Source organism: Lissotriton helveticus, chromosome 3_1 (genome assembly GCF_964261635.1).
Source record: "Lissotriton helveticus chromosome 3_1, aLisHel1.1, whole genome shotgun sequence".
Taxonomy (NCBI): domain Eukaryota; kingdom Metazoa; phylum Chordata; class Amphibia; order Caudata; family Salamandridae; genus Lissotriton; species Lissotriton helveticus.
The window spans coordinates 871,005,416-871,077,504 of record NC_136061.1 but is presented as its reverse complement, the minus strand read 5'-3'; positions in this window follow the sequence as shown (position 1 = coordinate 871,077,504).

Genomic DNA, 72,089 nt, shown 5'->3' with positions numbered 1-72,089 from the left:
ATAGTTGTGTCCACCTCTGGTATGTCATTTCCCAGTCCCCGTGAATACTACGAATATCAGGCTTATGTAAAGTAATGTTGCCACGTTTCTCAGTGTGCACGTTATTTCATTATAAAGTCCCCGTTTCCAGGCCTCAACAGGGCCCGGACATCAGATTCAGCTCCTATCTCCTGAAGCCTCGCTGAGGAGCGATCCAGCCCCCACCTGTATCCTCGACCTTTCACTTACTTCCTGCCTCGCGGTGCCCGGTGCAGCTTGGCTCTGCCTCTGAGTCTGCCAAGACTATGTTATGATTCCAGTTATCAGTTTAGTCCTCCTTCTCTGCATTCCTAAGCTACTGAACTACATCAATAGTTTCCGTCATTGTCTAGCCTATGCGGCTCCATGTTAAGAGAAATATTGTATTTAATGGTCATTTAATATTCTTCATCACGCACTATATGTAGAATAAATGCATGCTCCAGTCTTAGAGTCAGTTAGCTTTTCCCCTCATGACTTCTAGTTTATATCAACATGTTCCCTAAACATTAGATACCAGATAGGGTTTAGGTACATGTCGCTCCGACCCTCCAGACTTTAGTCTCTGCTCCTAGCACAGAGTTCATAGCCCCCAGCTTCTCCTCGTAACACGTCATTGCCAGTTTGCGCGCACCACCAGGTTAGAGGTCCCGGCTCCTTAGGTAGCCCCCTCCTATGTTTCCGCCCATTCATGACATATTCTGTTACGTTTGCATCACATGTCTGAGTTACACCTTCTTTTTACTCTTATCTTTCGCGACTGCTACGCGTCACGCCTTCTGCTCCACCCACTGCTACGCCTACTGCAATGTAATGCTATGTGTTTGCGCTATGTATATATGCTCGTGTATTGTTATTAAAAGTTAGCGCGCTCATCCCAGATCCAGCCCCAGCAGCTGCTGGGCCCTGTCATCCTATTCCTATGCAGGTTGTCCTGTTCCTGTCCTTATGCTGTATTAAACCTGCAAAAACTCCTACTACCTCGAATCTTGACTCTTATTTATTGAGCTATCTGTTATGATATATGTCTAGTCAAAAATAGGGTATTATTTATTTATTTACCACAGGGGGATGACTGGAATGTTGGAGAAGTGATATAGTGGTGAGGGCATCATAATCATCTTTGATATGGCTATTCTACTTATTGGGGCTAGTGGTATGGTCTTCCAGAATCCCACTGAGCTTTGTATGTCCATCTGTGCCCGATGGTGATTCCCCTCATATAGGTTATCTGGAGTATGATAAAGTCGGTATTAACAAAGAAGAGAGTGAGAGATTCTTCACAGCTGTGAACGGAGGGTACTCCTAGTCCCCGGGACTTCTATAGAGTATTAACAAAAAAGGAGTATCACCAAAAGGACCTAAAGAGGTACTAAATGGGATGTCAGAAGAGAAAAACAAAATGATATTTCCCTTTTGTTAAAAACCCCTCACTCACCAACCTGGTTGATGACATGCTTCATCATTGGGGTACACCCAGATTGCCGAGTGCTATCCGGGTGTGCTGCGACACCTGACTACAGTGGAGCTGTTTTTTTGTGTGAGGTGTAAAAAAAGGGGTGTTAAAAATTGTCCTGGTACGACTTGTAGAAAAAAGCTTTAATCAGAAGCTACTGGAAAATATTAAAAACAGTGTGTGGATACTGATAGGGTATAATGACCAAGAGTATCTATGTGATTGTTATATAAAAAGGGTCTACATGTTTCAACCTGTAAGTGGTAATCCCAGGTTTTTGTCAGGACCAGTGAGGAAAATGGGTGGTATACACACACTAACGTGTACCCAATCCTAGATTCCTATAGACCGTACTGCAAAAATCTGCAGCAGGCACCCTCAAAAACCTAAAATGGCGAGGAAAAAAGAGAAACCTGTGGGAGGAAAATGAAGACAGTCACAAACAAATAGTATACATGCCTGTAACGTAGTGTAGGTTCTCATAAATCTGCATGCTTCATGCGAATCCCATTTATAATTAATTAGAAACAAATATCGTGCCAGGGACGTGGATACTAGCGTGAACAAGTGCGTGTATCTCGTGTTGCAGTGCTTGCTGGCCGAATATCGTTGTCTAGTGGTGCTAAAATATAGCCATCAACACAAGCTCACGCAGTCACACTGCTCAATACTAGTGTGCGTGGTGGCTAGGAAATAACATTACATAGTGTCACTCGCACACAGAAAACTATTCGGTTTGCAAACTCCGCTTGCGGAGTTTGCAAAGTTTTCCACACTCCGCATTATGTGGAGCTCGTGGAGTTCCGAAAAACTACGCTTCGCTTTGCGTAGCAGAGTTTTTTTCCTCGTTTGAGTTCTTCAATGTCAAGTTGACAAGCACAAGTGATGAAAATCCACCTCCCGACAAGATTTTTCCTTGTTTGTGATCACCAACATCAAGTAGGCGAGCGTGGAAACTCAACCTCCCGGCGAGATTTCTCAATGCAGGCGGTCAGATTTCTCATTGAGAGTGGTCACATATGCGCACGTACACTCGCGTTGAGAAACCATCTGTTCACGTTGAGAAAGCTGCAGCTCGAGTAAAAATCTATTTGAGTGGCTGAAAGGAAGCAGTGGCCACTTGCCCTGTGCATGGTACTTTTCGCAATGATTGCACAGTGTGGACAAGCACCTGGCACTGAAAATCTCCGCAAACAGCATTTATCTAACGCACTCCGCTGCTGACAGAGCTTTGCGTAGTGCGGCAGAGGTTTGTTTGCATAGCCGAACTCCGCAAACTCTGACAAGTTGCTGATCGCAAGCATGGAAAATAAACCTCCTGGCGAGATTCTCAACACAGGGAGGTCAGGTTTCTCAATGCGAGTGGTCGCGTATGCTCGCGACCGCTCGCGATGAGAAACTACCAGTTTGCGTTGAGAAACCTGCCGCTCGAGTACAAATCTACTTGAGTGACAGAAAACAAACGCTTGCACTGTGCAAGATGCCGTTGGTGCAGTGCGGACAGGCATCCGGCACAGTGTAATCAGTGCGAACAGCATTTTCCCTACCGCACTATGCAGTTTGCGTAGCTACACGTAGCTTGCGTAGTGTTAAGTGCACTTCACATAGCTACGCGTAGCACTACTACTCAAACTACGCCCAGGGTTAACTAATGTGTTGTGGTGTCAAATCCAAAGAGCGTGCCATATGCACCGGCCCCTTAGAAAATCTCTTTGCCCAGTGGGGTCTCTTATACTTTAGGCTTGCTTGGTGTAGTGTTCTGAGTAGTTCTGTGTGTCCATACATGGAGCGAAGGGTGTTTCATAGTGTAAATAGGTACTTTTCCAAATCTATTACATTTGTCCTTCAGTTGAGTGTGCCTGAGGTTTGGAGAGTCACTTGCGGTGGGGTCTCGGAATCCTCTCTGGATGTGCTGGCATCACTTGCTTCATCCTCTGTTGTGAAGATGGGGTGTCATCCCTCAATGTCTGAAAATTCCAAGGCGGACTAGCTCTGCGGCCACCTGCAGGGCTTTCTTGCGTTCCGCTATGATTTTTTCAGATTAAGGGGACTTGCGGTCACTCCTCGTGGGTGTGATGTGGATTACTGGCAGGATTTCTTCCCTCGTTGTCGATTGTTCCACTGTCCATGGTTGTAGCACAACTCATCCCTTTGTGCTTTGCCTTGTTTTCAAAGTTCCTGCCAGTCGTGCACATCCTTTGGGTCTGTGAAGAATGTGGGGCTCCGTCATATATTGTATTGAGCTTCGCTGGAAAAAGTAGGGAGTATTGTATTCCCTCCTGGTGGAGGTTTTATTTTGAGGTATGATGTTCGTTGCACCACCCTGGAATAATCTGGGAATATCATTAATTGCATGTCTTCCATTTGAAGGTCCGCTCTGTCTAGAGGCCTGCAGCACTGTGTCTTTGTCCCGGAAGTGAAGGAACTTTGCAAGCAGTGGTCGTGGCGGTGATCGTGGAGGTGGATGCCTCGCCGGGACCCGATGAGCTCATTCCACGGATAAGAAGACAGTTACTTCTGCCTGCAGGTGTGAATGATTTGAGCCATGTCTCTATGAAACTGAATGGGTCCAACCCTTCCACTCATTCCAGTAGATTGATTACTCGAATGTTACTCTTCCAGGACCGTCCTTCTAGGTCTTCTGTTGATCCTTCGAGAAACATGACTCACTTTTGAAGTTTCCTTAGGGTCTCCTGGTGTGCTTTGGCCATAGGTTGGAGGACGGTAAGTGTTTTTTCCCCATCTGCCACCTTGTCTGCAAACTTACGGTGGTTGTCCCATAGTAGATAAAGATCTGTAGAAAAGGCACTGAATTTTTCCTCCACAGTGATGCGGGAATGTTCAATTGCAACGAGCACCTTATCAAGTTTTGTCTGACATGGAGAGCATGGACATCGCCCCCTCGTCAGCTGATTGATTTCTGGTGGACGGGGAGGGATTTCGCTTTGTTGTCAGCATCTGTCGCCCCACATGTGTGTGCGGCCTTCCCATTATGTATTGATTGAGGGGCAGGGCCTCCTTCTGCGCTCTAGTTTGGTTTCCTTATGCAGTTCCAGTGCAGCGCCTCTGGTAAGTATTCGTATTACTGGTCCCCCCTGTGGTTTGGTTCTTGGCCCTGGGATTGTTGGGTCTTTTCCTGATTTGGTGTCCTATTTTTGTTGCTCTTCTGGGTAGATAGTACTAATCTCTGTTTGCTCTATAGTAGGAGGGGTGCATGATCACTGATCAGGTCGCTAGGGATACTGATCGCCACAATGATTCAATTTCTCTGCCCTTGTAATCTAGCACCCCGGGGCCTGGTGACAAGCGGTGCCTGTTGGTCTCTAGGTTCTTCTCCCCCACTCGATGTCCTTCCTGTTTATGGCTGTCTCTTGTGCTTTTAGTGTGTTCCTCCCGGTGGGGGGCCTAGTCATGAGCACCTGGTGGTGTGTGCGCGTTCAGGCCCCTGGCTCCATGGCTTTCAGTCATCCTGTGTTGGATTATCATGGGCGCAGCCGCTGGGTCCTCGCCGCATCTTGCGTCTGCTGGGGTAACGCTTGCTTTGCCTCAGTGCTCTCACTGTATTTGCATCTCGCTGCTTGTTAGTCGCAGTTCATAGTGCTGTCTCAGAAGCTGCTTACATGTCTCCTCCTATCCAGCCTGTGGTGTCAGCTCCCAGCTGCGGTCGATCTTCCTGCTGTTACAGGGCCACTATATGAGTCCTCTCTTCGTGGCCTGTGGCGTGGCTATGCAGCAGGTCATCTCTAGTTGTCTCCATAGCCCCTTAGCTGCCATTGGCGTCAGGGCGCTGGCAGGTTAGGTGTGGCCGGGATCCGTGTTGGGATATCACTTCACCCCTGGGACCTCTCAGCGGTGGTTGCAGTTGTTTTAGGCCGCTCCGCCGGTATCTGCAGTGTGTGCACTCTTTTCTTGGTGGTATAGCAGGCCCCACGGGTGCGGATTACTGCCGATGGTCGGTCCGCGACACAGATCTCTACGCAAACATGACTGCCATCTTGGCTTGCTTGGCCAAGGTCCAAAAGTATTTTCAGACCTATTGTTGACTACACAACTCACTTTAGTCCACAGATGTTTTCTGTTTGGAAAATACCACCTGGTCGTGGCTGGTGATATTTTTCTGTACTAATTTCTGATTGATATTACCGTTCCACCTCACTCGTGATTAGGTTTTAATTACAGCATGAGTAAATATGAATTGCATATTTTACTACATAATGCAAACATCGCATACTGTAAATTAAATAAATGATACATGCTCCTTAAATTATTTCCGAACATAGTAATTAACTCATGTTATATATAACTTGTAATTGTGCGTACTTTTTAACATGTGTGTAACTATTTTACCAAAACATGTGCTGGCCCCACTGAAATGTACTTGGGCAAGACACCTCTATCTGAGGGCTAGCATCAGGGATTCTTGTGGCTTATAACATGCAAAAATATATGACGAGAAGCTTAAATTCATACTCTGGATGTCTGTTTGTTCTTGAGCCTGCTTCACTGTGCATAGAGTGTATGGAGATTTTTAGAATATAATGGTGCACCTAGAAGTGTGCTGTGCCCTGCATTGCAGGCTCAGATATGTGTATGCTTTGGGGGCATGCAGTTTTACAAATATAGAAACCCTTATGGTATGCTATTCCAGAACAAAAAGGATGGCCATTTAGTTACAATCAAAATGAATTTCTGCAGAAAATCAATGTCCAATTATGAGAATGATCATAAGCTTGGACAGTAGTCTGCACAGGCTGAAGCCGTGACATTGACTGCCTTTTACTATTCTGTTTTAAACCTCACAAATTGAAAAAGGGTAAACACTTCCTCTCCCTTATAATGAGGAGGGAGAAGAGGAGCTTGAATATGGTGAAGACTGAATATGGCAAAGAAACATAAACACACCTTGATTAAAGATCAACTCAAGAGAACTTGTTTCACATTTCTTTATTTGAGTTTAGCAGGGAATACCATAAAATTAACTTGATACCCAGGTCAATACAATGCAGCGGCATCACGCAGGAGCAAGTAAACACATGGGCACACATACTACACATGAAGGACACAGCACCGCAGCAATACATGGGCCCGTATCATCCGATGACAAGAAGGCAAAACGAGGACAAGATGAGGATGAGGGAATCCCGCAGGGGAAGGGTGGAGTAAGAGGGGCAGGGATGAGAGGCGAGGTAGTAGAAAAGAAGAGCAAGAGAGAGAAGAGAGAGGAAGTAGAGTAGTTAGGTGAGGGAAAAGAGAGGAGGAAAGAGGGGAAAATATGATGGGGTAGATGGGTGGAATGGGAAGGGAGAGGGAGAGGAGGGATCATAAGTCAGTGAAATTGCTCTTCCTCCTTCGCAGCTCCACCATTAAGTGAAGCCTTCACCCGAGCCCCTGCACTTCCAAGTGTTGGTGTTCAAGGCCCTCCTCCACCGGTAGGTTTTACCTGTGGCTCATCTCTTTTTTTATTTTTTTTTCATTTATGATTTTCACGGTGCAGCATAAAATACATACAGACGATAATGCAAAATAAGGGCAATGTGGATGAATAAAATAAAAGTATAATACCATCAAAAATAAGAACAACAAAAATGGCCGTAGAATACATACATAGATGGGTAGATTCCACCTGCTTCAGCATAGTTACAGTAATAGTACATCATATTCATTAATAATGTCAGCAGTTATACAGCTTCCTTATCAGAGGCATCAATAGAGACAATAGAACCTAAATAAATCAACAGGGGTTCCCAAATATCATTTGGCCGAGAGGTCATAGGTAGCTCTTCCACATATAACACCAAATTCTCCCTACAGTATGTCAAGTCCTTAAGCCATTGTGCCTCGGTGGGGCTCCGTTTACTGTCCCATACCATCGCCACTCACCTCTTTGCAATGAGCAATGGCACTCTAGCTCGTTTGCCTGTAGCGCCTTTCAAAAAGGGGAGCAGACCTAATAAACACATGTGGGTCAAACAAATCAAAGTAACACCAATAATTTTCGATAATGTAGTGGTCACTGTTAAACTCAAATAAAGAAATGTGTAACAAGTTCTCTTGAGTTGGTCTTTAATCAAATTCCTCACCTTGTTGCAGGACCAGGCCAGGTGCCAAAAATCAGCTCCAAGAGTACTGCTTCGGGTACACACATCAGACTACCTGAGACCATATCTAAAAAGCAGGTGAGGTGTATGGTAGGTCTGGTGGAAGAATTTGAAATGTATAATGCGGAGGTTCCCATTGGATGTGAGGGCAACAGTTAATGCACAGCAATGTTCCCAATCTTAATGGGTGAGCAGCGGGTCTAAATTCTTATTCCTTTTATTCAGACTCTTGTCCTCGGGGAGTGTCCTATCCACCCTGGCGGCCCTATATAATTTATTGACAAGCTTCTGCCTAGTGGGGCTAGTTAATAAGGTGTGTAAAGCCATGGACGAAGGAGGTTCCGCAGGAAATGTTGAAAGGGAACCAGTGATGCCCCTCTCAATCAATACAACAAAAAAGTAAACAGAAGGGTGTTATGTTGCATATATTCCATATCTGCAGAAGTAAAAAATGAGCCATTAGGGAATAAATCCTGCATTTTCTCAATGCCCGCCTGAGCCAAAACACGCATGCGTCCCGCTTCATGTGTCACTGAGATGTCCGCATGACAAGCAACGGGGAGCAATGGTGAATATAAGGGTAATTTCCCAGCTAGGCGACCCAGTGCCTGCCATGCCGCAATCGAGTTGACAGTATTGATGTTGTCACGGGGGTAAGGCGACGGCTGTGTGTAAGGATTGAGTTCAGCAGAATGGGGTGCACATCTTAGTGCTCCACCGCCACATGAGGGATAAAGTTGTGATATGCAAACCAAAAATGTGCATAGTGTGCCTATGCACATAAATAGTAAAGCTAGAGATGAGGCGCGTTAAAGCCCCCATGTTTATAATCAAGAAGAAGAGTCTGCCAGCTCAATCAAGCCTGCTTCCCACCGCAGATCAATGGAAGGAGCAATGACTGTAGTGTTTTAAAAATTTGTTGAGCGAGGAGAATAGGCACGTTATTGAAAAGATATAAGAATTTTGACAGTACCACCATTTTTATAAGTGCAATGCGGTCCGCAAGAGAGAGTTGAAGGCGAATCCATTTGTCAATCTGACACTCCAGCCATGTTATAGCCATGCCATAATTCTCCCGAAAGACTATATCAGGATCACGGTGCACCCACATTCCTAAATACTTAACCGACTGACACCCATACAAGGGGGAAGTCTAACTCATGCAGATTTGTACATATGGTCAAAGGCATTACCACCGATTTGGTCCAGTTTATAGATAGCCCGGAGAAACGTGCAAATCGGATATATTCGCACAGAATTGGTGCTAGATGAGTGCGGGGTTCATGGATGAAAAGCAGCATGTCGTCTGCATAAAGCGAAATGATAAGGGGGCGTTGATGCAGATTTATAGCTGCTTGTTTGTGACATTGCCAATTAAGACAGGCCAGGGGTTCCAACGCCAGGGCAAACAGCAGCGGCGACAGTGGGCACCCCTGCCGAGTGCCTCTAGTGATAGTAATCGGGTCCGAGGCGTGACTACCTGCCCTAAACCACGCCGTGGGTCGTGTATTCAGTCATTTAACCCATTTTTAAAAAAGGAGGAGAAGCCTGGCTCAAGCAGTGTTTAATTTTTTGGGCTAATTGGTGTCCAGGCTGTCCTCCCTCTCCATACGAGCGAGCCACATAGCGCTTGGATATATATCGCATTTCTTCCTCTGCCAGTTTTGCATGTTCAAGCATGGCTACTTTAAGAGATGCCAGTGTCAACTTATTGGGCGGCATTCGTAATCGCACTCAAGTCCAGTTAGCATAGCTTCTACCTTGGAAATCTGGCCCGAATATTTTTTAATATACCGGCTGTTGTACTGATACATGTGCCCTGAATAGTGGCCTTAAAACCCTCCCACAGTACTCTGGCACTATCTACCATCCCCGTATTGTCAGCAAAGTATTGTGTAATAGCTTCACGGATGGTTTCTTTGTAGAGAGGATCTAACAGTGACTCAGAGTGAAAGCGCCAAGTGAAGGACCTTGTGGTTCTCGTAGGAATGCATGAAGTGAGTTGGACAGGGCAGTGATCAGAGAGAGTGTGCAGCAGATTTTCTACCTGTTACCCAGCCCGCCACCCTGTCACCCACCAGCCAGTAGTCAAGGCGGGATCAGCTGCCATGTATTGATGAAATATGTGTGCCGGCAAATGTGTCCATTTGTCTATGTCGCCAGAAATCTAACAAACAAACTCTTGCAGTCCGGAATTTAACACCTGAGCTGCCCGTGGTGAGTGTCCGTCCCTACCGCTATACTTGTCTTTGCTGGGGTCCAGGTGCATGTTGAGGTTCCCCCCATAAGATCGCTGCATCTGGCCAGTCTCGCAGGACTGCTAAAAGGTTCAAGTATAGACCAGGGTCATCTACATTTGGACCATAACAGTTAACTATGGTGACCAGTTTATCTGCTAGTGTATCATGCACAATAGCATAATGCCCTTCAGAGTCAGTATGTGTATGATGAGCCGTAAAAGAGAGACCTTTCCTTATCAGTGTTAGGACCCCCCCGGCTGTAAGAGGAATGAGGAGGCCTTCCTTCTCACCTCACTACCCCTACCCACTTCAGCAACCCCAACATGTTAAAGCCATCCCGAACACCCACAAACAAATCCTCAGCAGAGTACCGAGGAAGTAACCATTGACGAGGAACACCCATATAAGGGGGAGCCGAGCGCAAACTCCCTCCAGGTGTAAGTAGGAGGTGGCCGAGCTATCATGATCTACCAGCCTCAGCCGCCCTAGTTACATATTAAACTTAAACATGTAGGATAGCCATCCCAACATAATGTGAACATAATGACCTCTAGCAGTCAAACATTATCTGTCACCATTCCAGAGCTACTGCAGCCTCTCAGAAGTCCCGGCAATCAGTACATAGGCCGATAACAGAGTAGAAAAAGCCAGAGGAAATGCACCCTTGCGAACCAGCTGCGTCAGTGTCCGTCTTGTTCAGCAACTGCATCATCTTGATCCACAGTGTCTGCACCTCCCGTGGATCTGGGGGATCGATTGTGACGGGATATAGTTTAGGCAAAGTCAAGAGCTAATTTCGGGCAGTTTAAGAACTTATATTTCCCGTTGTACTCCACTCGTAACCTGGCAAGATAGAGCATGGCGTATAGGATATGCACAACTGTGAGTATTTTCTTGCAAGTTGGCACTCCCGACGAGCCTCCTGTACCGGCAGTGTAAAATCGTGGTAGAAAGCAAGGGTGTTACATTCATGTGTGATGGTACCCCTCTTCCTGGAAAGGCGGAGAATCACATCCCGATCTCTATGATTTAATAGGTGGGCAATGATAGGCCGCAGTGGGGCACCCAGCGGGGGTCTTGCAGCCAAGGAGCGATGGGAAAGCTCCATGACAAAGACCTACAACAGCTTTTCCGGGCCAAAGATATCATGTATGAGCTTCTCCCTGTATGTCTCTAGGCGTCCCATGTTCGTGGACCCTGGCAGGCCCGTAATGCACACGTTGTTGCAGCACGACCTAGCTGCCAAATCCTCATTACGGGCCTGGATGACAGCAAGTACTTTCTCCGTGAATGTCCCCTTCTGGGTAACCTGTTGTAGCCCATCTTCTTCATCTGAGATGCGGGTCTCAGCCTCCCCCAGACACTGCGCATGTTTGTCCAGCTTGGATGATATGTGATCAATGCAGAGGTTAAGGTGATCGATCTTGCCATCAATAGATTGTAGCCTGGCCTGTACCACAAGGAGTGTCTTATCTATATTTGGCAAATGATCGTTGGGAGTGTCCACCTCCAAATCTGAGGCCGCATGCTGAGCCGCCCTGTTAGTTTTCGGGGGCTCGAAGGTAAGGCATGGTTGGCTCTTCCCAATGGCACACACCCAGATCAGCGCTCCCCTTAGGTTGAATTAGCTAGAGAGCACAGGTCTTTACAATGTCCAAACTGTACTGCAGCCCCAGTAATTGACAGTGTTATTGCAACAGTAGCAAAAAAGTGTTTTTAAGGGGGCCAGGCAGGTCCTGTGGGTAGCAGCGTGAGCGAGGCAACATATCCTCAAAAGTTCAGATTTCAGTGGTCCCCAACCAACCTCAAGTGACCACCCAGAAGGGCGGCCACACCGTGTCAGCATGCAGGTGATGAAGACATGAGCCGATGATGAATGTAAGATAGGAGCAAGTGGGCTAACGTATCAGGCCAGCACCATGCATGAAGAAGGGAAGGAACACCAGGCAGCAAACAACAGAACCAGCCTATGTATTTCTCTGACGCCAGTATCGGGAGAGCCTGGGTGGGCAGTAGGCAGGCAGGTGCAGCACTATTCTGACAGATCCGAGGAGGCAGACGTAGTCTGTGTTAGCTGCAGGCAGGCACCACAGGGTCACGTAGCTCAGCGGTGGTCCCTCGGGGTGCACCACAACGGGAGCTGCCTCAATGCGGCTGTTCACTTGGGGGAGCCCTGTATCCGCTGCAGATCAGAGTGCTCAGAGACCAATAGCAGCAAGGAGACCCTCTGGATAATGAGGGCGGTATGGCGGTGCACAGGGCAGATACAGAGTGCTAAGCGGCGGCAACCAGGGACAGGAAGCAGCACACCGATCAGCCCAGAGCAGGACTATGACCATGCACCGGTGGTCTGCGAGGCCGCGAGGTCCAGAGACGCAGCAAAGCTCACCACTAGACCTGCCACCAGTAGGCCGCACGGTCAAGGCCCAGGAGGCAGCACGGTCCTCCAGCCCAATCAGCGCCTCATCTCTGGTGGACCAGTGGACCTATGTCTCCTTTCTCTCACTCTGCTTTTTCTCTCTGTTCTCACTCGTTTTCCCCTCATTTCAATCTCACGCTTTCACTCTCCTTCTGTGTGTTTCCTCCGTTTTCACTCACTTTTCCCTCATTTCAATCTCCCCCTTTCACTCTCCTTCTGTATCTTTCCTCCACTTTTCTTGCAATTTCTTTGCCCTTTTTCACACTTTCCTCTTTTTTCAGGCTGGTTGTTTTCCCCAGTGCTTCTGCCCCTGCGGCCCCTCCCCCCCCCACAACCGGCCCTTTCCAGTTCCCCACTCCCGCATTCCAGCTGTCTAGCTCTCCCCGACCCCTACATAATCGTGGCCGCTGTGCAGCCGTGCTGCTAGTGTCCCAAAGGCAAGCCCGCCTGCGCCCGTCCACGACCTGACCGCAACTAGTGTCAGGAATCCTGGACCACTGCACCACCAACGCTACAGCCCAGGGGCACTCCACAAACTCAACCCAGGCCACAACAACAACTGCAAGCTAGCATCACAGGCTGACACACACGGACCCTTCAGCTGTCACCGCTGCCTGCACACCCACAGCACCGCCAAGAACATAGACCCAGCACAACCCGCTCACAAGAACACAACCAAACGGAAGACCCTGCAATGCATCCTCCTCAATGTCTGATCCCTCCACAAACACGCCTCAGAAATCTGGGACCTCCTCGACAGCACCACCCCGGACGTAGCGTTCTTCACCGAAACCTGGGCCAACACTACCTTGGGACCAGACATATCCATCGCCATTCCCCAAGGATACAAGATCTCCAGGAAGGACCACCCCACCTGCCCGGGAGGAGGAATCACCATTGTCCACAAATCCACCCTCCACCTGAGCACACTCACCGGCAAGCCTACAGACCTGATGGAACACCTTCACTTCAATATACTGGCCAGCCCTACCACAACCCTCTGAGGAACCCTCATCTACCGATCCCCTGGACCCCGCAGACCTTTCACTCCATCACAGACATCATCTCCCTCGCATGCCATCCCCTGGACCCTGCAGACCTTTCACTCCATCAAGGACATCATCTCCCTGCATGCCATCGCATCCACAAACTACACCCTGCTGGGAGACCTCAACTTCCACCTCGACAACCAACTGGACCCGATCACCACATCCCTCCTAGACACCCTCCACAACAGTGGACTCTGCCAGGACATGACTGAACCCACACACTCAGCAGGACACACACTCGACCCCCTCTTCACGAGAGGAAACTCCATCACCTTCAGCCACACCACCGAACTCCCATGGACTGACCATCGATGCATCGACTTCACCTTCAGAACACCGACCATCCACAGACACCAGCACCTGCTCTCATGAAGAAACTGGACCAGAATTACCGACGACCAGTTCACCTCCTCACTCAGCAACTCCACCCCAGCCATCGTAGAAAACGACAACCCCAATACCACAGCCCAAACCCTGCACAGATGGATCTCCGACAGTGCCAACACCATAGCCCCCCTCAAGAAAAACAACAACACCCATGCCAAGAAAGCCAGATGGTTTACCACTAGATTTCGGGAGTCCAGATGCACTTGCCGCCACCACATTCATTGAAGAGCCCAACATCCTCGACTCCTCCCAAACCGGCTTCAGAAAAAACACAGTACAGAAACCGCCCTCCATGCCACAACAGACGACATCCTCACCCTACTGGACAAAGGAGAAACAGTAGTCCTCATGCTCCTCGACCTCTCAGCGGCGTTCAACAGTCTCTCAACGCACCCTAATACGCAGACTTCCCGATGCAAGGAACCAGGACAAAGCCCTCAACTGGATCCGTTCCTTCCTCTCCGCCACAACGCAGCATGTCAGACTCCTCCTTTCCTCTCGGACCCTACACCAACCACCTGTGGAGTCCCACAGGGACCCTCCCTCAGTCCTATGCTCTTCAGCGTCCTCATGACTCCGCTCACCCCCATCGTCAGAACCTACGGACTTAACATTGTGTCATAAGCAGATGACACCCAAATCATCCTCTCCCTATCCAACTAATCCAACACCGCCAGACACAACTTTCGAAAAGGCATGGAAACCATCGCCAAAGGGATGAAAAACAGCTGCCTGCAACTAAACACCAACAAAACAGAAGTACTCATCATGAGCTCAAAGCCCAATGCCTGGAACGACACCTGATGGCCCCCCGCCCTCAGAAGCCCACCCACCCCCACGGACCATGCACACAACCTGGGAATCATCCTGGACTCCGAGCTCAAAATGGACCGCCAGATCAACTCCGTCTCGTCCTCCTGCTTCCATACCCTCTGCCTCCTCCAGAAGACCTTCAAATGGATCCCCCTCGAACACTGAAAGGCTGTCACTCATGCCCTGGTCACGAGCAGACTCAACTACAGCAATGCACTCTATGCCAGAATAAACAAAAACCTCATCCGCAAGCAACAGAACATCCAGAACGCCGCCGCAAGATCGGTCCTCAACCTGCCAAGAAACTGCCACATCTCCTAGCACCTGAGCACACTCCACTGGCTCCTCATTGAGGCTAGAGTCACTTTCAAGATGCTCAGCCATGCACACCAGGCCTTCCACCACACTGGACCAGCATAGCTGAACAGCTGACTCAAATTCCACGCTCTCCAAAGGACCCTACGATCAGCCCAGCTCTCCTATGCCGTGGTCTCCCGCACCAGAAAGACCAGATCGGGAGGCTGCTCCTTCACCTTCCTCCCGGCCAGAGCCTTCCGCTCCACCTCAGACAGACAGCATCGCTCCGATTCTTTACAAGAAACCTCAAAACCTGGCTCTTTGACAGACACCGTCCTTGATAGACTGGATGGAAACTGTACACCCCCACCCCCAGCTCCTTGAGACCCTTACGGGTGAGTAGTCGTGCTCAACAAATGCCTGAATTATTGCTTGATCACAAGGAGGTAGAAGGGACCCAGAGATAGGCCCACAATGATGGCTGCAACCCATTAAACAGCTTGAGGGGACAGGATCAAAGCTCGGGTAACAATAGTAGCCCAGCAGGCCCACCCACTGTGGAACCAGCTCAGAACACTCAGCAGTCACTGTTCTTAGTACGGAGGAAGGTATCCACCTTGTGTTGTATATTGTGAATGGCTTGCTTGTGCTAGGATTTTTGATGCATGGAGGAGAACCACTCCTCATGAGTGAGAGAGGGGAGAGCACCAATGCTGGATGATGCTGTTCTTTGCCCTTGCAGGCACCGTATTAAGGAACAAGCCATTGTGTAGGGACAAGGATTGGGCAGTGTATACCCAGATATGGACCACTTGCTCACTTTTCCCCTTGATTCAAGCTAGACTGGCTGATGAGGGGTGTTACCTTGAAACCGGTCCCAGGATGCTTGTTTCCTGTCTAGGGAGGGCCTGGCCTGGCAGTTCGGGCTGGACTGCTCCCATAAGGAACAGGGTTAAGACTTATTTTCATATAGCTGAGTCTAAACTATGGTGGCGCAGTGAGCTAAATAATGATGATGGATTAACCCAGATCTAATAGTGACTGGGGGTGAGTGTCTGAAAAGTTTCAGCGCTCCGTCCAGCATCTTCTTGTGTTTGTACAGATATTAATGCTCCACAGTTTGTGGCCTGGGCTGGACAGCCCCAGAACCAGGGAGAGAGGGATTGGGGAGTGGTCGGAGAGCATACACTCAAGGATCTACATGTCCCTTGAAAGGGCAACCACAGGCTGGGAAACCAAGAAGTAATTCAGACTGGATAGAGAACTATGTACTGGAGACAGAAAAGTGAACTACCTATCCGTAGGATAGGAGCGGTGCCAGACATCCACTGGGCCATTGTTTATGGCGCTGTCCCCTAAGAGAGCCTGATCACGTCAAGCAGGCCGGTGCATTCTGAGACTGTGTACAGTGAGTGGCATTGATTTCCATGAGGAGGCAGTTGAGCTGCAAGAAAAGTTGGCATTTAGGCCCCGCCTGAGAACAAACATGTTGAAAATGGCAATGTATGTGCACATAAGCGGTGTTCATTTGTGTTCACTGTACCCCTTGTTGTAAGCAGAACGGATATGGCGAAACACTGACTGTGTTATCCCGCCAGCATAGACCCATGCACACACGTACACGACAGCCATTTTAGGCACCATGGCCTCTCTGTCCGTTTGTTAAACCCCCGGCACCCCTCCCCGCGCGCACTGCTCATGCATCGGCCATAAGACCCTCTCCCTCTGCGTGACCCTGCTCTAGAAGTAACACACCTGCTTGGCCCACACCCCCCATTTCCTCCCAAGAACACCCTTCCCCTCAGCTGACGACCCCCCCCCTCAGCTGCACTTGGCCTTTCGACCCGGTCCCAAGTCCTAAGACCAAGCCTCGTGGATGTACACCCCACCCCTTTTTCCTGCCCAGCATAACAAAACCGTGATACACCAACCGAAGTGCCCGATCTTATAGCCTGCCCAACCTTTGATCTGATCATCCCCTCCTGCCCTCGTGTCCTGTAGGAATGTCCGGCTGAGAGATCACAATCTCTTGTTACATTCAGGAGGGGAGGATGACATCTGAGCGACTGGTATGGGAATAGGCCTGAAGCTGGGATTCCAAGCATGCTTTTTCCTACTTCAAAGCGTCTTTATTGCAATAAGGAATGTTTGTGCATCATAAACATGTGTATAAAAGACGAAGCCTCAGAGAAACTTGGAGGAGCACCTCCGGGGGGCAGCAAGAGAGAGCACCTCCTGAAGACACTACGCGAGTGTCCGAAATGACAGGCTCTCCTCATGAGAAATAAAACTCTGTTCTTGTTTTCCTGCTTCCAGCGCCCGTCTCTTTTATTTTATAATTGTTCAAAGATGGGAACTAAGAGGCGTCGTGCGCCAGCAGCCTGGGCATCAGGTGCGATATGGGCTGACTTTTCCACAATTGGCGTCCCAACGCGGGGTCCATCAGTGACATAAGGTCCGGTAAGAGAGGTCCAGACGATGGGGTGAACATCTAAACGATTGGAGTATACCTGCCTTGAGAGGGCCCTCGTCCGGCTGCCGATTGAATGAACTTCACCGATTCCGAATGGACCTCTCTCAAGTGACCTACTGTCCTGACTGGAATCCCACAGGAATGCTGCGGTAAAAACATGGAGAAAGAGAACGATTGGGCGCTGGAAAAGGGAAGGCGAAGAATTGCCCACACGGTCCGGTCCAGGTAAGGTTAAGTAGGACGTCTTTACGTCCGATTGGTAGGATGGCTTTATCCATCTGATTGATTGATTGATTGTACTTGAAGTATTGGTTCTCTTTGAGACATTCTCTATTTGCAAACAGCGATGAATAGGAACGTTCCTCTCTCTTTGCAAATAGTGAAGGATAGGTAATGCAGACGTTTGTCCCCCATTGTAATCCGTCATGCCTATCTTTCTCCCCACTGATTGTTTGTTATCGATTTTTATCGATTATTGCTCTTTGAGATATTCCCTGTCTACAAACAGGGAAGAATAGAAATATTCTGCCCCCTTTGCAGATAGTGAAGGATAGGTAATGCAGATTTTTGCCCCCGTTGTAATCCGTCATGCCTGTTTTTCTCCCCACTGATTGATTGATTGTCTGGACATTTATTGTTCAAGGAATAGTTCTTTTGAGGTATTCTCTGTTTGCAAATAACGTAGAAAAGAAATATTCTGTCTAATCTTTGCAAGTAGTGAAGGGTAGGTAATGCGGACCTTTGTCCCCCGTTGTAATCTCTCGGGCCTATCTACTCCCCACTGATTGGTAAACTAGTTCCACCCGGACCATTTATTAGAGGTAGGTCATCTGGCTCGACCGGAGGGCACCCCTAATAAAAAGGACATATGCAACAATAACGAAGTAATCACCGTATCCTGTTAACAGAAACTTTAGCATGAAACACGCTAGAAAGAGAAGAAAAAAAAAAAAGGAAAAAAAGAGAGAAAGAAATAAGAAAGCAAAATCAGTAGGCCACTGATGAGTTTTTTGATTTCGCCACAAATAGGAAAACGTTAGAAATAAGCTCACGATAAAACACATGATTTCGCTAGAAATAAGAAACGGTAGAAATAAGCCCGTAATAAGAAAACATGAAAATGTTGAGAGAAGCCAGGCTTGACATCGCGACGGCCACGAGGCAACTAGGCTTCGCCACCTCTCACTGCTCCCAACATGTCTGTCCCGCCTGCCACGCCCCAATAACGGTAACATGAGATAGATAGAAGTCAGCAGATACCTACCCCCATTCTGGAAACTCCCGAAGTGCAACAGGTCCGCGGCTACGCCCATCCGGAAGACGAGATCTTCGGCACGTGTAGGGCGGGTCCTGCTGCCAGCCGTCGGTCGGGGAGGTCGTCGCGTAAGGTGGGCCAGAAGAGGAGCCGAGGCCGACGGGATCCGGGCGTTCCCTCTTCTTTCTTCAATAATGGCTGCGACAACATGGGGGGGGATGTCTTGCTCATGCCACCAACCCCCCCTCACATCTCCTGGTCCAGCCACGGCTTGGTAGAAGCTCCCCGTTCGGCCCTGAAGCGGCGCCTTGCAGGCCACCGGGGGGGGGATGTCTTGCCTATGCCTCCGACCCCCCCCCTCTCATCGCCTGGTCCGGCCATCATGAATGTTAACGCCGAGAAAAACGGCGTGGGGTGCGCTGGGAGGGAGAGGCGGCGCGAACAAGCCTCTCCCACCTCCCCAGGTGGAGGCCCCCAGCGGCACCCCCAACGCTCCATTCACCCGACGAGGGTTCGTCCACTCGTAAAATGGCGGTCGACCCTGCAGGAGCGGGCGTGAAGAGATGGCCCGGTTGCTTGTTGATTAAGAAATAAGTCCCACAATCAGAAGTGTTCTCCTCGACTTTGAAGATTCTATAAGAGCCACAGGGGCCCCCGACCCCCGCAGACACCCCCGATGGGGAATGACTGCCATGATTGCCCGCGGAACGATGAAAATGTAGCCGTGAGATGTCGGCGCTCCCATGCTGGCGCCAGCCTCAGTTCGAATGACTAAAATCCTGCAGACTACAGTTCTGATCAGTTCCGGTGAAAACCCAGTATGACCCGGTAGGAAAAAATTGTTGCCTCACTCCCCCTTTGACTGATGGTTCATACCGCCGATCCTTTCTGTTGCCCTTTAACGGAACTTTTTGGACTGCCGAAAGAGGCTCTGGGCCAACCACGAGTAGGTGGAGATTTTGACTATGCCTGGATCTGCCTGGCTGCACCCAAAATGGCGCTGGTACAAATGGAACTTTCAACTCCTTGTTGTACCCCGATTGCTCAGCCTTGGTGTCATGAGATATGTATGCAGTTTTTTAAACACAATGAATTGATATGGGGTGGGTACTGATTATGTGTTCGGACAATGAATTGACATGAGATGGGTACTGATTGAACATTCGGACAATGAATTGTTGTAAAGTTTTGGCGCATCATGATTATTGAAAGTTCGAATTTCAACACTTATGATACTCGCTCACACTGAAGTTTCGATATGATTTTATTGTACTTGTCGCACTTTTTATTATGAAATCACCGACCACCGACTCCATTAGGTTTTCCACTAATAAGTATCCCCACATGTACAGTTCCAGCCTGCTCCGTGGCTGGCCCAAGGGGTTGTAGGCCCGTATTTATGCACCGACATTTTTATTAAAGATTTTTGGAAAAAGCAAACGTAGTTGTCATGCGTAAATTGGTAAGTTTCGAATAAATGACCACTATTTCCGATATAACTAAATTACAGGTGAAATGGCTCAGCTCGATTAGTTAAGGGTTAAAAAGTATAGTACGCAGAAATATTGCAAACATGAACGGTCCAGGTTTTTGTTGTATGTGTTTTTCATTCTTGTACAGCCTAAAGCAACCGCTAAAGATCCTGGTATTTAGCCTATACTTTATATGCTACCTGTATCAGGAAAGTTGTTTTAAAATGCCCCTAAGTCGCCCCGAAGGAGTGCCACCTGACCCCCCTGCACGCGATCCGTAATACCAAACTTGGGCGACCTATGCTATCCACAGGCTTCCGATAATCATCTCTCTCACACTGAACGGTCCACCTGGGCTTAAACGGCAAGTTGGCAGGGAAAGCGTCCCGTGGAGATAGACCAAGTATGTAGTAAGTAAAAGCCTTTTCGGGTTTATGCACGCTAATGTGTTTTTAAATGCTGCCCCCGCCCCCTTCTTTTTCCCTCTTTCTGCAGGTCACATCGGAACGTCGATTAAAGTACGAAAAAAAAATGGTGATCTAGCGGACGAAGAGATGGGAAAAAGGGGTTCGATTATGGTGCCTACACACGACGAGCAAACAATACTATTTCTCTCCCTGAACTTAGCGCTTGGGAGGACAGCCTGAAGCGGAAACTACAAAATATGACTTCGCTCGGCACCCCGAATAATACAACCAAGAATGACGTGCACTAATGAATAAATCCCTACGTTTAACTAAATAGGGAAAATTTAAGGAATATTCCGAGGTGAGGTTTACCCAAGTACCCTCCGCTTGGAGGACTTGGAATGTTGCCAGTCTTTAAAATCTACTACCTCCTTTTCGCACCCTCATAGACATGAAACTCAAAGCTGCCCCATTGTTCTCACAACTGACACCCACTGTTGCCTCAGCCTGGAAAAACATTAGCCCGACCAGGTTAGTTCTTGACCAATTGCCAAAGGCGTAAGTGTGTGCAACCAAAGCCACCAGTGAAGGCAGCCGACGATAAAAGAGAAGAAAAAGGTAAAAAGAGCTAAGGATGCTAAGGATGCGCAGCATACAGGAAGAGATCATTTTGGCCAATAACTGTTCTATGTTTTGTCTTGGATTTTTGTATATAATACCAATAACTGTTCTATGTTTTGTCTTGGATTTTTGTATATAATACATGTACTGTCTCCCCCGCCTGAGTTTGTGTGCACGTAATGTATGGATCTACGTCGTCCCTCTGCCTGTGCCTCCGTATTACTTGACCCCTGCTGTTCTGTGTTGTGTGCGCACTGAATGGCCCATTATTGTACACGTTTCTCTCTCTCTCTCTCTCTCTCTCTCTCTCTCTCTCTCTCTCTCTCTCTCTCTTTCTCTCTCTCCATGTCATACGTGTACTGAGTGGTTCGTTTAGAGTGCGGACTCTCTCTCTCTCTGAGGGTCCCCCTGTTCCCTCCTCCCTTGTGTGGTAACGTTGTGCCCCACCGGCACAAACTTAATTGGGTCTCTTCGAACACAAAGGTGTTCGGCAAAATTGACAGGAACTAAAACGATTGTAACTTGCCATATTACTACCTCTCCTTTCTGCAAAACGATAGAACCCGAGTTGGTAATGAAAGAAAGGACAGGTAAGACGACTGATGTCCCCTAATCTGGCCTTTTTATAGGGGGACTATAACGTCAATGGTCTTCTGTTTTTCAGTTCGTTAGAAATGCAATCCCCAATGCCCAGATTGCCTCACCCCTCTGCACTTAAGTGCGGATGTCCAAAGCGTCCTCGCTTCTCCCGATTGACCCCAGCTCCCTGTCCAAAGCGTCCTCGCTTCTCCCGATTGACCCCAGCTCCCTGTCCAAAGCGTCCTCGCTTCTCCCGATTGACCCCGGCTCCATATCAGCTATCCCCGAAGCATAATTGATGACCTTGATTAACCGTCGCTCCCCAAGAAAAACATGTTTAACCTCTGCCCCCCCTCTCATGATGATAACCCCCCTGCTTGCAAGAGTTAGCCGACCCCGAAGGGAAATGTAAGATTGTCAGTACTTGGGTTAAAAAAAAGGGCGAGTCTCTACCTAAGGACTCGATTTCGAGTTTGATAGAATACACTGTCAATGGGAGTCCGATTTCTCTCCACGTACGTCACGAATGAACGCCAAATGGGCTTACGAACTCAGTGGAAATGCCCTCCTACATACTTCATAAGTGATGACTTCTCACTATGACCGATGAACCTATCCCCCACCTACTTAGGATTGGGGACGGAATTGAGATGTATAAATGTCTTCTCCTGCCAGTTTTTCTAAAACTTGTTTTGTACTCATTCAAAGATACAATCACCGGAGGAGAGGAGCAGGACGTGACGCACAGCCTGGCCACAGATCATGAAGCACGTGTGACCGCGACCAAAGGTGGAGTCGCAGAGCAACGAGACGCGGGACGAGGCACCACTCTCAAACTCGGCAGATGAAGGAATGAAGGGCTGCCTTGAAGCCCTCGATTTGCTGACCCACTCGTGCCTGAAGTCCCCGTCCCTTTTGGAGCCCGACTGATGGGCCTGCCTGCTCGTCGTCCTTTGCTCCTTTGGTCCCTTGGTGTGTTCAAAGATCTGATCCCACTCCGCCCTCTCTTCCCTCGATTATTCAACAACATCACCCTTTTCGCATAACTTTTGACTCAGAAAAGAAGAGCAGCATTTAGATAGAATAAGGTTTTGCCACGGAAGAAGAAAGACACGCAGGTGCCCAGCATGAGGCACCCCTAAGAAGGTCAGTTAGGAAACAGCACTGTGATCTAACAGCAGAGGACTGATCGCACCCTGCAACGCGTAAGGATGAATCCGAGCTGGACCTATAGCTCCACCGCCGGTGCTCAACAGCGCCAACGAAAGAAGACGGACTCTGTTAACAAGACATTGTGACGAAGACCCCCCCTTCCTGAACTTTCTACCCACCCCTTGACTAATTGCTTGTATCAAACTGAATTCCTCCCTCAACCATTTTTTGTATTGCTTTCAAAAATGTTTCATCGGTCACTCATGTATTTAGTTTTCCAAAAAGTCTCTGTTATAGCACCGACAAGACCCGAAGGTATCAGAGCACTTTTTACTGTATGTTGATGTCACCGGAGAGAAAGTCAGAACGTGATTCTATAATGTGTCAAAACCTTTTCCTTGATTGACCCCGACTAAGTATTATGCCGATCTCTAGACTTGTATGAATAACCCAACAAATGTAAATTCATATGTACCGCATTCTGCCAATCGTATCGACTGTATATGGTTACACGCAATCTGCTAGTATTGACAAACGCTATTTCATTGGCCACACATGACTATATGTACACTCCGTCAGTTGAGGTGAACGCCGAAATGAACTAGCTTATGTAAAAAAAGCGGCGACTGTTGAAAATGGCAATGTATGTGCACATAAGCGGCGTTCATTTGCGTTCACTGTACCCCTTGTTGTAAGCAGAATGGATATCACGAAACACTGACTGTGTTATCCCGCCAGCATAGACCCATGCACACACGTACACGACAGCCATTTTAGGCACCATGGCCTCTCTGTCCGTTTGTTAAACCCCCGGCACCCCTCCCCGCGCGCACTGCTCATGCATCGGCCATAAGACCCTCTCCCTCTGCGTGACCCTGCTCTAGAAGTAACACTCCTGCTTGACCCACACCCCCATTTCCTCCCAAGAACACCCTTCCCCTCAGCTGACGACCCCCCCCCCAGCTGCACTTGGCCTTTCGACCCGGTCCCAAGTCCTAAGACCAAGCCTCGTGGATGTACACCCCCCCCCCCCTTTTTCCTGCCCAGCATAACAAAACCGTGATACACCAACCGAAGTGCCCGATCTTATAGCCTGCCCAACCTTTGATCTGATCATCCCCCCCTGCCCTCGTGTCCTGTAGGAATGTCCGGCTGAGAGATCACAATCTCTTGTTACATTCAGGAGGGGAGGATGACATCTGAGCGACTGGTATGGGAATAGGCCTGAAGCTGGGATTCCAAGCATGCTTTTTCCCACTTCAAAGCGTCTTTATTGCAATAAGGAATGTTTGTGCATCATAAACATGTGTATAAAAGACGAAGCCTCAGAGAAACTTGGAGGAGCACCTCCGGGGGGCAGCAAGAGAGAGCACCTCCTGAAGACACTACGCGAGTGTCCGAAATGACAGGCTTTCCTCATGAGAAATAAAACTCTGTTCTTGTTTTCCTGCTTCCAGCGCCCGTCTCTTTTATTTTATAATTGTTCAAAGATGGGAACTAAGAGGTGTCCTGCGCCAGCAGCCTGGGCATCAGGTGCGATATGGGCTGACTTTTCCACAAACAGACCCCGCACACAGCATCCTATCACAAAGTAAAAACTTGACAATTGTGTATCTACTATCCGGTTCGGTCCGCGTCTCGAGTATTGTCAGGGTCATGGATTTACATTGGAGGATTTCCATACTGCATTTTCAGGGCTGCCCAGTTCCTTCAGTCAAGGAGGATGGACAGATGCTGTGACTCATCTTTCTAAAGTAATCTGACATGACCTTCTCTGCTTCCTCAGGGGTGAGGTATGTATCCTGAAGCAGGGCCACATCAATTTGCTTGGAATGGAGGTAAGCTAGCACCTTCTGGGGTTTGATAAGTTTCATGAGGCCACTCACATTCCAGGAGATGAATGCAGAGGTTTGTGGTTACATATCGCAGTACTGGCAAATAAGGCGGTGGTAACACAAAGGTGGGAGGGGGAGGATGGGAAGAGAGGGGGTAAAACACAGAGGGAAGGAGAGAACAGGGAAGGAAAAGGAGAAAAGTATATAGAAGGGAGAATGGTATGTAAAAGGTGAGGAAGAAGAGAAGAGAGGAGGAATGGGGGGCCCAGGTGAAGATGGGAGAAGAGGGGACCCTTCTATGGGGAAAAAAGGAGGAGGCTCTGAGGGGAGCAGAAGGGCAAGAGAAGAATCTTTAATCTGAGGACAGGGGATAGCGAAGAAAGGGTGAGGGACCAAGGACAAACCTGTGGGGAACTTGCGCACAATGCCTCTATGAAAACCTGGAACCTTTAATCACAGGTCCAAATTTGGAGCTCTTCAAAGCACAGGAGGCTCATGCTGGAGGCAGAATAATGCAATGGTCTGCAGAGGAGCCGCAGAACCCAAGGGAAGGGGTTGCTCGGTAGGGGCTGCAAGGGTTAGGGAGAGAGTGAAAGGCAAGGGCAAGAGGTGGACAAGGTCTGGATCAGGCTCCCAAACCCCCATGTGGCACCTGGGATCCATGACTGCAACCCCCAGGGACATGTAAGTACTGGCCAGGCCAGAAGAAATGGAAAACTGGCACGGATGACTATGAGAGGTCACAGCAACAGGACAGGGGGTGTGCTGGTCTACGCACCGAGAGCAGCAAAATACAGACCGTATATAGAGCATAACTACAATGTAATACCACTGGGTGCAGTGAGATAGAATGGACTACAGCAAGTAACAAGGGCTGGGCATGGCAGGTAACAAAGTTTGCCTTGCACCAGTAACAATTAACAGTACAAAGAAAAAGGCACAAGAATCAGCAAACAAATAAACAGCAATTAAGTTGTCAGGCCCTCGGTAATGCTCATTCATCAGCCCGGAGGGCACAGAAGGCAGAGATAGACAGCAGGCAATAGAAAGGACACCCCAGTCATTGGCCAACCCAGATTTTGGTGGAGAGTGGGACTTGTCGTGCCTGCTGTCCTGTGTAAAGCTCCGCCACTGGCTGACTCACCTTGTCCTTACCACGCTGGGACCTGCTTGAGCGGTCTCGAAGTCTGTCCAGATGACGGCCCCAGTCCTCAGCCATCAAGGTGATAGTGTCTGCTAGTTGAGCCACCATCAACGACCCCAAAGGGGCTGTGTCCATCCCCTGGTTCATGGGACTCTCCAGAAAAGATCACAACTACCCAGGATCAAGGAAGTACTTGTACTTGCTATCCATCATGACCACATGTGTGCGGGTTTAAAGAGGCGGAATGTGATCTGAAGTTTGTGCAACTGGGGCCAGAGGGCAATGAAGACCCTCCTCTTGTCATTGGTCGCCAAGGAAAAGTCTGTCACAATGTGTATCTCGTGGCCCTCGAAATTGTACTGGCTTTGGGCACGGGCCACAGTCATGATTTGTCAAACCAACTAATGGCGAAGGAAGCAGGCAATGAGGGACCAGGCCGCCCTCACACCACCACACACACTGTGGACCAAGGCAGTGGGCCCTCGGTATCTCTGGATAGGGGTGAAACTCCAGCCCCATGAGGCTGGAAATGAGGTCCCCAAGGAAGATAGGGGCACCTGAACTGTCCACACGTTCCAGGAAGCCAAAGAAGTGGAAGTTGTCAATGCAGCTCCAGTCAACCCGGTCAGTGGGCTGATTACAGAGATGCCATAGTTCTGAGTCCCAATCTGGGAAACAGGCATGCTGATCCTCCATGGTTGACAGATGATGCTCACCCCCTTCCACCTTGTCATTGAAGCTGGCAATATCGCCCCAGATAGAACTCTGCTGCAAGATCAGGCATCTTGACATCCATGCCGTCCAAGTGCCAGCCCACTGTGGTTATTTCCTGCAGAATTTGGTTAATCATAGGCCTTGAGGTGGGGCTACTAAGGCAGGGAGGCAGTTGGGGGACAGGACTGTGAAACAACCTCTGTGAAGAGCAACTGGAAGTTTGACTTTTTCAGAAGACATCTCTGGCACTATGGGCGAGAGGAGAGCACACTACCAATCAGCAGGTCCTGTGAGGGTCCCAACAACTGTCCAAGTGGTCCACCCCGGAGGGAGGAGAGGTAGGTGCCAAACACCCATAGCCAAAGGATAGTGTGATCCTAGCACAGGCCCACTATGCAGCTCCTTATGAGGCTAGCCACCCTACAGGGTGTACAGCAATTCTCCGCAGGTGGTCTGAAGTAGTAATCTGTGAGGGGAGAGAGTACCAAAATAGGTAAAGGGCGGGCAACCTCCATGTATCAGTCTCAGGGGCCAGGTCCATGGCCAGGCCAACTCAGAACTGCACAGATCTCAACTGCCCTGTCAGGGATGGGTTCCAATGCCCAAAGGACCACAAGTGTCTGGGTGGGCAGTGGGGTGGTCACAGGTCCCACCTTGGTGGATTGGGTCCTTCACAGGCTGGAAGAGTCTTCCATTCCAAAACAAGCCCCTGCCATGGGACAATAGGCACAGGCTGCATGTGTCTAATCCAGATGCAAGGCCCTGGCCCCTAGTGTGACCTGCAGTCCTGGAATGCCTCAGGCAAATGAGCTGATTGCTAGAGCACCCAGTCCACCTGCAGCTCCAGTCCAGGTGAGGCTCATGGAGGCCGAGGGCAAACCGAGCCCACGCAGACTCACTATGGGTACCAAAGGTGTCAGGCATGGCAGGTGGGTCCAATGCTCTCTAATGGGGCCAGCCATGGCCCTTGGAAGGCTCACAGGGCTGATGAGATGGCAGTGGGCCCCCAAGAGGATGAGTGCTGACCAGGCCCTGGCTGGCCTCAAGTTTTAATAGGCCTCTTCTGAAGTCAGGTGTAACAGTGGTCCACCACCACACTCCACCCACATCCACAAGGATCCAGGGTTTCCACCCCACAAATAGCCTGAAAGGGTACAGTTAAATGTCATTCAAGCATGCTGTCTTTGCACTGCTCCGCATCATCTGCTGGGTGGGTACCAGTTAGGCCAGCCCATGCTCCAGTCTAGGCCAATGTGTGCAAGGGGGGGCAAAAGATCAGGATGGTTTTGCTTTAAAGATCAGAATGGGCAGAGATGGGAAGGGCAGGCTGCCGCCCCACTCCCCAATGTATGGTGTTGGCCTCAGGGTCCAAGCCCCGACCCCATGGCCCACTCTGGCACATCCATGCCCTCCCCAAGGAGGAGGTGGAGAGGATGTGGTGCAGCAGCCAGAGCTGCCAACTTGGGAGCTGGCTATCCGGGCTCGAGTCTCTACATCAGCTCAACATCCGGTGATTATGGGCAAATCGCCGAATCTCCCCATGCCCGTGGATAGCACCTGGATACCATCACATGTGATAAGCTGCGCTATATAAATCTATTAATATATAAGACGAAGCCCGCCGAGAAGGAGTACTGTTCTCCAGTGTGTCGCATTTGCAGCAGTCGCTAGCCCGGGGCAGTTAGGATGAAAAGCTGTCCCCTCTGCTGATTCAGCTGTACTGGCAATGCCTCTGTGTCACCCTGGACCTCCCAATGCAATGGAGCTCTTCTCTCAGGCAGCATTTACCATTGGGAGCCAGACTCTGTCCCACTAAGGGATTGTTTGAATTAACCTTGGGCAAAAAACTCTGCTCATCCTGCAGTTTGTGGACTTTTGACAAATCAGCTTCCACGTAGAACACAAAGTTGCTGGAAAAAACTGCACTCCGCAATGGAGCAGAGTTTGTTTTGTGTTTGGGCACCCAAAATAAATGTTTGCGTGTGCTGGAGCAACTTACCAGGTGTTTGCGATCCCTGACAAGATTTCCTATCCATTCACGAGTGCCACGAGATTTGCTAGCCAGCTGCATGAGTCACGCAAGTTTGCGATCGCAAACATGTTATTGGGGCACGCCATCGGTCTGTCGGTGGAAGTTTTGTGAAAAATTCGATCCCGAACATGCAGAATCTGCTTTCTGCAGAAGATCTCTCCTGAGCAGCATCAAAACCTTATCGAAATGACAATTTGGATGAAAAAAATTCCTCAGCTTGACACTTGGCTTTACTTTTTTGTGCAAGGAGTTCTTTTTCTTTTTTTCAAATTTTTTTAAGAGAAAGGAAGTGCCCCGGAGTTTCCAACTTCCTGTTCCTGTCCAGCAGTCTCCTACCAGTACTTTGTCCATCTCCTGTTCACTTTTCATTTGGATTTGGAGCTGAAAGGATCCCTCTTTGTGTCTGCTGCATCATGTATCATTGGATTTGAGGACTTTTGAATTTGAGATTTCACAAGTACGTTGGCAAATTGGTGTGTTTCTTTGATTGGGGCATTGCACCTACATTGTTTGTACTGTTCATTTTTTTTTAAATTATTGTGGTGGGTGACCTGCAGTTTCAACAGGAGCCTAGTTGTTTCTTTGTAAGTAATTTTTCTTCTTTTATAAAGGAAACATGTTGCACAGTTTACTACATTTTCTCCAACTTTTGAAATCAATTTACAATATTTATTTAATTCATTAGCCCAGTAGTCTGCCAATAGGCCTTTCAGCCAGTAGGCCCAGAGCTACTCACGGGTGCATGAATCAACTGTTTCTGTGGTGTTTGTTGAATTTAAACATCATTTAGGGCATGGATGGCATTGTATTTAATTGCAAAATCTTTTTTGGGGGTATTTCACTTGTTTTCATGTGTGGTTGTTGTGTAACTTGCAAACATTTTTTAGCTTGTGGATTCTCAGTTTTGGCATTGTTGCATTAAAGCTGTTTTGTTTAGCATGCCTCCATTTTCTGGCCAGCGTGTGAGTGTGTTTGTAATAGTGGGCCAGCATCTGCCTTGGCTGAGCTTCCCAGTGTGGCCAGGTGCCATTTTGTAAAGTTTGTGTCCATCCATTTAGGTCTGCTTGAGTTCATTGTTTTCCAGGCCTCCTGCTTTTTGTCAGTGACTATGTGACTGGTGGCCATTTTGAGGTGGAAGTTAGTGTGATTTTGCCATAGGCCTGCATGTCTTTCCTTTGTTCCTCTTGTCTTACTGCTTCTGTCCATTGTCAGCTGAAAATCCCTGAGTGCTGCATACCATGTGATGCACAATGCCAAACCGGTTCCGTTACATTTGTATTTTTGTTGTTTGTCTTCTTTCCTATCCTTCCTGAGTGTACAGTACGCCATGAAAGCCCTTGTTGTCAAAGCCTCTCAAATGCCTACACCGTATTGTTATGTTCAATAACTGAGGTAATACATTTAATAATATTAATAACACTAACAAGTGTGACCACACAATAAGTTATATATTATATTTGTTTGTTTGTACTAGTAGGAATTTAAACAACACTGAATGGCACATTTCAGTTATGCATAAACAACAACAATGGAGAGAGGGTCCAAGGGAATTTTTAAAGACCTATCACAGCTACAGCCCCCCTGAAAAGACAATGTATGCAAACAAAAAATAACTGTGGGTCTGGATACTACTATTAGTGTGTCTTGAGTCTGAAAACAAAACTCCTGAACCAAAAGATGTCTAAGTAAAAACTAAACACAACTGGATACTTTCAGAGTGTGAAAATACCCATCAGTTATCGTTCGGTACTGCCCTTGTCATCATCTGGGCCCCTTCACAGTCAGAAGGAAGTGGATGCCCCATTGTAGTACAAGTGTATAACAGTACTGTTAACTGAAAAGCAGTGCATGAAATAAAGTGAATGTGCAATACGTGAGATTATCGTAAAATTGGAGAGTTAGGAGAAAAAACAACTTTAATGGGTGACTCTTAAACTTCCAACATTTAAAATGAGTGCGAAAACCTAGTAGTTTGAACAAATAGCTACTAGTTACGTTGTGTGGGTCGACATGTTTCTGCAGTTTTATGGACCCAGTCAGGTGTCCACTGCTTTCATCAGGACCGATAACGCTACTGCATATATAAAAAATAAAAGATAAATTCAATATATGAACAATATCACCTGGGAGTTCATGGTGTGTAGATGTCCTCCTTATTACTATAGGGTAGGAGATACGTACTCCGCCTCACCTGGCTGCGGCTCAGGTAACTGGAGCACCGCTCTAACCGTTGGTACTCCGGGCGTCCATCTGGGCTGTCTCGGGGAACATTTCAGATATGTTCTTGGCTTTTGGGTCCACAAAAGAGGAGGGCACAACATCACCCATTGTACTGCCAAACAGAAGTCCTGCTGTGCACAACGTCACGTAACGTGTGAACACAGACATTTCTTCAACTTTTGCCACTGCGTGCTGCTGACATCTTAAAGATGGCGCCAAAGAAAGGTACTAGGTCCAGTACCAAGAAAGTTGCCAGTGAGCAGAAGGCACTGCCACTTACCAAGACCGGTATGTCACCAAAAACCTTTTTTGGGAAAACAAAAATTGCCTGTAGCAGCGGTGTCCCAAGAGCAAGTTGGGAGCAGCACCCCCGTATCAGAGGACCCACCCCGCCAACCTAGGACCAAGCCCCTGTCTGTTGTAGAGGCAGCCAGTCTAACCACGAGTCCAAGGCAGACGAGCAGTGATATTGAAATTGAACTATCACAAAGTAGTACCCATTCAATGCAGGAAACTCAGATAAGTGGGCAACAACAGCCGTAACCACCGCCCTCAATAGTAGTTGTTCCTCCCGAAGTAAGGGCAGTTCAGGAGATCGAGGTTCCTTCAGAGGAAGAAGACAATCAAGCCACTCTTTCAGCAGATCCATTGTCTTCCGGATCCCCAGCAAGGGTTGGTCTATCAACTTCTTCAGCAAGGCTCCCTTTTGATGATGTAGACGCCACTTGGAAGCAACCTCAGTCTGAGAGTGAGACATGCCACGAGACAAGGCTAGGGGAAAGGAAGGTTCCAGAAAGCCTTAGAGTTATGGAGGTAGATGTAGCAGAGGAGGATAATGATGAGAAAGTCATAATGGACATTGGTCCTTCCCCAGTGGAGACCAAAATTGTCCCATCCCAAATTATTGTGAGGGATGTGGCAAGGATACCACCCACACAGATGATACCACCAACACCACCTCCAGGTTCCATATTTTGCCAGCAGAGGCCTACATCCACCACAACCATCTCAGTAGAAGTAGGTACTGCAGGGAGTCAAACGTCACTCCCACCTACCAGTTCATCCAACATTGCAAGTGGCACCAGCAGCACCAGAAAAATGACCTCCCCAATTTGGGACTTTTTTTCGGTTAGTAAGAAGGAGGTGAACATTGCTATATGCTCCATTTATGGACAAGGTGTTAGTCTGGGTAAGCTTGGTACAAACTATGGTACCAGAGGCCAAACAACCCATCTGAGAAAACACCACTTGATCCAGTGGGAGGTGCACCTCAGCGGGCAAAAAACTGTACCCATTGTTGTTGGACAGGAGGAAGAAGTAGAAGATATGACCATCGCGGAAGGTGAACAAAAGGGAGAAAAAACAGTAACACAAATTGATACACATAAAATTGTAGAACAGTAGCACTAGCAGTACGTAACATTTGTGGTTTCTTCAGTACCTCAGCCCCTAAGATCTGGATGTGATGATGATTAGGCTTCAGGCATTAGGCACTATGTAGTTGACAGGTATTCTTCTTCTCTCTCTTGTTGAGCTCAATTAATCTTGTAGGCATGCCAGCTCAGTCAGCATGTGCCCTAGACAGACATACTCATGTCGCAGACTCATTGTTACTTTACTACTATCTGCAGGTGGGGCAGCAGTACTACACAATTATCTATTTTTCCATACGGCCAAATTGTGTTAAATCAATGGCAAATGCTTAATTGCACTTTCACCCTGACTACTACAACAAGGCACATTATATGCTGAATATGAATGATGATGATATATGGCACATAGTCACGTCGCGTCACGTGTTGATGACATACTACTTTTATTTGATTGTAAGTTAACCATGCAGCCGATAGGCTGACACGTTGAAATGATATGGGTAGGGAGGGGAGTGGTCCTCGGAGTCGGAGGGAGGAGATTGATGAATGGTGGGTACATATACATAGTCATGCACAATATATATGTTGTGCTTGCAAACTACTTTGAGTCAAGGGAATATTCTATTCTGAAATACAACCTCAAACCTTTGAATCAAAAACCTTGAAAAAAAAACAGTCCTTTTTTTTCTTTCCAGTGTTTTTTCATTTATCATTGCATTGCCCTTCTGGTAATATTTTTATTTTATTCTTTACTCTTGGCTTTGGTACTCTGGCACATCTTAATTTTCTTTTACATTCTCTTCATCCAGTGTGATTCTTCACCTACTATGATACCATCCAGGCATCCATCCATCCAAACATGGCTATCATTCTCAATCTCAACAAACCTTTCACCAACAACATACATTTGTCATTTAACCACCACCCGTACATCCTTGTTTGCCTTTGCGTTTGACCCATCAAACACCCCAGAGGATTCCTTTTACTCATACAGTTTCACCCACCCAGGCAGGCATCCTTTCTTTCACCTTTCACTTATCCTTCAACTACCCATGCATCCTATCAGCCACCTATATGCGCCCAGTGGCCCCTTCCTTCACACACGCATCATTCTCTTCCACTCATATATTACATGTCGTCTGACTCATTATCTTCATCATAAACCTTTCTCTGCTGAGTTGAAGAAAGAAAAGAATAGGCCATTAGTTACTCAACTCCCACTAATGCTAATGTTAAGTAAAGGGTACTTTCTTCAACTGTTCATAACAACTTAGTCTCAGCAGCAGTACAGTGTACTGAGTGTACACCCTTGCAGCGAGTGTATTCATCATTCTCAATAAGTAAGGAATATGACTTACCACCACCCGCCACTGCTGCTGGCTCATCCCCTAAAGCTACTGCATTCGATCCCTTCAGAGTGGTATGGCCCTCACCGCTGGCCCTGGCACTGGTGGTCGGTTCACATGGAAACAGCATTTTACATTTTGTATATGTCATATATGCCTCCCCTACTTATTTTTGTCATTAGCAAGATTGAAAATACATAATAATACATACACCACACACATCATGATCTACAATTCGTATACTAGAGTAGAGTAGACAGTATGTCCTATCAAAAATACAAAATATCTGGTTGGGCAGTTTGTTGATGGCAGTTTTTGAAAAGCCTCTCAGGAAGAGGACAAAACAAAGGACTGGATTCATTGGCTAGAGCTATTGTTGCATCTGATTTTTTTTAAAGAAGAAAAAGCATGGCCAACTGGATGGGCAATCGGACATGAGGTCTCTCTTTGTTGGAAAATAATGGTGCCGTCAGTTGTTGAGTGTTCACCATCAACTGCTGCTAATAAAAAAATTACTAGGCCAAGTCGAAAAAAATTAAAATACACTACTTTCGGGTATCCACCGTGAGTAACTATCATTTACTGATTGAGCATGAGACAGTAAAAGAAAGCCTTCTCATCTCAACAAACATGCGTAGAACACCTTACTTTGGCATGCAATCTGCGCAGCAGATTAGTACTACTAGTAGTATGACCAATGAATTCTCTGAGTCTTACAGTACCACCACTAGGCAATCCACAATATATATAAGGGGAGAGGGAAAGCTGAGTGGAAACAAAAAGAAAGCAAGCTATGGACAGACTAATACAGAGTCAGAAGCAATTTCATTTGATGTAAAAAAATTAAAAAAACTTACACTAGAAATATAAATAACAATGTTAGTAGGTAATGGAGCAATAACAAGAATATAGAAACAGATAGATCGAAGAGGATTTGGTAAATTTAAATTAGCAATTGGAAATAATAGAGCGGTAAAAGTTAGGGAAATATATATTAACATAACACCAGGAGGACCTACTGGGGACAGCAAAGACATCTGCATTTGAGACTGCTTCCTGCCCCTGGGAGGCCCCTACGGCTCCCGAACTCGCCCCAGTAGACTCAGTCGTCTGCTTGTTCTTGCACCTGAATGCTGAGATATTTAAAGAGACAAAAAATTATTGGTGTTAAATAATAAATAAATATGAAATAATCGCTCTAAAAAGATTTTTAGAGAGGAAACGGCAATTGCAACAACATTGACCTATCCTAAATCAGATCGACTACAAGTAGACTAGTATGGTGGTCGCAGACCATCCTATCTTCATTATTCCACAGTTCCATTCCGATTCCTGAATCCTAACCTACCTAGCCTACCTATTCCAAAGACTTTGGAATGAATTGAAAAAATTATATTTTCTTCTAAGTTCCGATCTCATTCTCAATCATCTCTCAGTCTCAACCCCCTTTGACTGACCAATTCACTAAGTCTGCATTTAGTCTTAAATGCACAGATGGACACATGCATATTTGATACACCAAATTGGTTGTTTGCTATTCACTCACTATATGAACTACAAAAGGTTCTACTAGGACTGAAGTCAAGTGAGATGATGCATCATGCAGGCTGCTAAATTACCAAATAATACTAAGTAACTAACTAACTAACTACTACCAATATCTTAGTAACAGGCCAGCCTGACAGGACAAAGGAAATTACTGGAGTCTTTCCTACCTAACTTAAATTCTCTAACCTCTCTTACATAACCAGCCTAAGCAAGCAACAATTGCAAACAAGTACAATTAGTAGCGCCGAGCACCTGTCTAGTAGAACAACAATCACATATTATAAGACTTTTAAATGTAAGTTTCATGCATGTAAGCAGCAGCATCATTCTTACTATTTGAGAAAAAAATAATATTCGCAATATCACAGAACAGAAGAACACAATAGTAATATAATTAGCTAATCACCAAGCCCCGGGACCTGAACAACTAGTAGGTCCAGCAGGTCCTGCTCCTGCTCCAGGATGTTGGACCACCGGTGCATCAGTTGGGAAATTGGATGCACTGGACCTCAGAGCAGTGACACACTGCCCGCCGCACCCTCACCAACTTCCGCTGATGCTCCCGGAGCCCATATCCGTACCCAGGCCTGCCGCCTGCTGCCAGGGTTAAGGGGAAGTGGCTGGAGAAAAACAAGTGTGGCCACCTCCACCATGGAAAATAAGGCTCGGGCCTGCACCGCTTCTGGGCGACGCCTTTCGCAATGAAGGCGGCTGCGGCTCCTGCTCCTCCTCTTTCCCTGCTTACTAGCCTTCTTCACCATGGTTCAAGGGGGGGAGAAAATAAAATGTAGGCAGTAAAGAAAAAAAGTAAAAAAAATTAAAAGCAGGTAATAGAAAATCAGTCAAAAATGCACCAAAAAAACACACAAAAAAATAGAAAAAACTCAAATATACACTCAGGAATAGAGAGGGATAGACAATAAATAAAAATGATCAGAAAAAGGTTTTAGAAACAGAGGATTGAAAAGATACAGGGAGGATAGAAAAACAGACCAGAACCATAGCAAACATAAATAACAAGAAAGCCGAGCCCATGGGCGACCTTGTGGTGAAGTTTGCATGATACCCCCCGAGCAAGCAATACACGTTCCTAAATGCGTAATACGCGTTCCCGAATTTAAAAAAAGCATCGCAAACGGTTGGAGCGCAACTCCGCACACGCGCAGAACTCCTTGTAGCTTGCAGAGTTTTTTTAAGAGTTCTCAGAATTCTGTGAAGCAGCGCTACGCAAACTCCGCCCAGGCTTAGTTTGAATGGCTTCTCACAGCCAACCGTGTTGCCAGGCCATACATTTGCATGCTTCACTCTAAATCTATGTGTCTTTTGTACACTTTCTGATCCATTGAGTATACTTTGTGTTGCACTCTTAATGGTGTAAATGTACCAGTAATTCTATGTTTATAATTGTTCCTTGAGTCATCCGATAATGATCTGAGCCATAACATTTGGAAGAATCTGTACTTTCTACTTAAGCTTTCAGGGACTGTTTTACAGGAAGTTGTATGAGATTTTTGGGACCCTGAAACACCTTGTCACTGTAGATGGAGCTGCTGACAGTTCTGCTGCTGTTTCTGTGACATGAATTCTATTGGTGCTTATTTTTCACCTGCGCAACCACAATGGAGTGGTTTCTCATTTACATGGGGGTGTGACAATATGCCCCTGTGCTGAAGCTTTAACACAGATGCAGATGCAGGTACAGAGGCAAAGAGGCTGTCAGAAGGGCACAATCAGGGCACCCATAGAGTGCCGCTTGGGACATGGCCAGAGGGTCCCTGAGACCGCCCCAAAATGACTTCCAAAGTCAGGTGAAGTTACAGACTGCATCAACACGTGGCACTTTCATGGCTCTTTCTCAAAGTGCATTTTACCACTGCACACCTCCAAACTTAGCCCCTGATGTGTTTTGTGAGATCTGCCTAAAGCATGCTTTTTGCTGCAACTCTGCACCACAGACATTGTTTGGAGCCCAAGAGCATCACTGGAAGCCAAACAGACTTCAAATATTTTCTCCAGACCTGAGTTGTCAATTGCACAGTGGCGGCTACTGTGGGCAGGTGGGGGTCCACAGCAGGCCCTGGAGGTAAGGGGATTTGAGGGGCTGCTAGTGGGGATTTCACCCTCATTGTCCTTGTTTTATGCAGTGTAGGCATCCTTTGATTTTCTAGGGCATGCCTGGGCTGTTAGAGTGCAGGCTGTGTATATTTTTGACAACATTATAAGCAGCACGGGAGGGCTGAGTACGGGCCTTTCTTGTTTTTTTGCCTAGTTGTAGTGGACATTCCATTTTAAGGAGTTTTTGCCTTAGTAGGTTAGTGGTGACTTTGTGTTTGGTGGCCTGGCAATATAGTTCTGAGCCTAGGCACTGGCAAATCATTTTCTTGTGTGGTACAGGGCAGTCAAGGCATTTTGCAAACATTAGTAGTGAACAGTTGTGTGGCCTCTGATGCTTTTGCTAATCTTTTGGTTGGGATATTCCTGTTTGCGTCGATGTCCCGGGAAATGGTTGAGTACCTTGTTTATTGTCTGTGCTGCGGGGCAATATAGCAGTGTGCTTTCTGTTTTTTGGGGCTACGTTCGCGTCCGTAGTCAAGATGGCCAGGGGTGTCGAGAATGGTTCCAAGCGTGCTTGCAATGTGGTTGGTATGAAGTCTTTGATGCATAAATGAACTGTGCTGGACAAGATCCACAAGGGGGACAGTCTGGGGAGCTAGTGGTGCCTTAAGAGAGGCTGAGGAAGCCACAGATGGTATCATGAGCAGCAATTCCTCTGGTTAAAAAGAGCACTCAGGGGCAGGGATCTAGGAAGAAAGGGGGTCCAAGGACAGGGGTTGAATCGGGCACCCCGTCTGTGAGTGTTATAGGTGAAGGTGGGGCATAGGGAGGTGTTTCTGCTGTGACAGTCCCAGCGGCTTGAATAAGCATTGTGCAGAATGGCAACAGCTGTATGGCAATGGGAGTCATGCCTGCTGAAGGCACTCGGATGCCAGATTTGGTCACAAATGTAGTCAGTATTTTGCCTTGGCTTTCTATTTGATGTGGGGCACCTTTTATGGTGTAGCTAAAGGTTACAATGTGGAAAGACTAAGACGCTAGAGGCCCACCTTGAAGGAATAGGAGGACTGGGTGGTCAAGCACAAACTGTTGGTGCACCGGTGGACGTGGTATTGTGGAGGCTGGACAAGGGATGCAGGGGGGACCAGGGGGCTGTTACCTGAACTAAAGTAGTGTTCAGCAAGGCATTCCTGCGGCAACGGGGCCGCACCCTCTCCTCAGGAGTTAGCATCAACAGGTACCATGGTTTCTTTGCAGAGCATTGGGCTGCGGGATGTGCCTTCCGTGCATGATCAGTTGGGCAGGCCCATGCCCGTGGAAGGGAAATAAAACATTTGGATGGGTACTTATACTGATATGTGCGAGCTGATTGTGGATAAACGCAATCGGGAGGAGAGCAAGCAGTGCAAGGAGTGCTCCCTTTCTATGGACTTAGGCCTTTGGCCGTACAAAAAGAGGGTAGATGAGACATTGTTCTTCCAAGCAATCATGGGGGAACACCAAAGGATCACTTACCTGACGCCAACGGGCAGGAGCCGTGAGGGCAACGGCGGAAGCAGCAATAGACGCCGGGAGGCAGCCCGGTCCAGCGGACTACACTCCCCAGCAGGCTCTGGGGCGGCAGCGCGCCCGTGACGCGCAGGGAGCGCCCGGAGGCGCCAGTAAAAGGCTGACCCCCCGGGAGCCCAGGGGGGAACACCAAAGGATCACTTACCTGACGCCAACGGGCAGGAGCCGTGAGGGCAACGGCGGAAGCAGCAATAGACGCTGGGAGGCAGCCCGGTCTAGCGGACTACACTCCCCAGCAGGCTCTGGGGCGGCAGCGCGCCCGTGACGCGCAGGGAGCGCCCGGAGGCGCCAGTAAAAGGCTGACCCCCCGGGAGCCCAGGGGGGAACACCAAAGGATCACTTACCTGACGCCAACGGGCAGGAGCCGTGAGGGCAACGGCGGAAGCAGCAATAGACGCCAGGAGGCAGCCCGGTCCAGCGGACTACACTCCCCAGCAGGCTCTGGGGCGGCAGCGCGCCCGTGACGCGCAGGGAGTGCCCGGAGGCGCCAGTAAAAGGCTGATCCCCCGGGAGCCCAGGGGGGAACACCAAAGGATCACTTACCTGACGCCAACGGGCAGGAGCCGTGAGGGCAACGGCGGAAGCAGCAATAGACGGCGGGAGGCAGCCCGGTCCAGCGGACTACACTCCCCAGCAGGCTCTGGGGCGGCAGCGCGCCCGTGACGCGCAGGGAGCGCCCGGAGGCGCCAGTAAAAGGCTGACCCCCCGGGAGCCCAGGGGGGAACACCAAAGGATCACTTACCTGACGCCAACGGGCAGGAGCCGTGAGGGCAACGGCGGAAGCAGCAATAGACGCCGGGAGGCAGCCCGGTCCAGCGGACTACACTCCCCAGCAGGCTCTGGGGCGGCAGCGCGCCCGTGACGCGCAGGGAGCGCCCGGAGGCGCCAGTAAAAGGCTGACCCCCCGGGAGCCCAGGGGGGAACACCAAAGGATCACTTACCTGACGCCAACGGGCAGGAGCCGTGAGGGCAACGGCGGAAGCAGCAATAGACGCCGGGAGGCAGCCCGGTCCAGCGGACTACACTCCCCAGCAGGCTCTGGGGCGGCAGCGCGCCCGTGACGCCCAGGGAGCGCCCGGAGGCGCCAGTAAAAGGCTGACCGCCCCGCGAGTCTCGCGCGGGAGAAGCCCGGGACAAGGGCGGGCCCTCTGTGGCCCTCAGAGGCCGGAGGAGGACGGGACGGGTGTAGCCCTCTAACATCTCTACCTTAAGGTATTTGATATTCGATAACTTTGACTATAAGACCGGACATTTGCACAGAGGACTAAGGATCATGGTCCAATTTGCATAAACGTTTGGACTGGGAGTATCAACATATTGATTGATTACTAGTCATCTGTTGTGATTTGATTTAGAGATTGTGTGGCCATTTATTACTTGCCCCAGGCATTTGGGTATTTGTACAAACATATATTGAAGTGCCTAACAAGTCTCTAAGCGTGATAGGCTATCACCCACTGTTATAATGTCTCCTAGGGGGAGCCGCAGTAGAACAGCAGCTGCTGCGGGTAGCTCTAAAACCGGCCCTATTGATAACTTCATTATCAGGGCCAATGATGCTATAAACCAGGGTATATCTCTTCTTGAACGTAGGGTTTCACAAGATCTCGCCCACGCCAAACGTTCGTCCCTGGGACTTATCGCCTCTGCTACTACACCCGCCCAGGTTTTGCCTGCCAACATTAGACCTTTATTGCTCACGAGTGCTGATATTCACACCATCCCGAATGAAGTAAATCTATCCGCCTCTATCCCCCTGATAGAGTCTGACACCGACACAGATATTTGTATGGATTTAGAGAAGACTCCGGATTTACATATGACCCCCACCCCCGAAATTATATCTGTAGAAAATATGAGGGAATCTAGGGGCAGACGTGAGGGCGCCATTCGAAAAATACAAAAACATCATGCACTTAAGCCCCAACCCTCAAAGGTCAGTAAACAAATCCAAATTGGGAGTAATGTCAATTCTAAATCCAACACAAGTAGGGCTAAGAAGAATACTAAGGGTGTCGACGATGAAGAAAGAGAGGAGGAGCAGCAGGGTGGGTTAGAAGTAAGGGATGGTGAAATAATTGACAACACTGTTGCAGTAACCGACTTTATGTTGGCAAAATTGGGTGAACTTCTCAGCATTTATCTATCCCCTATTGAAAGTAGACTTACTAGGATAGAAAAGGAAATAGCTGAACTAATTATTCCTATCAAGAGCCTATCCACAACAAACACTGTGAATGACACAATGAAATCTACTTCCACTAAAATAGTCGGTCCCTCACTTAATACCCCTCAAGCACCAACCACAAATATAGTTATTACACCCAAACCCCCCCCCAGCTCCCCCGAAGGGGATAAGTGTTAGTCAACCAACGGCTAATGTTATTAATGCAGCCCCAGCCACAAGGAAGGATCAGATTACCAAACATACTAGTGTGCCTATGGTGGGCCACCCCTCAAATCCTGTAAATGCTTCCATCCTGGTCCAATCAGCACGAAAAACAACTAGACAGGCTCCCTCCCGCATCAATCTTCCACCAGAATGCGGGGCCTATGTCCTTGTCCTAGTTAATGTCTCCAAACTAAGGAAGGACCAAGAGGAAACTCCTATTTCCCTTAAAAACAAGACCTTACATTGGTTAATTGCAAATTGCAATTTTCCTATAGAAGGCGCAAGGGAGATTATAAATACCCAGAGAGTGGGTTGGATAGGCCCACTTAGAAAAAAGTTTGAGGGTGACTGTGTCACAATTAATTTTAGGAACCCACAATGGGCAGAGAAAACCTTAGCAAATGCCCCATTACCCTCAACACATGAATTTAACACCACACTCCTTCCACTTGGTTATTTCTAGAGACACCTTATACCCCCAAAACAAGTTACGATGAACCACCCCATCACCACTCATCAAGATTTAAATTTTGGTGCGAGGATCAAATCTCCGCTCTTTTTACAAAATCAGGATCCTGGCCATATTAATGGCCATAATTGGCGGAACCAGATCCCAATGTCAGTACCCTTTTCCCATCCCCCGCATCATTTTCAACTCTCAAACATGAACCAATATAATTATAGAGATATGTCTTATCCTGCTCCTGACCTCCAACAGTTTCAGCCATTAACTGAAGTAAGGTCAATATTCAACATTCCCACACATAACCGATTTGAATATTTCTCCAACCTAGATGAACAGGATTGACTGACTATAATGCCTAACAAGGACGTACCTAGCCAAGCCATAGTCAGTATACATGAGGGACACCCAGCAACAGTCACGGACCATCAGGTTCTTAATGGCACACATGAAGTTATGGAATCGGTGCCCGGTAATTGTAATTTTCCTGTTGCCACTAATACGACTCTTGAGGTAGCAGGGAGTGCTGGGGTAAGGCCAGGCAAATGTTGTAACATCCATAGATTATCAATTATAAGTTGGAATGTCGCAGGTTTAGAATCTAAGCTATTGGATCCTGCATGGATTGAGATAATTAATGATGCGGATATTCTTATGTTTCAAGAAACATGGGCTGTTGGAAACTTGTATATTGAGGGCTATCATTGTTTCAGCCTAACCTCACCTAAACCGAGTTTTGGCCGAGCAATGGGTGGCCTATTCATTGGGATTAAGATTCTCGCAGGCGGTACAATCAGAAACCTGCAGAACGATGGTCCTGTTAATCCCAATATCCAGCTTCTTGAATATAAGCTGAAGTCAAAGACCACAATTTATTTAATCAATTTTTACAATAATGATTTTTATAATGTACCGAATAAGAACTTTATAGCATTATCCAAGGTTTTAAGTACATTGGAATGCTCTCTTTCAGTAGATAACAAATCAGGTATTTTATTAGGAGGAGATTTCAATGCAAAATTAGCAGTGAGTGCTGGATCGGAAAATCAGATCTTTTCTGATCCAGCAGAGCGTAGGGGCTCTGAACTGTCCAAATTACTCATTGAATTTGACCTAGCTGATGCCCTGAGAACAGGACATAACTCTGATTCCCCTTATGTTCCAACGTACATTGGAAGGGACAGCAGTTCCACCATTGATTTTGTATTTGCGTCACCATTGTTGACAGATTGTATAGTTAAAACCTCTGTGGTACAAACATTTTTTAGCGACCATAATCCATTGGTTGTAATTTTGGATCTTGCCCCAAGCCCGATTTTTGCGAATTTAAATGGTGCAAGGGACATTACCCCATCAATTGATGGCCTTCGTTTAAAATGGAGGGGAGTGGATTGTGGGGCTATTCTAGATAGCATACAAACACTACATCCACATCTGATTAGTTCTTGTTTGTTCCCAAGCGATAATTACGACCAACTAATTGCTGATTTTGAAGCTTTGTGTTCAACCATTAAAACCCTTCTGTCAGTCCCATTACCTAAGGAAGGTAATGAGCCAAGGTGGTTTGATTCATCTTGCTCTGTGGCTAATAGAGAATTAAGAAAGGCTCTCTCTACAAAACCTAGGTGCAAAGTTACCGTTCAATTAGCTAGGAAAAATTATAAAGCTAAAATACTTGAACGGAAATCTAATTTGCTTACTGAACAATGGGACTCTTTGGTAATTAGCGCAAACTTGGGTGGCAGCGGCCCGTTTTGGTCAGCTGTCAGAAAAACGAGGGAAATGGGAAAGAAGCTCACCCAAATCAGTTGTAATATAACAAGCTCAGCTTGGGAGACCCATTTTTCCAGAATTTATGCTGCCCCCCAAGAGGAGTATTCTCCTCTTATTTTTGGTCAATCAAATGGTTTACAAATTTTGGAACATGAAGTCAGATTAGCTATAAAAGAAAGTCTGGGTAATAAGGCGCCCGGACCTGATGGCCTGCCCATTGATATTATTAAATATGATGTTGACTTATGGACACCCATATTTCTTAATATCTTTAATAGTCTTCCAAAAACAGGCATGCCGACTACATGGGCAACCAGCATTATTGTTCCAATCTATAAAAAGGGAGACAGGTCTGATCCTGCAAATTATCGCCCTATCTCCCTTTTGGACAACACGTTAAAAGTGTTGGGTCACATAATATACCACAGAGTACTTGAATGGGCAACTGATACTGACTTTTTAGACCCTTGTCAGATGGGGTTCCGCAGTGGGGTAGGCACAGTGGAGCAATGCCTAAATTTAAAACTGATAATTGACAAATATAGTGTTGCCCGCTCCTGCCCCACCTATCTCGCGTTCATGGATCTCTCATCTGCTTTCGATCTTGTGAATAGATCGAAGCTTTGGTCTATCCTTTCAATCAATGGTCTTGATATCACCCTTGTAAGTTTTCTAGCCTATCTCCATACCGACCTGAAAGCACGGGTACATATCGGGATGGGTGGAGAGGTATCGGGAGCCATTGACATAGGTAGGGGGGTGAGACAGGGGTGCGTTCTAGCACCCCTGTTGTTCATTATTTATATTAATGGCTTATCCACCTGCCTGAAAAAAGTCACTACAGATGTTCCAATGATTCTAGGGAAACCACTTCCAGTGCTTTTATACGCAGATGATGCGGTGCTTATGGCCCGCACTCCTAATGCCCTTCGTCTGCTTGTAAATAGTTTTGTAAATTTTATGAGGGATTTGGACCTGAGTGTAAATTTAAAAAAATCTTTGATCATGTCCTGTGGCCCAGGCAAAAGGAAACTCAATACCATTCAGTTGGGTACAGACAAATTGGAATCTGTCCCCAAATTTCCTTATTTAGGGTTGGTTTTCGCTGCGAACGGCTCATGGAGTGGGCATTTGGCCCACGCCACGAGCAAGTTCTCGAAAGCCAACAACTCTGTTCTGAGTCTCCCCCGCCCAAAGAGAATAGGTGCCACTAGGGCTATTTTAAAGATTTTTAAATTACAGTGCTCACCTGTTGCCACGTATGGAGCAGAGGTGTGGGGATCAGGAAATAGCTCCTGTATTCAAAGGGAGGATAATCGCTTCTGCAGAAAAGTGTTGGGCGCACCAATCTCCTCACCCAATTTTATCTGTCACAATGAATTAAACCTTCCACACATAAGTGACTTCATTAGAGCAAGACCAGCACTGTTCTGGATTAGAATCTGGAGGAATGATGCTGCTGCTCTTACACAAGATATTATAAAAGACTGTCTAAGCTGTGTACATGGAATGAAGATTCCATGGATTCTGGAAGTTTCCAAATCACTTAATGAAGTTGACAGAGGCACTTTGTTCACTGATCCTATGACAATAGAATCAAAGGACAAAGGTGAGGTTAAACATGCACTATATGCCCTTTATAATAGCGAAAGGCTACGAAGAGAATCACAAAAATCAAGTGTTAGAAAATATTTAGGAAATGGACTGTGTAGCCAAACACTGCCGCCCTACCTCTCCCTGCCTATGACTGGCTGGGAGCGATCACTACTGTTTCGTTTAAGGGCAGGCACTGTAAAATTTATGCTGCCTTTTCCATTGGGATACCGCCACAGTGCTGACTCTATTTTATGTCCATGTGATGGTGTGAGCTCACAGGATGATTTGCACTTTTTATTTTTCTGTAAATTTTATCTTAAATTCATCAAATGGTTTTTAACTCCGTATTTTAAGAAATTCAGACCACTGTCACTCAAAGATTCATATAGTATGTTAATTTCTCTGGACAGCGACGAATTAACTTTTCGTACCAGTTCTTTTTTAAGACTGGCTATACAAGCACGTAAATCCCAGTTCTGGGACACCCCGCGCCGCACGGCCACCAGCTGCTGCAGTGCTTCCCCGCCTTCTGCCTCGCTGCCCAGGCTCCGCCGCGTGACCACGCCGCCTGACATCGAGCGGCGTGGTCTGTGCTCGCTTCTTGCTCTGTCTCACTGTATCTGCCTGTATTGTGTCTCTGATTAGTTATTGTTGTTTAAATTGCACTTTTGTCCCCCCATTTCTGCCTGTTTAGCCTTAGTTTTCAGCCGCCGTCTCATCCCTCCCCGCTCCCGCTTCCCGACACCACCACTGACCCCGCCCCTTTTTCTTTCTGTACCCTCCCCGCTCCCGCCTCCCAGCTGCTCCGCCCACCCGCGCACTTCGCCATATATGGCGACCGTGCGAACGCGCAGCGATCACGCGCAGCGGGCGCGCTGATTGTGCGCCGAAGGCGCGCCAAAGGTAAGCCCGTCTGCACCCGTCCGCGCCTGGACCGCGCCCAGTGCCAGGACCCCTGGCCCTCGACGACCCCGACCGACCCGCCTGACGTACACCGCCGCCACCCTCTGCGCACTCAACGCCGGTCGACCCCCAGGATGAGGTTCCGTGACGATTTTACTCGTGTTTGTAACATTGTCGTAAATACATAATTTTGGTATCAGTGAACCGCAAATGATCCATTTAGTATATCCTGGTGTTTTCGCTATGCTACGAGCAAGAGCACTCCTGTTACAAACACATTTCTGTTCTACCCATGGCATCCATCTTAGACACGGAAGCCATTTTGTATTCCTTGCCCTCACATAGTCAATGGACACGCAATGACCTCTTTTCATTTAAGGACACGTAGGCTTTTAGCCGGCGATTCACCTTGCTAGTGACACGTGCACCTTAGGCCAGCAACGCTGTAGCAGCATGACTCGGCAAGAACTGCCTCCCCAGCCTGAGGCCAGTCCTGCTATACTGGTTCTTGTGTTCGTTGGCCTGATCATGATTAGGCGGCCGAAACTGGTAACCGTGCCCATTTACGACCCACAAACATCTCTTATCCTGTCTTTCTATCTTCTACACCTGGCTCTGCTCCTTTCCTTCTGGGCCTTTATTAGGGGGAGGTAACGAAATTTACGATGAGGCGGTCCGGGTCTTGAATGAGGAATTGACATGGGATTATGATGGACTAGTGGGAACCCCTCATTCGTAATGTTTTGACATCAGATACTGTTGACGATTCCTGTACAACGCCAAATATTTATTGTTTAAGACACGAATGTTTAGAACTGTGGTAACATGTAAAGAATTTGCCCCGAGCAGAATATTTAGTATATAAGGAACAACCCTCTTTGTACAAATTGAACAGGCTCCTAGATACTGCCCATGTGTAGTTTCTGTGACTTCTGTGTCCCTGCAGTAATAAACCTTTGGTCTTTGACGCCACCATCGAGAAGCCCGTGTTTCTGTTTGTTTGTGCACCGAGACAGGTTGAACTCCGGGGTCTTCGGGTGTTGTCCCTGACACCTCTGGACGGAACCAAAAAGTCCAGAACTCCAATTGGCGCCCAACGTGGGGCGACGTCATTCGGTACCGGTCCAAAAGCCTGAAGAGTTCGAGGAGCTTCGTGTGAAGATTTCAGAGGGAGGCGCCCCACTTCATCGATCCCGGCATATCGCAAAAGTGGCCCCGACGTTCTCTTCCACGAGGGTTCCCGTTCAGACGGCTGCAGTGGTCCGTTGCCTTGACCGTCGCCCTGTCTTGGACCCGAGGTGCAGTCCTTAGTACGGCGAGACGTGACGGGTTTCTCCTTGGTGACGTCTTCAGTGCCTCAGTTAAGTATTTTGTGAGGGTTGCTCCTGTTTGGATAATCCTTTTAGTTCTCAGTTCAGTTCAGTTCTGTAAGATTATCACTGGTTATTCTGGTTATGATAATCATTCTGTTCAGTTCAGGTATCGATACATTTGTCAGTTCTGGTAGGCCTAAGTTCTTGGTTCGAGTGCGCATCTTTTCTGTTTGTGTCTCGTTTGTTTTGTGTTCCGGATTATAAAATGGTAAGTCGGAAAAATTGTATGTTGTCTTGTTTCAGTTGCAACAGTGATTCCCAGTTGGAGGACTCGTGTTTGGTTCCTCCGATTGGAACTCCCCTTTATGACCTATATTGCAAATTTGGTGTGGGCCCTATCTCTTATAACGAGGTATGGATCCGCTTCACAGAGAAAGATGGTGTCCTTAGTTGGCCACTACATGGTAGTTTTGAACCTGAAGTTCTCGATAATCTAGAAAGAAGGTTGTTCAAGAAGAAAGCCCGGCCGGCAATGTTTGATTCTTTCCGTTATTGGCGAAAAGAATCTAAACAGAGAGAAATTAAAAAGTTGAAGAAAGAACAGAAAGAGCAAGAGTTGACTTTAGAACAGTCTGCTAAGCAGCTGCAACTCAACGAGTCTGAGAAAGCGATGGAGGTGGCCAATAGAGAGCGTAATTTAGCGATAGACAAGTGCTATCCTGCTTTGCCATCGAGTACGGCTAAGATAGTAGAGGACCCTGAAAAGGATCCCCTGTTGTCTTATTTGTTACGATCACCCCCACCGTATGCACAGGGTGCTACGGCTCCACCTATACCGAATGTTCAATTACCGGTTGCTGGACAACCTGGTGTCCCTGTTCCCGCTCCCCTGAATCAAGTTCCTGTACCTCCTGTGGTCAATATTCATGTTCCCTCGACAACCCCTCTTCCAGGGTTGCCGGCTTCTTTGCCTATGCCTGTGTCGCTCACACCTGCTAGTTCACAAGCTATTTTGCCTGCTACTCCTACTGTTCCTAATCTATCTGTTCCAACTGCTACTCTATTTACTGCTTCTGCTAATATTATGACTCCGCTTTCTGTTCGTCGGAGAATCACTGATTCTGTCTCTAATATTCTATCTCCCTTCTATAAAACTCTGATTAAGACTCCTACCTCTGACTCTGTGCAGAGGCGTAGCCAGCTTCCCAGTACTGAAGAAAGAGGAATATTAGATTCCACTGCTCTTAGATGGGTTTCAAAAGTTGGAAGATATAGTATACAAAATGTATTAGATACATTTATGCAATGGAATGAACCGACACAACGATATGTGTTCGACGAAATGTGTTTCCTTCTACGTGAGGAATTGGAAGAGGATGACACTGAATCAAATCTAGAAGAATTAATTAATGTTCAGAAAGAGTTTGCTGCAGGTATGATAGTTGGTCAAAATATAAAAGAAGCGATGGAACTGGTTCTAAGTTATAGGACCGACTCATCCCTTCGTTCACCAAGAGAGTTAGAGAAACGTAGTACGAAACAAAATCGTCAATACCCAATGAGAGAGGTTCCACCAATTTGGCGTGAAGCTGTGCAAGCTAATGCAAACCTTGGTATTGCAGCCGCTCCGGCCCAATTCCAGAGAGTATGGATACATATTCCATGGAAGCGAGCTGAAGTATTAGCAGTGAAACAGGCCTTGCCAGATCCGCGTAAAAATCCTGCAGGGTACTACAAAGAGTTGGCTCAAACAGTTGACGCTTGTGTATTGAATCTTGCTGACATAGATCTGCTATTTGGTAATGTAGTACCGCAACCAATTTGGGCTAAAATTCGTAAAGAGAATCATCCAGTTGCCCTAGGTGGTGACTGGGCAGCTATAATTGCAGCAGATGGTCAACAAATAGGTGGTTCCAAACCAGAACCCCTAATTGCTAATTTGCCTGGTAGAATAATCGATTTAATGAAAACCTTGATGCCAGCATTGCGCGTTAACTGGGACAAATTGTCCGCGTGCAAACAAAAGAAAGACGAAAGCGTCTCCGATTTTTTCACAAGATTCGAGGAGACTTTCGTGGATCATAGTGGTCAGGATATGAGCACAGAAGGAGGCCAGAGATTATTTGTTGATAAATTTGTGCACAATCTGTTGCCAGAACTTAGTGGTAAATTAAAGAATTCTGAAAGTGCGTGGGCTGTCTCTACGACTGCGCAAATACTTGCGACTGCCCAGTACTATGAAAATAGGGACAAAGAGGAGAAAGAAAAATCAGATAAAAAGACGAAAGATTTAAAAACTAAAGTACTTTTACAGCAAGCTTATCCGCCTCGCACGAATCAGACTAATATACAGCAAGGGTCATATCAAAGAACGGATTATAATTTTCAAAGGCCACAATACCAATGGAATCAATGTGCTTATTGCAAAGTGGAAGGTCATTACAAAAATGAGTGTCCAGTTCGGGCACAAAATAATGCTGCGGCAGCTCAGAGAGGTCGTGGTAGTTCTATGCAAAATTCTAGAGGTCGAGGAAGAGGTGCTATGCCTCCGCAGACGAGTGATCGCCCTTCTAATTATTTCGACCAGCGAAATGGACAATCTGCCCAACAGAATAGGTCTCCACAGTATCACGTTGAAGACTATTATGAAGCTAGTGAGGAAGTTCAGCAAAGTGAGTACTAGGACAGCCATGGACAAAGAGAGGGAGTAGTATCAGTTCCAGTAGATCAGAGTGGGCCTTATGTCGCAGTAGCAGCATCAGGTATAGTCGAACCGTTTCTGTTGGATACTGGTGCAGCAAAAAGTTCTATCATACATGCGAAACTCCCTGGCGCACCTTTGTCTGGCTCAACAAACGTTTCAGTAGGTTTTTCGGGCGCCCCTGTTCATAACCCTGTTTCTGGTCCTTTGTCTATTTCTGTTGGACCCTGTCAATTGAAAGCACCCTTGATTTTGACGACAGGTTGTAACGAAAATCTGCTTGGTTTAGACTTGTTAAAACGCCTGTACGCGACATTGTACTGTTCTCCAGCAGGAGTACAGCTTACGTTGGGTAAAAGAATAATCTCTCCGATGTACTTGTCGATGGATGCGCTCCCACCAGAGCTGCGTTCACTCCCTGATACTCTTTGGGCGACTGGTCCTAATGATGTAGGTCTATTGGAAATTCCACCTTATGTAGTAACTTTGAAAGCAAATGTCAAACTTCCACGAATTCCACAATACAGAATCTCTAGTGAAGGTGAGCGTGCGCTCCTACTGATAGTGCATGATCTGATTGAGAAAGACGTTATAGAAGAAACTAGAGGTAATGTCTGTAATAGTCCTGTACTGCCTATTTTGAAACGAACTGACCCTACAAAACCTCCAATATATAGGTTTGTAATTGATCTCAGAGAGGTTAATAAAATTGTGATTCCACAGTTTCCTGTGGTTCCAGACATTACTGCGTTGTTAACGTTGATTCCTGCTACAGCAGCATGGTTTTCGGTTGTCGACTTGAAAAATGCCTTTTTCAGCATTCCGATAGCCGAAGAAAGCAGAGATATCTTCGGTTTCTCTCTAGGAGGACGAAGCTTCAGGTTTAAACGCGCTCCACAAGGCTATTGTGAAAGCCCATCCATTTACAGTCAAGCATTAAAAAGCCAGTTAGATTCCTTCGTACTTCCTCCTGGTTCTGCTTTAGTACAATATGTCGATGATCTTCTAGTGGCTGCTGATGACAAGGAAACTTGCAAAACAGCTACGATTTCTTTATTGCATCATTTGTCAAAGTTGAATCACAAGGTGTCACCTTCAAAAATGCAATACTGCTGCCAAGAAGTGACCTACCTAGGTCATCTCTTGTCAAAGGAGGGAAGGAAGTTGACCCCAGAGAGAATAAAAGCAATTACACAGATGAATGTTCCTAGCACGCAGAGAGAAGTACGTGCCTTTTTAGGTATTACCTCATATTGTAGGCAATGGATCCCAAATTTTTCTCTTTTAGCAAAACCATTGGTAGCCTTGACTGGGAAAGGTGTTCCGAGTCCGGTACCATGGTCTGCTGAATGTCAGCAGAGTTTTTCTGAGTTACGAAATGCACTGTGTTCAGCACCTGTATTGGGTACACCCGACTACAGTAAGCCATTCACGCTCTATGTCCACGAGAGAGAAGGTTGTGCATTGAGTGTGTTGACGCAGAAATTTGGTGATAAACAACGCCCTTGTGCGTATTTTTCATCAACATTAGATCCAGTAGCCAGAGCATTGCCTAGTTGCTTGAGAGCTACAGCCGCAGCTGCAGCCTCCATTCGACAATCTGCTGGTTTAGTAATGAACAACATGCTAGTGGTTATGGTTCCTCATGCTGTGGATACACTCATGAACCGAACCAAGACGCAACACCTTACCAGTGCTAGATTATCAGGTTATGAACTGACACTGTTAGCTAGTCATATTCAGATCAAAAGATGCAGTGTATTGAATCCAGCAACATTGTTGCCGACTAGCCAAGAGTCGAGTGATTCCGAACCACACGACTGTTATTTCAAAACTGAGGAAGAAACAAAAGGACGAATTGATCTAAAAGACACTCCGTTATCAGATCCAGATGGCACGTTGTATGTTGACGGGTCTTGCTTCAAATTAGAGAATGGTGATGTGACTGCTGCTTATGCAGTAACGACTTTGAGTACGATTGTGGAGACTGCAAGAGTGAGTCAGAATTCTGCCCAGGCTGCAGAATTGATCGCGCTAACAAGAGCGTGCGTTTTAGCTAAGGGAAAGAGAGTGAATGTGTTCACAGATAGTCAGTACGCGTTCGGCGTGGCCCATAGTTTTGGCCGTTTGTGGAAAGAGAGAGGTTTCATTACGTCCCATGGGACTAAGATTCAACATGGTCAGCTAGTTAATGACTTGTTGGAATCTCTAACCTTGCCGACTGAAGTTGCGATTGTGAAATGCAGTGCTCATAAAGCAATCACGGATGATGTTGGTCGTGGGAATGCTTTTGCTGATGAGACTGCAAAACAGACAGCTAGAAATATGATGAGTAGAATGTATGTTGCAACGTCTGCAAGATGGATTCCTGAGTCTGGAATGTGTGAGGACACAGTGGAAAGCGTGAAGGAAATTCAGAAAGAGGCGACTGAGGAGGAAAAACTTGCATGGAGAGAGAGCACGGGTAAATTGGACTCGAGTGGGTGTTGGATTGACTTGTCGGAACAACAGCGTTGGATGTTGCCTGATGCGTATGTGCTTGCAATAGTAACGATGGCACATGGAACAGCACACATCAGTTCAAAAGGGATTTGTAAGATGTTGGCTCCGGTCTGGAAGAATGATGGGATTAGTAAGTGTGCAGAGAGAGTGGTGAGAAATTGTATGGTATGCTTGATGCATAATCCTGGCAAGGGAATCCCCACACCTGCAGGTCATTTCGCTCCTCCTTCCTGCCCCTTCGAAGTGATCCAGCTAGACTTCATTCACATGGATCGTTGTAATAATCTGAAATACGTCCTAGTGGTAGTTTGTGCTTTCTCCAGATGGATCGAAGCATACCCGCAAAAGGACAATACTGCCTTATCCACTGCCAAAATTCTTCTTAAAGAATACTTCCCCAGATACGGAATGCCACGGATTGTATGGTCAGATAACGGAAGTGAGTTCGTAGGGAAAGTTATGCAGAGTGTGTGTGCCGGCCTAGGGATTAGACAGAAGTTTCATAGTGCGAATCATCCCCAGTCCGCGGGTTTAGTCGAGGGTTACAATGGCACCCTTAAACTGAAACTTGCTAAGATACAAGCATCCACGGGTTTGTCCTGGCCAGACGCATTGCCTTTGGCTTTGCTATCAACAAGAGCAACTGTACATTCTAGAGTAGGGCTTAGTCCTTATGAAATAGTTTTTGGTCGTCCTGCAAATGTTTGGGGGGTACCTAGACCAAAAGAATTCAAGCAGCTGGAATACCCAATGTTAATTGATTACCTTTTCGACTTGACTGCTAAATTGAGTCTTATTCACCAACAGGTTTTCGATGCATTGCCAAAGCCACCGGAGAGTCCAGGCCATCAGCTGAAACCGGGTGACCAGGTGGTCATTAGAAATTTTGCAAGAACGAAAAATCTTCAACCCAGATTCATTGGCCCTTTCCAAGTCCTACTAGCAACGAGAACTGCTATTCGTGTGGCCGGAAGGAAGAACTGGATCCATACGACACATGTCAAACGTGTGCCTTTGCCACTTCCTTACGACAACTGGGTAAAGAAAGGAATCGGTGCCTCTGAAACGGAACAAGTCCCCAGGTTCATACCTTTCAGCGATGCAGAACTGATCACTGATTCACCAAATTCTGACTCTCCTCCTGAAACTGCTCTTTTGAACCCTGAACATTTGTCATCCACACCCAACGAACATTTGCCATCTGCACCAAAAGAACATTTGTCATCTGAAAACGTGAACATTGCAACGTCGGCTGAAAATACATTGTTTCCAGATCAGACAGCTCCTGCAAAACTGAGATACAACTTACGTTCTCGCAATATGGACAAATAAAGCAGGAAACTGCCTATTTTCAGATTTGAATTTTCTATACATTGCCTCCAGCCAGGAAGTTTGCTAATACTTTGTATTGTTTCTTTTTGTTTTAAAATTGCCTTGCCGTCTGGGTAGCCGTAGGGTCGTGGCTGTGTGCCTAGTTGAATCTGCGGGGGTCAGACACAAGGTCGATCTTTCTGTTAGTTCTGGGAACTCCCAGGGCTGATAGAGGCATTTTCATCTACGTACACATCATCAGTGGTCGCGAACGGTCGTAGAAGATGGAGCTTCCTGAGCTGCAACGAGAAAATGTAATTTATGTTCGCAGAAATAGACTGTACAGAATACTTCACAGCAAATGCTTTCTAATGCAATGTGCAGTTACATTTTTAATTGTTTTGATAACGTTGGTGGGTGGAATCGTCTTTGGTGTACATTTGATTTTTATGCCAGTAACTACAGTACCTCCCCTTGATCCTACTACTTCTACGGTTTCTTCTATGCATTCTTTTCACTCATTTCCTGAACACGAACAAGCTCGACGCTCAGAATTTATTAACAATACATTTGTACAGCTCTTGCATCAACACCAACTGGTAGTTAATACTACAGACTGCTGGGTGTGTGGCTTGATACCTCACACTATGGATAAAGGCATTCCCTATCTAGTCTTGCCTTTTAGCTACAATGGATCATTTCAGGCCTTTCAGACCATTTTTTCATATGCCCTTGAGGCCTATCCTCCGCGTCCACCACGGTCCACTAAATACAACTCAGCCAACAAAGCTTTAGTCCAGGGAATTATTGACATGATTAGAGACGTCAATAATACTCCATCTTACCCTAGAGATGAATTACGGGTGTATTTGAGTTGGAACTCTACCGAGTATCGCCTTAGTTTGGGAGAAAGCAAGCGTAAAAGCTCCACTTCAGTTTGGGTCGTGCCTCACCGAGGTCAGGTCTGTTTGCAAGGAAATGGGAGAAATCTGAGAGCTCAGCTAGGGAGGAGTGAGTGCGTTGAGACTTACGTATTTCCGTCTAACTCCTCCCCTGCCTTTCTGACTGCTAGGGGTACCTACTTCATCTGTCAGGACAGAGCATATACATGGCTGCCTGCTGACTTTTCAGGTTCATGTTATATTGCTCGATTGTTACCTCCGACATACACTGCTTCTTCAGATTATCACAAGACCAGAGTAGCAAGAGGTGTCTTCAGCAAGGAAGATACCGCTGGTCAAGAAGCTGGAGACTTTTTCAAAGGTTTCCTTCCGTTTTGGGGGCCTATGGCCAATAGTAGAAATCTACGTCAACTAACACGGGTAGTTGAATCTACTATTACAGAAACTGCTGGTGCCCTTAGTAACTTAACAGCTGAGCTTCAGGCGGATCGTCTCATGACGTTGCAGAACCGAATGGTTCTAGACGTAATACTTGCAGATCGAGGTGGGGTATGCAGAATGATCCAATCGAGCTGCTGTGTCTTTATTCCAAATAATGCTCCTACAGTCTATGAAGCGATCTCTAAGCTACACAAGATTTCCGACTCCATACACGTAGACAAGGGAAACTGGTCCTTCATGGAGTGGTTTTGGACTCTGGTATCAGCGTGGGGATGGAAGGTTCTGATGGTCATTGGTGTCATCCTAGTATTTCTGTTCTCGTGCTGCCTTATTATCCAATGTGGTCCCGCTCTGTGTAGTTTCTGTGTTGCAACCTGTTTCAGAAAACCACCTGCATTAGGAGAAAAGGCACGAGACAGGATGATGATACAACAACATGTCACTGACCTAATGAGCATAGAATTAGACTCTGACTCTGACATAGACTGAGTAATTGCCTATGTAAGGGCAAAAGGAGGGTCTGAGGTTCCGTGACGATTTTACTCGTGTTTGTAACATTGTCGTAAATACATAATTTTGGTATCAGTGAACCGCAAATGATCCATTTAGTATATCCTGGTGTTTTCGCTATGCTACGAGCAAGAGCACTCCTGTTACAAACACATTTCTGTTCTACCCATGGCATCCATCTTAGACACGGAAGCCATTTTGTATTCCTTGCCCTCACATAGTCAATGGACACGCAATGACCTCTTTTCATTTAAGGACACGTAGGCTTTAGCCGGCGATTCACCTTGCTAGTGACACGTGCACCTTAGGCCAGCAACGCTGTAGCAGCATGACTCGGCAAGAACTGCCTCCCCAGCCTGAGGCCAGTCCTGCTATACTGGTTCTTGTGTTCGTTGGCCTGATCATGATTAGGCGGCCGAAACTGGTAACCGTGCCCATTTACGACCCACAAACATCTCTTATCCTGTCTTTCTATCTTCTACACCTGGCTCTGCTCCTTTCCTTCTGGGCCTTTATTAGGGGGAGGTAACGAAATTTACGATGAGGCGGTCCGGGTCTTGAATGAGAAATTGACATGGGATTATGATGGACTAGTGGGAACCCCTCATTCGTAATGTTTTGACATCAGATACTGTTGACGATTCCTGTACAACGCCAAATATTTATTGTTTAAGACACGAATGTTTAGAACTGTGGTAACATGTAAAGAATTTGCCCCGAGCAGAATATTTAGTATATAAGGAACAACCCTCTTTGTACAAATTGAACAGGCTCCTAGATACTGCCCATGTGTAGTTTCTGTGACTTCTGTGTCCCTGCAGTAATAAACCTTTGGTCTTTGACGCCACCATCGAGAAGCCCGTGTTTCTGTTTGTTTGTGCACCGAGACAGGTTGAACTCCGGGGTCTTCGGGTGTTGTCCCTGACACCTCTGGACGGAACCAAAAAGTCCAGAACTCCAAGGATGCTACCAAGCCACACCACGACGCACCCACGGACCCTTCAGCTGCAACGCCTGCAAGTTCACCTGCATCCGGACCTGCCTCGCACCAGCACCCGCCAAGTCTCACACCAGCAGCACCCACCTCAAGTGCATCCTGCTCAACACCCGCTCCGTCCACAGACATGCCATCGAACTCTGGAACCTCCTCGACATCACAGCTCCTGACTTTGCCTTCCTCACAGAGACCTGGATGAACGCCTCTTCAGCTCCCGACATCGCCATCGCCATCCCAGAGGGCTACAAGATCACCCGGAGGGATCGCACCGCCAACCAGATGGGAGGAGGCATCGCCATCATCCACAGGAACACCCTCCGTATCACGACCAGCACCGACAACACCCTTACCACCGCCGAACACCTGCATTTCCAGATCCACATCGACCCGAAGACCACCCTCAGAGGCACCCTGATCTACCGACCTCCGGGACCACGCACACTATTCAGCGAGGACATCGCCGACTTCATCAGCCCGCATGCCCTCCCCTACGCTGACTACATCCTCCTGGGGGACCTCAACTTCCACCTGGAAAACAACAACGACCGCAACACCAGCACCCTGCTCGACAACCTCGCCAATCTTGGACTCAAGCAGCTGGTGTCCACCCCCACCCACCTCGCCGGACACACACTCGACGCAGTCTTCACATCCAGCACAGACATCACCTTCAGCCACGCCACAGAGCTCCAATGGACGGACCACAGCTGCGTCCACTTCACCTTCAAAAGAACGACGACCCACCACCACCAGCAACAGGCTGCCCGCAGAAGCTGGAACAAGATCACAGCCGACCAGCTCGCCACCTCCCTGAGCCAGCACCCTCCTGCCAGCTCAGCGAACCCCAGCCAGGCCGCCGACAACCTCACGAAGTGGATCGGCGACTGCGCGGACGAGCTCGCCCCGCTAAGGACCCCGCCCAGCAGACCCGGCAGCAAAAAAGCCCCATGGTTCACCGACGAACTCAAGAGCTCCAAGAAGAACTGCCGAACCTTTGAGAAAGCCTGGAGAAGGGAACCAACACCGGACAACTGGACCACCTTCAAGCTTGCCACCCGGAAGCACCACCAGATGATCCGCGCCGCCAAGAAAACTGCCTTCAAGGACCGGCTGGACAACAACGCACACAACTGCAAGGAACTCTTCAACATCGTGAAAGAGCTTTCCAACCCCAGCGCAGGAAACAACTACATCACCCCATCGCAAGACCTCTGCAACTCCCTCGCCTCATACTTCCACAACAAGATCGCGGACATACACAACAGCTTCAACAACCAACCAACGTACACCACGACCGAACCACCACCCCCCACCACCACCCTCCGCGCCTGGACTCCGATCAGCACCGAAGACACCGTCCGCACGATGAACTCCGTCCACTCCGGATCTCCGACCGACCCCTGCCCTCACCACGTCTTCAACAAGGCCGACGCTGTCATCGCACCCCACCTGTGAGACATCATCAACACATCCTTCGACACCGCCACCTTCACTGAGAGCTGGAAGCACGCCGAACTCAGCGCTCTACTCAAGAAACCCACAGCGGACCCCACCGAACTCAAGAATTACCGCCCCATCTCGCTCCTCCCGTTTCCAGCCAAAGTCATCGAGAAGACCGTCAACAAGCAGCTGGCAGCCTTCCTTGAGACGAATGGTTCCCTCGACCCCTCACAGTCTGGCTTCCGAGCCAACCACAGCACCGAGACCGCCCTCATCGCCGCCACCGATGACATCCGAGCCCTGATGGACAACGGAGAAACAGCGGCCCTCATCCTCCTAGACCTCTCTGCGGCATTCGACACTGTCTGCCACCGCACCCTAGTACAGCGCCTCAGAAACGTCGGAATCCAGGAGAAGGCTCTGGGATGGATCATCTCCTTCCTCGACGGAAGAACGCAGAGAGTCCGCCTACCACCGTACAAGTCAGAGGCCACCGAAGTCATCTGCGGCGTCCCTCAAGGATCCTCGCTGAGCCCCACCCTCTTCAACGTCTACATGAGCCCCCTCGCGGCCATCGCACGCCAACACGACCTCAACATAATCTCCTACGCCGACGACACCCAGCTGATACTCTCCCTGACCAACGACCCTGCCGCCGCCAGAGCCAACCTGCACGAAGGGATGAAAGAGGTAGCCGAATGGATGACGACCAGCCGCCTGAAACTGAACTCAGACAAGACGGAGGTCCTCATCCTGGGCTCATCGCCCTCCGCCTGGGACGACTCCTGGTGGCCTCCCGCCCTGGGCACCGCACCCAAACCGACGGACCACGCACGCAACCTGGGCTTCATCCTGGACTCATCCCTCTCCATGACCAGGCAAGTCAACAACGTCTCCTCGGCGTGCTTCAACATCCTACGCATGCTACGGAAGATCTTCTGGTGGATCCCCACCGAGACCAGGAAGACCGTCACCCAGGCCCTCGTCACCAGTCGACTGGACTACGGCAACGCCCTCTACGCCGGTACCACCGCCAAGGTCCAGAAGAGACTCCAGCGGATCCAGAACGCCTCAGCCAGACTCATCCTCGACATCCCACGAACCAGCCACATCTCCGGACATCTGAGAGACCTGCATTGGCTCCCCGTCAACAAAAGAATCACCTTCCACCTCCTCACCCACGCACACAAAGCCCTACACAACCATGGCCCGAGCTACCTCAACAACCGTATCAACTTCTACGCTCCCAAACGCCACCTCCGATCAGCCAACCACGCCCTCGCCGCCGTCCCCCGCATCCGAAGAGCGACAACAGGAGGAAGGTCCTTCTCCTATCTGGCCGCCAAGACCTGGAACTCCCTCCCGACCAACCTGCGCCTGACCCAAGACCACCTCTCCTTCAGGAAGAAGCTGAAGACCTGGCTGTTCGAGCAGTAGCGGCACCCCCCTCCCCCCAGCGCCTTGAGACCCTACGGGTAAGTAGTGCGCTCTATAAATGTCTTTGATTGATTGAAATCGATGGAAAATCCCTGAACACAGTAATTAATTTTTGTCACAATGTAAACGTAGTATGATGATTTGATGTATATTGTATTGTCACTGTATGGAATTTAATGTCATATGTTATTTTATCATTTGTATGTATATATATTATTATTATTTTGTGTTGTTATTGTAATCGGTACTTTTATGAATTTTAAGAAATTCGAATAAAGGTCTTTTGAACTTGAACTTGAATCATGGCAGAACACATCCTGACCTTGGGGGCACAGCTGGCATGGTACCAGAATAGGATTGTATGCCCTCACAATGAGTCTGGAGGCTTGCCTGCAGAGATTATGACAAGGAATTTAGGAGGATTAAGGCCAGTAGACCCACGCTGACATGGTATCAGATTGACGTTAACACTTGGCTGCACTTTATGAAGCCGCAAAGGTTGGATGCTGCGTTTAGTCAGTACTTTCAGTCGGGAACAGGGGCAAGTAGTAGTTCGGGAGGGGGGGCAAAGAAAGGGTCCTATTGGGATTTCAATAAGAGATCATTTTCCAAACTTCAGGGACTTTCTAGTTCAAACACTATTGCTCCTTCTGCGGTCTCTATTCTCACCCAGAGTCCAAATGTTTTAAAAATTCAAGAAACAGAGTTCCCAAGAAACATTCTTGATCACTCCCTTCTAGTGAAGGCCACTTCCCGAGCTAACTGGAAGGCAATGTTGTCATGGTTTAATGTTTATAGCAATGAAGCAGCGCATAGTTCTAGTATGAGGATTTTATGGATAGCTTAGTGATCAAGGAGGCAGGATGTTTTGGGGTCCCATTCTGCAAGAACCAGCAGTCCCTTAATGTTAACCGTAGCATCACCAGGGCTAAGATATTGAAGGAAATTAACCTGGGAAGGTTGGAAAGCCCCTTCGATTCAGTCCCACTTGATAATTTTGTACGTGCGCCATTGGGAGTGGTCCAAAAAAGGACCCTGAGGAGTACCACTTGATCCACAACCTCTCTGCACCTAGGGGTCAATCTGATAATCAAGTTAGTGTTGGAACACTGTGCCTGTTCAATATGTGTAGCTGAATAAGAATCCTGCAGGAATCGGGGGTGTTGCAAGCAAAGGCAGATACTGAATCGATTTTCCAGCTGCCTCCTCTGCACCCGGACGATTTCAATCTGCTGGGTTTCCAGTTTGAGGGCTCTTTCTACTTTGACAAGTACATGCCCTTGGTTTGTTCTGTATCCTGTGCTTATTTCGAGCAGTTTAGCACCTTCCTTGAGTGGGTATTCAGACAGAGGTCAGGAAACTGGTGGGCTTTACGCTATTTAGATGACTTCCTTTTTCTGGGTACCCCTGGTACGGTGGAGTGCAGTGGGGCCTTGCAGTCTTTCCAGGAATTGACCGGGATCTTTGGGGTACCCCTGGTGGATGCCAAAACATGTGGCCCAGCTACAACTATTGAGCTCGGGATTAATTTGGACTTCCAGGTGGGTATCTTTAGGCTGGCTTAAGAGAAACCAAGACCTTTTGCAGGACTTGAGGAACTGTCTGGCAGCCAAGAAGGTGACCTTGCATCAGTTGCAGGTGGTGGTCGGGCAGCATGAATTTTTCTTTCCGTAACCGTAGAAGCCCAGGTTAACACCAGAACCTGGGCTTCTATGGGAATTCACAAGGGCATATTATCAAGCCCATTATCGCCGCTTTAGTGGCTGTTTCCTGCCGATAAAAGCGGTGATAATGTATCGCCCTTTCATGATAATATGGCCCAGTTAGTTTAGTTTATGGGCAGGGAACTATCATTTACTAGCGTCTCTAATGTGGGTTGCTGTGAAATAGTGTTTTGAAAATTATGTTTGTGTATATGTTTAATAAGAAAGGTCAGGGTGCTCACGACTCCTATCCCAAAAGTGAACTGGACTGGGACTTTCTCATTGAAATGGTTATGATGGGTGGGGAGGGGCTTTGTAGTTGCAAGGGACATCGTGACGGCCTGCCATAGTGGTGCACCATTGTGTGAGTTTGTCTGACATATTTTAGTGTGACCGCTCCAGCTGAAACGGACCATCTATGATCATATGAGATATAAACGCGAAGGTTCTGAGTACACAACTGCCTATCAGCTACCTGCATTAAAGTACTGTTGCCAAATCTTCATCATCGTTCTTCATCTTGTTAAAGGAAATGATTTACAGAACAAAAAGTTGACTTATTGGCCATTATGTTTTCCATGAAAAACCGAACTCGCTATGCTCGTCCACTTGATATCTGCACATACCGACCACTTTATTTTGCAAAACCACTTCCTTGAAAAACGAGTCTAACTAAGTGATTGAAACGTATGCGTATTGGTCCAGTTCCGGGGGCCCTCGCCATTGAAGTGCCCACACATGTTGTTCTGCTCGTGAGTGTCGAGGAGTCTTGGAGATTGACACGGAGGGCTGGCAGGCGACACGCAGTGCCAGGCGCACAGCCGAGTGTCATCCTAATTGCTGCACAATACTTAGGAATTCAGGAGCAGGAGCCCTGCGCCTTTGAAGAAGTGGCACCTTTCCCCACAGGGAATTTAATGCTGAACAGGATCCTGCTCGGTGTCCCTTTCAAGATGTGCAGCTTTCTTCTGCGACAGCGGGGTTTTATTTGCAGCGTCCCACAGTGCATCTGAGTTCAAGGAATGTAGGGCAGAGCCTGGAAAAGTCGATTCGCTGAGGAATGAATAATAACTGGTCAGGTTTTACGAACTCCCTTTGTCCGAACAATTGTGGTATTGTACTGAAGGAACGTAAAAAAAAAAATGTGTTACATTAGAGTGTTTTGTTGTTTGAATGGTGGTTTTAAGGACTGCCCACTTCTACAACAACAATGTCTACTTTAAAGGGCAAAGAGAACCGATTCACAACAGATTTAGCGGTCATTATGCTTTTGATCACAAAAAGTTGAATTTAATTCCAGAATCCCCTAATTGTAATTCCTCCAAGTGCTTTTTCAGCTTTAAACCTTACTTCTGACGGTAGGGCAACTTCCAGTTTGGCACATTCTGCACCGCCGCGAGAGTAGCATGCATACATGACTGTGCTGCGGCAGATGGGTCGCTTTTGAAATTCCACGCCACACTTACTGCAGGTTTTTTCTTTTTTGCATGGATGCTGCTACTTGTGTAATAGGACATTATAGAAACATTATTTGTACTACTGCAATTTTGACACATGCTGATTTCCCACTATTTTCGATGTGTTTACATTAAGGAAAGGTTTAAACAGTATGTAAATTGGATGACGTTTGAGGACTTTAATTTTTCACAGTTCGTTTTCACTTTTATTACAGTAGGAAACATCGTTTTAAATCACTGTTTCTGTGAAAGTCTATTTATATCCTGATTTTTTTTGTTAAAAACTCCGTTACTCATTTTAAATAAAATAAAAGCAAATGTGTTGAGTGGTGCAATTTCAGAATTATATATTTCTGAAGCAGAAGGACACCAAGGGCCATATGTAGGTAATTTGTGTTTTGAGATTCTCGAATAGCGATTTTTTGGGAATCGCATTTATAGAATCGCAAAACGCAATGTAGGTAGGATTAGCAACATTTTTGGGGAATCCCACTTATTCCTTATTTGCGAATTGCAAATTGAGATTTGCAAATAAGGAATACCTTCTCATTCATTCCTATGGGCTAGAAGGCCCATAGGAATGAATGGGAAGACATTCTCAATTTGCAATTATCAAATAGAGAATCGCAAATTGGGAATGCAATTTCAGGATTGTAAGGGTGTCAATAGGACACCCTTTTGCACCCCTGAAATTAACATGTGTGCACATGTGGCCCACATACATACCCTAAGAGCATGTATGTGACCCAAAGGACATTTTGAAAAATGCCAAAAAGTGCATTTTTCAAAGAAATCGCAAAATACCACCAACCTGAAGTTGGTGGTATTTTGCGATTCCTTAAGCCAAATTCTGCACAACTTGGGTGCTTCCTACATTGCATTTAAGGAATCACAATTTGCGATTCCTTAAATGCAATAGCAAAATAAGGAATCACAAATTTTGTGATTCCTTATTTTGCATGTGGGTTTTTGTGTGCTACATAGCACACTGCCCTAATAGCGATTGCAAATGCTGAAATTCTGCAAATTTCAGCATTTGCGAGCGCAATTAGGCTTCCTACATATGGCCCCAAGTCATTTTCCCCTGTTTTATTTTCTATGGCAACATTTCTGTAATGTGGTCCCTGGTTACTGCCTTCAGCATCCTGTACCTGATGCATGTCTCGAGAACACACTGAAAGTCCAGAAGTCAGCATTGATTCACGCAGACTGTGGAACATGCTCCTACGAAACTGTTGCAGCTTGGGAGCCCGCTACATCTTTGGAGAGAAACATAAAAGTCACCTATCTAGTTCTTCTCTCTAGCCAAAAAAGTTTTCAATCAATTCCGCTAGCCATGTTGTTCTAGAAAGGCATATTCATTCATTATTCAATTAAATAAAGTTTCTAGATCTTATCTTTAACAAAACTATTGCGTTAGCTCTTGTATTCCAACAATTAAATATCTGATCTGAAACTATCTTTGACAAAAATGTCCAAATATTATAATAGAATGAATGCCCTTTTTAAGAGTGGCTCGGCAATTGAATTGCTGTGATGTTTTTGCACCTGATAAAATCAAGTGCAATAAATATCATCCGAATATGAGTTTTTGAGGTTTAACATGCATTGTTTCTTACCACATCAAAATGCCATGTTCCAATAAATACTGGTCATTGTCCCCTGATGAATGTTGGCAGGTTTGCTCTGCCATATTTATATTTATTACAAAGCTCATAATTGTGATTATTGTAGTAACAGTAAATTCTGCACATATCACAATTCACCAGGTTGTTCATTCTGAGGGCCTATATATTACAATCTAATATATGATGATTGGGAATAATACCCTTAATAATTACCTTTTGTTCACGATTCTTACACAAAATTGTGAAGACAGTTGATAAGATATAGCTTTTTTTTAAAATATTGAATCTTTGAAATATGCAACCCTTGTGAAAGTTTTAGACGATGGCAGATTTCGGAGCCCTTTTTGTAAATATTCCTCCTGCTGTAAGGAGCAATAAGTAGACCATTGTCATTGAGGAAAAAACCCTCCCTTGCTACGTCCTCTGCCCGGAGCCTGTTTCACTCAGTGTACTACCCCCTATACTTTGAGCAATCCTCCTTACCCAGAAAAGTCACTTTCTACGTACATCCTATATACTACCCACAGCGTGTCGGCTTTGCTATGGCCCTGGCACTCACCCTCAGCACTGTCTCAGGTCATATCTTGGATGACTTTTGCATCCTCTGGATTCCACATCTTTCTTGAGAAGTACATTGTGAAGCTGTAAATCAGCACTGTAGGTGAAGCAGAATGAAATAACCTTCACTTCAGGAAAGTGTGGTAGTCAAGAAACATTGTGGCTTTTGTAGGTAAACAGTGATTCTTCACACATTTCTACTTAGAACGTTTGCCTGCAAAGAAGTTCTAGAAAGGTGGCTGAGGAGGGCACATCCATATGTTGTCCACATTGATAAAGGATTATTTAAGACCAAGAAACTAAATCCCTCAAAATGATTAAATCTCAGGCAAGAGTAAAAATAATGTATGCCTCTTTCTGTTGGCCCACATACCTTGAATCCACGCCCTGCTCATTAGCAAGAAACCTCAGACTCATCATAGACAACAAAATAGACATGGCTACCCAAGTTAACACAATAGAATGTACCTGATTCAATGCACTGAGGATGCTGAAGAAAATTTTCAAGTGACTGCAAGACAACACCAGAAAAATGATCACCCAAGCCTTCAGTATTAACAGACTGAACTGTGGGAAGATCATGTACCTAATGATTACTATCAAACTCACAAGAAGACTGTAGATGGTCCAAAACACAGCAGTCAGACTAGTCCTCAACCCTCCATGCTGAGCTCACATCACACCACACCTTAGGGAACTCTACTGGCTCTCGACACACTAGTGGCCACACTTTAAACTCCTCATCCATACCTTTAAAGTTCTCCACAACATTGACCCTACGTACCTGAACATCTGGATTTACTTTCACCAACCTTCCAGGCACCCCTATTCTGCCGGTCTCTCACTAGTACACACTACATGCATACACAAAAGCAGAGCAGAGGGCCGCACCTTCTCATACCTGGCTTCACAAGCCTTAAATGACCTCCTACAACACATCAGGGGTGTTCATCTCTTCTTCACTTTTGCAAGAAGCACTAGACCTGAATTTTCGACTTAAGGCTGGTCTCGCACACCTGCTACAGAGTGCTTTGATACCCTCACTGGTGTGTTAGTGGCTATAAAAATACCAATGACATGACATGTTTTTTGCAATTTTCACCCCGAGTGGGCTGGGTATGCTCAGACGTGAGTCCCAGGCTCTCCACACCACTGGAGTCAAGCTATCCAGGCTGATGAAGGCTGATAGCCAGAAACCGGTCCTTGGATGCTTGATTCCGGTCTGGGAAAGACATGGCTTGGTAGTTCGGACTGGACTGTTCCCATGAGGCACAGGGTCAGAGCTGATTTGCATATAGCCAGTGTCTAACCCAGGGTGGTGTGGAGTGCAAAAAAACGATGGATTTAGGCCCAGATTATTGTACTGGGATGAATGTATGACATTGTTCTACATTCTGTCCATCAACTGTGTTTTTTGCAATTTTCACCCCGAGTGGGCTGGGTATGCTCAGACGTGAGTCCCAGGCTCTCCACACCACTGGAGTCAAGCTATCCAGGCTGATAAAGGCTGATAGCCAGAAACCGGTCCTTGGATGCTTGATTCCGGTCTGGGAAAGACATGGCTTGGTAGTTCGGACTGGACTGTTCCCATGAGGCACAGGGTCAGAGCTGATTTGCATATAGCCAGTGTCTAACCCAGGGTGGTGTGGAGTGCAAAAAAACGATGAATTTAGGCCCAGATCCTTGTACTGGGATGAATGTATGACATTGTTCTACATTCTGTCCATCAACTGTGTTTTTTGCATGACATAACATAACATCATGTATTATAAATTAAATTACATATGCTCTGCACTTAAAAATAAGGCTAAGTGAAACATAACTGTATTTTTCATTTTAGACTGTCCTTTTTATGTGGTATGAAAGATATAGAATTTGCACATAAAACTGTGTTTTGCTACAAGCGTTTGAAACATTTCATATGACGCAAGAAAAACTGAAAGCACAGTAATACATCCTTTCCTTTACCTTAGTCAAGGTAAAAAAGAAGAATGTTACTTTAACATTGTCAGCCCGACAATGTCGGAGCATGTTTCACTGTGAAAAATACAAGGGTATTTCCATTCTGCACAATCCAGAAAGATTTGATTTTTTCATATGACATAAAGAAATAATTAAAAATGAACAGTGATAGTCATAGAGATCAAAATGACACACAAAATTGCACTAAAGTCACAACACATCATATCAACAATTGGAATATGCGGATTTGAAATTATTACTTAATTAAGCAAGTACATTTAAACAATGTATGATCCATGGAAAATTATGTATTTTATCTTCGAAATAATCAGTGTATCATAGTTGAGTGTGCACGTTAGTAGTCTGTCAGAATATGAACATCAATTCGGCAAATTAGCTAAATATTGTGTATCTTTGCTTTTTATCAAACTAATGATGCTGTGACATCCACACACAGTGTTTCCATTTTACCATGTTACAACAAAATGATCCTATCTTGCCTGCAACTTCCCTATTGCCTTAATGATAAGTGGATTTCTGTGCACATTTGATTTGGTTGTATATGCGCCTCAAACATGATTTTCCATTCTACTTTCCAATAATAATAATCTTCACAATCGTCCTCATCTGTATTCTGAGGTTCTTTAAGCCACTATAGTGTGGCCTATTTGTTCTGTAAAGAGTAGGCATTAATAGTATATATGGTATAATGTACCTTCTGATGTGTATTTTAAGGAAATTGCAAGTCACAAGTAGTTCCATGACCATATAGACTAACAAAGTCAAAGTCAGAGTTCCTTTAAAAGTTCATGGAACTATAGGTCACATATTCTTTAATGTATCACGGAGTGTATATTATTTCTTATAATACATAGTCACACCATCACCCTTTCCACAAACTGCATAAATCCTTAGAGGCTGTTTAAGAGGAGAGCAGCCCCAAGACTGCCATGCCATCAGTGAAGATCCGACTGCCCACTTATAAGCATGGCAGTCAGACCACCATGAGACCGCTACCGCCACCACCCCCACCACCACCAGGATCTTGGATCAGCTGTGAGGAAAGCGGCAGGCCAGAGAGGCGGTGCCAATGCCAGCACCGTCGTTCTGATTACAATGTGTGTTTCCGTCGACCTTTTCATGGTGAGGACCACGCCTTGTAAGGATCAGTGTAAAGGCAGGCAAAGTGCCCCAAACAGCGCCCCTTAAAATTTTAGCCCATTGGGCATTGTGGATGGGGGCACATGTGCCCTGTATGCCTGCACTGTTGTGTGGGCACTGTGTGCCTTGCACAATATGGTACATGGCAACAGTGCATGCACAACTGTGTGGGAGCTGGTGTGTGGCGGCTTTGCCTTCCGGCGCTCTCTGTGAGCTGAAGCATGCTGCTGCCCCAAGTCTACGGCCGGCACACCGCCAGCCCAGCTGTAAACTTCAAATGAGGCGGTCGCCACTGACTTAGCTGTATTCTCCTGACTGCATACACTGCAGCCTAGTGGTCCAACCTGCAAGGTCGTAATCAAGGCCTTAATCTCTTCATCCTTCATGTTCATTGGAGATAAAGTACAAAACCTTTACTACAAAATTAGGCACACTAAAAATGGAGATAGTATTTTCTTTAAAAAATGCATTAGAATCAGCTTAAAGTAAGTTAGGTTAAGTTATGTGTCTCAGTTTGTCTAGAAACATGCAGAAGTTTTTTCTTGCAACAACCTATAGTGTTGAAAAGCATAAACATTTTGCCATAAATATATCAGAAGAAAGAAAGCCAGTTCCCATTTTCCTTTTTTAAACCGCAGCCATAATTAGGCTCCATGACCTACCGTTCACCTTTGTTGCTGACTCTCACAGCAGACATTGTGATGCCAAAACTCAACAGTTATACCATATTACAGTTGAGCAGCTACATCATTTCTTTATAACTGACGACTAGTTACAAATCGGCTGTAATAAGGAAATTAGAGAAAGGCATTATACAGAGATTGCAAGCTCCCAGGTTCAGTTCAGTTCAGTAGATCTTTATTTCGATGATTAAAAACCATCATAAAAATACATATTTACAATAAAACATTAATTAAATCACATATCTGAACTAGATCTAAAAACAGAGTTTATACAATTATAAAAACACAATATTATGTACATCATGCGTCATTACTTAGCCTCTTGTATTACTCAGTCCTACCGCTACTTTTAAAAAGTTCATAATAGAGCATAAAATTTGCATATCGTTTGCTCTTTGTAGAAAAAGTAAAGCAGTTTTTGCATGACGGAACTTTGCCTCTTTTGAGATACCCACCAAAAATTTCCGCCGGGGGATCGGATAAAATGATCACAAAAGTACAAAATGAAGGGTGTCCTGTGGAGACCTATTGTCTCAGCCGCAGGCACCCTTCTGCTCAATTGTTAAAGTAAAACCAGATGGATAAGACAAAATATTTGGTAACAAATTAAGCCTAAAACGACACATTAAAAACCTGTCCTGCTGGTTGTACATCAAGAAAAGATAAGGTTCCAAACCCTCGCCATTACTTACTAGACAGTGGGCAGTTGTTGATCGCTTTAGTAAATCAGAGCTTAATCTGCGAGCTGCAAATTTTTCTAATAACAAATTTTTAATTTGGGATTTACAAGGGATAGAGATTGCAGTCGGGTTAGAGAAGAGGTTATACCGGCCTATATCCTCTAATCTAACCTTAAGATAATTTAGCCAAGGGATTTGCAGTCCCTTATCCCTTTGTAAGCAATCTCCTACAATTAATCTGCTTAATTCTGCCTCGGGGTTAGCCCAGATTCTCAGCCATGCCATAATGGGCCTCAGCTTTACCTGGTCTAAAATATATGGGATCCCTAGTTTGCTGTGCGCAATTGCTGCTGGGATACTCTGTGGGGTCTTTAAGATCCTGCGGAGGAATTTATCTTCCTCCAGCTGTAAGTGTTTTGCATCCCCAAAACCCCAAACCTCTGCTCCGTACAGGGCTTTTGCAGTGCTTATAGAGCCATATAGGCTCATTACTTGTTCTGGTGACCAGCAGCCCAATCTTCGAGCAAAGTTTAGTATGGCCCTGTTAGAGGAGACCAACTTTGAGCAACGTTCCTCGATCAGGGATTTAAATTTTAACGCTCCGTCAAATAGGAGACCGAGGTAGGGAAAGGTGGTTACAGTTTCCAGAGTATGGGTCCCTATTTTGAATACAAATTTCCTGGAAGGTCTTTTGCCTGCCACCATCACGAAGGACTTGTTCAAATTCACGGACAAGTCTAAATTATCCATGAATTTTACAAATCCATCAATCAAGCATTGTAAACTCCGTGATGTACGTGCAAGCAGGACCGCGTCATCCGCGTATAACAGTACCGGAATCTGACTCGTTCCTGCTTTAGGGCAGTCTACATTCAGGGCAATCAGGGATTTCTCAAGGTCGTTAATATCAAGTGAGAACAAAAAGGGAGCAAGGATACACCCTTGCCTCACTCCGCTAGTGCACGGAAAGGGATCAGTGCTCCCCCCTCCATGCTGAAGCGAACCCTGGCCGTAGTATTCCAATGTAATTCCCGGAGGATATTGATCAGTCCAGGGTCAATTCCCAGGTCCCTCATCATAGCCCACAACTTGTTCCTATTTACATTATCAAAGGCCGCGGCCAGATCCATAAATCCTAGGTAAATAGTTTCATTACTGGCTTTTGTGTATTTGGCAACCAGCAAATAGAGATTGAGGCACTGGTCGCTAGTTGATTTGCCTTGTCTAATGCCGTACAGAGTTTCTGCCATGGTGTGGTGCTCTTCTGTCCAACCCATAAGACGGTCCAATACTACCCGGCCCAATATTTTAGCGGAGACATCGATCAACGATATTGGCCTGTAGCATTGAGGATTGTCCCTATTTCCCTTCTTGAAAATAGGGACAATTAATGCAGTGGACCATGAGCAGGGCAGCCCGGATTTAACAGCCGCGTTTAAGACCCTCGTCATAATTGGGGCCCATAGGTCCACATTGCTTCGGTAAAGATCTGGGGGGGTACCATCAAGACCTGGAGCTTTATTTCGAGTAAGACCTTGAATTGCCTTGGTTATTTCTATGAGCGAAAATTCAATTTCCAGACTCCGTGTACCATCCCAACCTCCGTCTGAAACTGTGACATGGGTGTGATTATAAAGGCCTTTGAAATGTGTCACCCATTGTTCAGGGAGTATGTTGGTGCCAATCACCGGGGTACTACTGTCCTGAAAACATGACCTGTTGATGATTCTCCAAAATGCCGTGAAATCCCTGTTCTCCCCTGCCTCCCTCAAGTCGGCCCAAACTTCAGCTTGCAGAGCGGCCTCTCTCTGTTTTACCACAGTTTTGTATATCTTTCTAGAGAGGGCCACTTTTAATTTGTCACTAAAGACGCTCCAATCAATGCGAACCTCGGTAATCCAGTTTTTTGCAAAGCTGGATACCACCATAAAATCTATGATAGAAGAGCATCCTCTGCCTTTAAAGGTTGGGATAAGGGAGCCCTCTTTTCCCGGGACGACCAGATCTATAGTGTGTGTTAAAGCATGTGTATATAATAGTCTGGTAAGTGTTAATCCCTCAGCATTATGTTCGAAATGTGGCCCGCTTTCAGCCGAGCAGGAAGACCAATCTGCCATTACTGGGAGCAGTTTTGGGAATGGATGACAGTTTAAGTCGCCCATCACTAATACTATTGGTTCTGCCCCCTCCTTCTTGCGTTCTGACTCCTGGGCGAGTCTGTAGTCTAATTCCTGGAGTATAGCATTATTTCCATTTACTGGCCCCGAATTATAGATGTTAAATAGCTGTAACTTCAACCCCTGCCCTGAAAATGTTACAGCCTGGAGAGTATGCGATGTCCAGGACTGTAGCGTCCACACTCCTTCTAGATTTAGGTCAACGTATAATGCTAACCCTCCCTTTGCCCTCCCAGATCTGCTTTCTTGTGCTGGGATGAAGAAACATTTGTAGCCCTCTATTTGGTAAGGGGAGCTTTCGACCACCCAGGTCTCCTGGAACGCTATTTTTGGGAACCCCCTTCAGTGGTTCCACCAGTCTTTGTTTCCAAATTTCCCAGCAAGACCAGCTATATTCCAGGGCATTATGTTCAGTCCTCCCCCAGTTTGCATTTCGACCTGTTCTCCTTGGTAGTCTGGGGTGGGGCCGTCCCTACTCAATAGCATGATCCCTAATTCCCCTCTTACTTGCCTGGCTTGTGCTACCTCACACCCCCGCTGTTGACTTTCTCCACAGTCGCCCTGAGTAATGAATTCATCACCTAGCTTTTTGATCATCTGATCTTGGGGATTCCCTACTTTATGTAGTCAATCATTTTCATCAAGGGACAGTAGGGGACTAAATCTATTCGTCCACTGTAGCAAACCCTGACCTTGTAAGAATGAGTCTGCCTGGGCATGCTTCCTTGTCCATGCCATATCTGGTGCCCTTCCTATTTTGCCAAAAGTGTGCCTTGGATCGTAAATGACAAGTTTTTTAGGATAAAAATATCCTAATGGCAAGGAAC